Raw genomic sequence first — 71,887 nt, 5'->3', positions numbered from 1 at the left:
GATACCAGAGATCAGGATAGTCAAGGAACAAGCCGAGGTCAATAACAAGAACAAGCAGGAAATAACACGTACTGGGAAGGCACTACCGAGATAGGCACGACCATCAGAAGGCAAAGTCTCAGAGTTCTGAAGCCTCTTAAATAGGCAGAGGAAGTAGGCACTAATGGAGATTTCCCGCCAAATATTCAAGGTGCCGTTACGTCACTTCCTGCGCGGCCATCTTGTGGTTGGCGATTCCTTAATCTTCCCATATAGGTTGGGGTAGTACCTGCCGGCGCCACTAGGTGGCGCGCAGAAGAACGAGTCCGGACTCCAGAGGAGGACCCGTCTCCCGGTTGCAGCTGCTGTGAAGACCTCGTGCAGGTAGGCGGTCTCCCTCTTCCTCGCGGCGGCTGCGGCTGCTGTGTAGAAGCAGGGGGTCTCCCCCTTCTTCGCGTGGGCTGCGTCTGCTGAGTAGACGAGGGAGGTCTTCCCCTTCTGCGCGGTGGCTGTGGCTGGAGCTGCCGTGCGGAGGCAGGGGGTCTCCCCCTTCCTCGCGGCAGTTGCGGCTGGAGCTGCCGTGCAGAGGCGGGGGGTCTCCCCCTTCTTCGCGGCGGCTGCTGCTGCTGGTCCGAAGCGGGGGGTCTCCCCCTTCTTCGCGGCAGCTGCGGCTGCCGGACCGAAGCGGGGGGTCTCCCCCTACCTCGCGGCTGCTGCGGTTGCTGACCGGAAGGTCTACCCGCTGGGGCCGTAACACCCCAAGGATATTTTAGTCCTTTTAACCATCACATAACTGAGCAACATGATCCTCAAACTTGTTCTTCTTGTTAGTTTCAAAAATCACTATTTTACAGTAATTAAAACTGATATAAACTGCCATAAACAGTGAACACAGTGGACAAAGCAGAAATCCCATCATATATTGTAAAAAAAAAAAAATCTAAATCAACTCTTCTGTTTGTACTTGTCATCCTGGATTGAAACACTGCAGTGTGTTGGCATTGCCTAGAAAAGCCTTCTTATTAGATAAATATTATATGACTTCTAGATCGCTTTGGGATCGCTATGTTAATTGGAAGACTAAACCATGACTATGCTTCAAATGTATATTCATACAGATATATATATGTATTTATGGAAAATAGCTACTATCATGCAATTTGTGGTTAAAAGTAAACATTTAAAAGAATATTCAATCTTCCAATTTTTAGGACTAAGCTATCATTTTCCTATTATTTTCAAAACTCTGGGAACTTGGTTTGCTGATCTTTAAAGCAATGCAGTAATATGTATTTGCATTGCTTAAATAAGACAAAGATTTTCCTAGAAAGTGCTTAAGAATTTATTTAAAAAGAAGTGGAGATTGTAGTCTTTTCTAAGATAGGATAGACACTAAGTTATTTTTTCACTTCACACATCAAAGCAAAACAGAATACTTATGTTATGGTAAAAAAAAACCTCTTGGGCAGAAATTATAATTATAACTTTTTAATCATAAATGAAAGATGAGGATTGTTGCTAAGAGAGAGAATGTTTCAAATGGATAGCTTGAAATCCTGCAAATGGAAATTTAAATAGAAATTGAACTTAAAGTACCGTATTTGCTCGATTATAAAACGAGGTTTTTTCCAGAGCAAATGCTCTGAAAAATACCCCTCATCTTATAATCGGGGCCGTTTTATAATCAGATTAATCAGATAATCAGACCTTGCTGCAGGGGACCTGGATCCTCCTGTGTTATGCCCCCCCCCAATTTACCGGTGCTTCTGAGTCCCCGGTGCTTAGTCCGGGCAGCGTGTAGAGCTCTACTCGATTCGCGTAGAGCTCTACACGCTGCCCGGACTAAGCACCGGGGACTCAGATGCAGGGGACCTGGATCATCCTTTGTTATGCCCCCCCCAACTTACCGGTGCTTCTGAGTCCCCGGTGCTTAGTCCTGGCAGCGTGTAGAGCTCTACGCAATTTGCGTACAGTGGAAGTTGTCTACGCGAATCGCGTAGAGATCTACACGCTGCCCGGACTAAGCACCGGGGGACTCAGAAGCTCCGGTAAGTTTGGAGGAGGGAGTGGGGGGCATAAGGCATTTCTGGAGGCTCTGTGAAATGCCATTTAACCCCCATTAATGCCACTCTGCCGCCAGAAATGCCTTTTAACCCTATATATGCCACTCTGCCTCCTGAAATGCCCTATACTTCCCTATATGCCACTCTACCCCATAATATGCCTTTTAACCCCCTAAATGCCAGAGTGGCATATAGGGGTATAAGGCATTTCTGGAGGCAGAGTGGCACATAGGGGGTCAAAAGGCATATCTTGGGGCACAGTGGCATATATGGGGTATAAGGCATTTCTGGGGCAGAGTGGCAAGCCTGGGGGCAGATGTGCGTAACTGGGGGGGCAGGTTGAAAAAAAAGGAAATAAAACCAAAATATTTTTCTCAATCGTAGCTTTTATTAACAAACAATTGTTCACATAGTTTACATAAATTAACATTTACTGGTATAACTTTTCCTATAGGGTCGCCTTACATTCAGGCTTTTTCTTTTTTTTCATAAATTAATATTCAGATTTTGGGGGTCGTCTTATAATCGAGTAAATACGGTATTTTGACTACCAGGGGTCACTCTACATGGGAATTGTCTGGTCTGACTTCCACCTGGACTTACCTGATTACCAGGCCTTTATCTGGACACTCCCCTGTTTGTTAAAGGCCTTTACTTTAAGATTGTGATGACTTTACAGTCCTGCTGTGTAATCTGGCTTCTGATTTCCTGCGATTAAACCTGTACTTACCTGACTAAACAACCTGGTTCCTGCAGAATACATGTGAAGCTGTTTCCTTCAGGATTGGACCATTAAGATTACCAGACTTAAGTTTCTCAACTACAGAAGCATGTTTATGTTTGTAAGAAATCTCCAAATCTGCTTCATCAATTCTGCTCATCATCGTTACAGCTGCTACTGATTCCAATACTCCTTATAGCTCCAATATCTCACTTGGACTTCAGCTACTAACTTTGGGGTAAGAGAATTGTACTCACCGCTGTAAATCTGCCCACCTGCTTTCATAAGATGTGGATTCGAAAACCACTCCAATTGGATTATCTCCTAAACTTCATACTATTAACTTTTGTGTTAACTGTCTTATTCATTGTTTTATGAATTGTCTGTAGCAAGATATATGACTTACCTGCTTTGGAGTAACTCATCTGTTTCTGGATTATTGTTTAATGAACCTTGTTCACTGCATTCCCCTGCTAATTATTGCTGTATTCAACTATACTTCGATTTATAAGAAAAACCACTCTTCATGGACTGATTGCCTAAGTTGTTCTCTACCTAATATAATAAACCAAGATTGTGCCTTATTTTCTTTTGTATTCAGTTATCATTATGAATAAAGACCTTCATTCTGAGTTAACGTTAACCCTGAGCTGAGACTCCATCAGACTGGGACCATTTAAATGGAGTCCAGGATACATGGGAATATTTAAAAGTTGAATTATTGAAGTTAAAAGAAGAAAATTGTATTAGGCTGGTCAGTAACTGCAAATTAAACCACTGTGGTACGCAGAAGTGGCCAGAATAGTAAGCAACAAAAAGTCAGCATTTAGTAAATACAAAAAACCCAAAGTGAAAACATAGAAAGATCTATAATATTGGACAGAAAGAGGCAAAGCAAGTTATAAGATCTGCCAAAGCCAGGGCCGGCCCAAGGCAAAATGCCGCCTGGGGCGAATTTTAAAATGCCGCCCTCCCCCCCTTGTACTTACCTTTCAGCAGTCCTGCGGCGAGGGGGCCGTTTTTGCTGTTGCTGGTCTATCTGGGCTTGCTGGTCTGCAGAGGGGCAGGCGATCCCGCGCTTTTTCCCGTCACAGTGCGCCTTCCTGCACCGCTTTCCTCGTGCACCTGGTGAATTTCTGTTTTGCAGGTAAATTCTTGGTGAGTATTCTATAGTGCTATTGTGCTCCTCTGGTCTCTTATCCGCGTGACTCCTCTCCCGCGCTCTGCATCACACACCATTTATTATCTACCTCCGATTTTTTTATTTTTATTTTTTTTTTTGTTTTTTTTTTATACCTACCGAGCTTATGCATACTTATGCATATAAGTGTATTCATGAAATAGTTCTCACCAAGAAACGGGATGCTAATCTATTCAGCCCTTGCTTTTCCTTTCAAACTTCAATTTTGTATGTAGGCATGCTTTATAATAGTTTTGGGAAATATTTATATGTATCCCAGTTTTAGTAGTTGTACTTGGTTGAGATAAATTGTAAGTGCGTATGCTGACCGCCCCCCCCAGGTGCGTATGCTGATCGTTTGGCGGGAATTCAGGGCGTTCTAGCTCAGGCCTCCTTTATTAACACCTCAATTTAACATTTGCAGAAGCATATTGTGAGCACAAAATTTTGGCTCCGGGAAAATTTTTGCACAAGAGAAATTTTGTGCGCGCACCACCTAAGAAAAATTAGAGGGAACATAGGTCACGTTCTACCCAGGCTGTGGAGCTGCATATCTCCATCTTGCTTCAGTTTCTCTGTTTTGCTTCAATCCATTCCTGGATTTCCTTATGCTCTATTCTGATCTTCCATTCCTTGTTTCTAGTCCTGGTCTTTGCTTCAGCTCTGTTTCCTTCATAGGTGTGCCCCACCCGTTATGTTTGTCTCAGTCTGCAGTCTAAAGGTAGGTCTCATTGCTATGTGTTTGGATTTCATGTTTGGGTTGTTTCGTACCTCCGTAAGCAGGCTTTAGCGTTAGGACCCACCGTCACTGGAGTACTATGGCATAGTGGTGGGCTAGGCATACTATGGCCATAAGATGTGATGGAATCTCCAATAGTTATCATATAGTCCTAGGCTAGTTCCTGTATTTATGTGTGTCATTCTGTGATGTAACCTGTGGGATGTCCTGATCTGTCCTGTCTCCCCGGTAGAGGGGTATCCTGTCCTGTCTTGTATCCCCGGTAGAGGGGTGTCCTGCCTTGTATCCCTGGTAGAGGGTTGTCCTGTCCTGTTCATGTCTGATCTTGAGTATTCCTTGTCTTGTTCCATATAGTGCCCTGTATCATGTATTTCTTGTCTGTTATGTTTCTTGCCTGGTCTCCCTATCCCTTGCTCGCTCTGTTTCAGCTATTACTCTGCTTAGCTTCCACACTCCCAGCCTGCAGCATCCCGCATATGAGTCTAGTGCTATGTCTCATGCCTGTTCCAGGGTGCCTGCAGGATTTAACTTTGCTTTGTTCTGGACAACATCCATTGCTATATCAGGGCACTGGTATGTGGCTGCACAACACTAGATGCTCACCACGCGGGTGAGTGCAGTCGCCCTGCACTAGGCCCTTTCCTGTGACTCCGCTACTGCATACTGAACTCCTGAACTCAATCTTTGGGTGCCCTGGGTCATTACAGTTGTCTGTATGGACCCAATTCCTGACAATTAAATGTTTTTGTTGTATCTCATTAGACCCATTAGTCTTTCCTGATAATTTTTTGCAAACCCCTTGCCATTTTTGTAGCCCTCTTCCTAAAACCGTCCAATGTATCAATATCCTTCTGGAGATGGGGTCTCCAGAACTGTCAAGTGGCAGAACCACCTAGCACTTCTTGCTACTAATCCATTTCTCTCAGTGGCTTACCTAAGGGGCGGTTTGCCCTGGGTGCCACTCATCAGGGGATGCCACCAGGCTGGCCCTAGGTATGTGCCCCCTGCTGGAGGAGCAGGACCAGATGAGGATATCATGGATCTCCCTTTAACCAGACCAAAATCAAGGGAAAAGGAGGTCTGTTAATTCCACCATCAATGTCTGGTTAGTATAAAGTAGACGCAAATATAGCTTTGATGAAGCCGTTCATCAATTTTCAGCAATGTAGCAAGCACAGGATGCAAATCCCATTTCACTTTAACCCCTTAAGGACAATGGGTGGTCCCAAAACCCATTGAAAACAATGCATTTTCAGCCCGTACATGTACAGGCTTTGTCATTAAGGGTTTAAAGACTAGAGCGGTCACTTTATACCTGTGGGGTTTTTTTGAGGGGGGGGTGTTATAATAGAAAGCAGTATTACCTGCTCAGTAAAATGAAATTTATTTTAACTTAATATATTAAATACATTATTAATTTTAATGTATCCCAATATCTGGGATACACCAGGGGTGCCAAATACTCCAGCTACGACCTTGCCAATGCTATATTCTGCCTTGTGATTTTTACATCCCAAGTGCATTATTTTATGTTTATCAACCTTAAACCGCAGCTCACATACTCGTGATCATTCTTCTAATGTACTATTTTGAATATAAACCATTAACTGCAACATTCTGCCTCCTGTCACTCAACCATTGCCTTATCTATTCAACTATTTTGTGGCTGGATATATTCAGCCAGTGGGCCACACACAATAGCATTTGGTCTGCTGCCCTAGCATGTGAGTGTTTAACATTTGCCTGGTGGGCTAGATTGTCAGTCCTGGCCTGATAGCACCAATCAACACACGAGACCGTTACATAAACAATAAATATTTATGTGTAAGATTTGCCCTATTTTGTCCAGTTTTTCCATGTCATTAAACATGCAGGAATACTAAACTTTCCCTAATGGCTTTATTGCCTGAGGTTATGCACTGTATTGCTGAAGACAAAAAAAATAAAATTTTGTAAATATGGCAAAATATGCATCAGCTCTTTCTGATTACAATAATTTTCATTTGTGGCTGTCTTTTTCTTCTTCCTACTGCTCTTAATTAAATATTGTTTTATTGGCATAATTTGTATGGTCAGTCACACGCAAGCATGGGCACTACTGAAGTGTTTGTAAGTGTCTGGATTTGCAATATTTAGCGGACCATATCACTGGGGATACTAATCAAACTAATAAGCAGGAATTTTACAAAGAAAAACATAATGTTACCATGTTTTATTACTCGGCTTACAAGTTTCCCACATGTATGAAGGTAGTGGGGACCGTGCTAACCCCAGAAACAAACCATTACCCCCTTTTGAGGAAGATAGACAGATCTATAAAATTAGGCAGAAAGAGGCAAAGAAAGTTATAAGATCTGCGAAATCAAATGCAGAAGAGCGAATTGCCCTCTCAGTAAAAAATTGAGATAAAACATTTTTAGATATATAAATGAGAAAAGGAAAGTTAAACAAGGATTAGTTAGACTAAAAACAAAAGGAATATATGTAGAAGAGGATAAAGGTTTAGCTGACTGCCTCAATGAGTATTTCTGTTCAGTTTTTACAAATGAAAATGAGGGAATGGGACCTCAGTTGGGAAAAAAGACTGAATCATTTGAAATATGTGAGTTTATCGAGGCGGAGGTTCTACTTCAGTTGTCTAAGGTAAAGACAAATAAGTCGATGGGGCCTGATGGGATACACCCCAAGTTATTAAAAGAGCTTCGGGGTGTACTAACAAAACCGTTAAATATATCAGTTAACGAATCATTGGTAACGGGAGTTGTCCCTGGTGATTGGAAAGTAGCGAATGTTGTGCCTATTCACAAAAAAGGCAGTAGGGAGGAGTCGGGCAACTACAGGCCAGTTAGTCTTACATCTGTAGTAGGGAAATTAATGGAAACAATGTTAAAGGAAATGATTATTGAACATCTGAAGTCACATGGGTTTCAAGATCAAAAACAACATGGGTTTTCCTCAGGAAGATCTTGCCAAACAAATCTTATTGATTTCTTTGATTGGGGGACTAAAGTAATTGATCAAGGTGGTGCAGTAGACATTGCGTATCTGGATTTCAGTAAGGCCTTGGACACTGTCCCACATAGAAGACTTATAAATAAACTGCAATCTCTGGGTTTAGATCCCAATGTTGTTGAATGGATTAAGGAGTGGCTGAGTGACAGACAACAGAGGGTTGTAGTCAATGGCGTATATTCAGAACAAGGTCTTGTTACCAGTGGGATACCTCAGGGATCTGTACTTGGACCCATTCTCTTTTAATATTTTAATTAGTGATATTGCAGATGGTCCTGATGGAAAGGTATGTTTATTTGCTGACGATACAAAAATTTGCAACAGGGTTGATGTTCCTGGAGGAAGTTTGCCATTTGGCTTCTATCTAGGTAAACTGGAAAAATGGTCAGAGCTGTCGCAATTGGCATTTAATGTAGATAAATGCAAAGTAATGCACCTGGGGCATAAAAACCCAAGGGCAGAGTATAGAATATTTGATAGTGTCCTAACCTCAACGTGTGAGGAAAAGGATTTAGGGGTAATTATTTCTCAGGATTTAAAGGTAGGCAGACAATGCAGAAGAGCAGCAGGTAATGCTAGCAGAATGCTTGGTTGTATAGCAAGAGGTATTAGCAGTAGAAAGAGGGAAGTGCTCATGCCGTTGTACAGATCACTGGTAAGACCTCACTTGGAGTATTGTGTACAGTACTGGAGAGGGGGATATGATAGAAACATTTAAATACTTAAAGGGAATCAATAAGGTAAAGGAAGATAGTTTATTTAAAAGGAGAAATACTACCACAACAAGAGGACACAACCATAAACTACAGGGGCAAAGGTTTAATGGTAACATCAGAAAATATTACTTTACGGAAAGGGTAGTGGACGCATGGAATAGCCTTCCAGCAGAAGTGGTAGATGTTAATACAGTAAAGTCATTTAAGCAAGCATGGGATAGGCATAAGGCCAAGCTAGATATAGGATAAGGGCAAGCACTAAAGGAAAGTACTCAGAGGTTGGGCAGACTGGATGGGCCTACTGGTTCTTATCTGCCGTCACTTTCTATGTTTTCCCTGAAACCACAAAATAAAGGACACGCCACAACATTATGGATTAAATAGGCCACAGCTTTTAGTACATAACAAATATAAAGAAATATACATCCAATATAGACAAACCACATCCCAAATAATACAAAACTCTCCTAACACAGTACAAAATTAGCATTGTCCTCGCCCGCTCCCTCTAACATCGGTTACAACCACACAATAAGATGGAACTCACCTCCCTCCTCATCCAACAATACTGACAGCTCGCTCCGCTGCCCACAATCATGCTAACCACCAGCCGACCTTAAGCTTGGTGGGCATGTCCAAGGTCATTGACCATACCAGAGGTCAGGGGAGGATTGAGCCCAACTTCCCTTCCTTCATCAGCGTAATAACCGTAACTTACAACCACTCTTTTACCAGCAAGGACACAACTGCTTTGACAAGGAAAGAAGAATAAAGAATAATCATTAAAGATCGAAAAACAAACAATAAATAAAAGAGGGGAGGGTGGGCAATAGTAAGTGATTGCTAGCGGTCTCAAAAAGTGGCAATGACCAGGGTCACAGAAGGGTCACCTTTTATCCCCTCAGGGACCCCTAAATTTACATACACCAATCACATAGCACTCACCCACACTCATACATGCTCCCTGTCCATTCAGCCCCACCAATTCCCAGGGGCCTTTTCCATCATACAAACGGCATATATACATTATGAGTTATGAACTGTTTTTTTTTCACATTGATAAAATATGCAACATTACTTAAGCAAGCACTGATTTTCTTCCTGAATCCACTTGATTCACTGGCACTTTATCTATTATAATAAATTATATTATATATGACTAACCTTGGAGTGTGGGACTTTGTTTGAAGCGATTTTCAGATGCTTAGAGGCGCCGTGGGTCCTGGTCACCAGTCCCTGGAGCAGTCTTGCTGGTGGATTCATGTAATGAAGGGTTGGCATGCAGCCCATGAGATACTTTTGCTATCCTATATGTTTCAGAAAAAAATTAGCTGCTTCATAGACCTAGGAGTGGAGAATGGAGATTATGTGTTCACCAGTGATACCCTTCTAAAAAATTAATCCATATGGCATCCTAGTATGAATGAGTACAGTGAGGTATCAATTACGATAAAAGCCTAGATCTGTTAAGACTTGAAACACTTCTTTGTAACTTAGTATGCTCATTTTTACCAGGTTGTTTCACTACTACTATTACTACTATTTTTCTTCGCATTTACCAACGCCGGTCCCCTATTTTTCATACCGCCTGTACTACTAGGCTAGGTTGTTATTGGTTCTTTTGAAAGATAGGTCCAGGCAATCATTCTTGCGGATTAATATGTTGGAAGGGATAGTTTAGTGTTTCCTGGTGCACAACTTTAGTGAAAATCATACTGTGGTCTTGGGAACATAGACAGTTACAGTCCATTTAGTTCTTAAAGGAAATGAATAATTCAATATCTTAAAAACATTTCAGGCACATGTATAGGTTTCGGCATGTATCAAACCTTAAATTTAAGTTCTGGCAACATTTAAAGAAACAGAGCAACAACTTTAATCCCTCAATACTCAAGAGTAGTTTTAATTCAACCATTTTGGTCTAAGGTTGCCATACCATTCTGGAGAGGGAGATAAAGTAGGTCCATGGGTGGGATTTATATGCCCCTCATTAGAACTTTTGTCTTCCAATAGTTTTGTGTTAGTATTCCTTTATAAGTATTATTATTATGTATTTTATATAGCGCCATCATATTCTGTAGCATTGTACAATGGGAGCACAGTCAATCACAAGTATTATATAACATAATAATCTGACTTACAGAAACAACAGGTGAGGTGGGCCCTACTGAAACAAGCTTTCAATCTAGAGGAAATTGATATTGTTCTAAGGTAGATAATGCATTTTCTTTAGCAGTCATCAAAATGTCTTATGAATAAATCTGCATTCTAAATATGTAATTTAATTCATCCCTCACATTCAGTCCCTCGCCAGATCCTGCCGCTTGCACCTAAAAAACATCTCTCGTATCCGCCCATTCCTCACCCAAGAATCCATAAAAACTCTGGTTCATTCACTTATCATTTCCCGTCTTGACTACTGCAACACTCTTCTGGTTGGCACTCCACTGTCTCGACTCTCTCCTCTACAGTCTATCCTAAATGCCGCTGCTAGGCTCATCTTCCTTGCACGTCGCTCCTCTTCTGCTTCCCCCTCTGTGAAACCCTCCACTGGCTCCCAATTACCTTTAGAATTAAATTTAAGATCCTGGTACTGACCTATAAGGCAATCCATAATACTGCTCCTCCGTACATTTCTGACCTCATTAGCAAATACTCTCCTACTCGATCCCTACGTTCCTCCCATGGGCTAAGGCTCTCCTCCTCACTCATTACCTCTTCCTTTTCCCGTCTACAAGATTTCATTCTCTGGAATCTACTCCCAAGGAACCTTCAGCATTCACCCTCCCTCCCGACATTCAAGAAACATATAAAAACCCACTTCTTTAGAGAAGCATACCATCTTAGCTGCTAGAACTTCCCTGTCATCGATACAACCACCACACTACCTCTCACCCTTTCTCTATGCCTTATGTTTGTCACCCCATTTCCCTCTAGATTGTAAGCTTGCAAGCAGGGCTCTCTCCACCAAATTTATCGGTTTGTCTTAGTCTGTCAATTCTTGTCTTGTCATATCCCTTGAATTTATGTATTGTATTAAGCGCTGCGTAAACTGTTGGCGCTATATAAATAAAGGATAATAATAATAATTGTGTACACATTACTAATGTTCATGTTACAGGAACATTACTATTTTAGGATATGTAATACTACAGCTATTTATACATGATAGCTATTAAGCTGTCACATATGCTCTCTAGGTGAGTTTAATTAACATTCTACCTTGGTCTTTTTGAGCCTAAAGGAAATCGTATTTTTCCACTAAGATGAACATTGAGTTTTATATCTTAGTATGGTATCAAGGCCAAAAAGAATCCGATACATTGCCAGAAAGCATAAGCTACGGCAAAGTCCCTTTTAGCTCTACTGTTTGCATCTTTCCTTCTACAGCCATTTTCTTATCTCCTCTAATTTCTTGGCAGATGCAGAGAGCATGCTGGAAGCGGGGAGGTATGTCAGACAGTGTCCTGCTGCATTGGAAAAAAAAAACACAAGAGAAAGGGGGGCACACACACAGCCTGCATTAGAAGCTGGTTTAAATTGTAATATTACAGGGGTGTCCAAGTTTTTTCTGCAGTGGGCCGCTTCATCAGAATTGTATACGTGCGAGGGCCGCACTCATTTTTCACTGAGAGAAAATATGGCCTTTAATAAAATATGCAGATTAAAATAAAGTAAATTACGCAAAACCTTTACTTTTCCTCTCACTGATTTCTGGGATTTCTGGGCCTACAAATTCAGGATTCTGGATAAGTAAAAATAAAATGGTTCTATTTATTTTAGCGATGCACTAAAATGAAAATTCTGGACCAAAACCGAAAATTGCTAACAGCAAACACACTCTTTTTATACCCAGGCAACCAGTGAATGCTGGAACCTAGGCATGATGGGACTGTGATTGCTGTTAGCAATCACACTCCTATCATCCAAAGTCAGCCAATACGTGCTGGTACAGGGTGGCTGTAAGTGCAGACCCCATACTGCTGGCAGCATCGATACACAAAGGGGGCAGCTAGCTAGGTTTCAGCATGTACTGGCTGACTTGGCATGATAGGAGTGTGATTGCTAACATTCCCATTATGCCTAGGTTCCAGCACTTACACATCCATACTATCACACACACACAAATTCATTCATTCACAGATTAATTCCCTCAATCTGACATACTCATTCACACAACCTCCCCCACCCCCTTACCTGCTCTCGATACCGATCAGACTTCAGCAGGGGGCGTGGCCTCCCTCGTTCTCCCCACAGAGGAAGCAGGACTGGAGCAGAGAATAGACCCTCCCACAAGTAAGCAGCAGGGCTCTTGTGATCCTGGCAGCCAATCTCATGCGGGCCGCACCTTGAGGTTCCGCGGGCCGCATTTGGCCCACGGGCCGCATGTTGGACGCCCCTGTAATATTATCTTTGCTTGTCCATAGAGTTAAATTAATATATTAATGTAAGTTGTTTTTTGTTTTTTTGGAGATTTTTTAAAATATTAATAAAGGTTTAATTTTAGAGTGATCTGAGATTTTTATTATAGAAATCTCTGGCATTGCAATGGTGAACTATAGCCTTTTTTCTTTTGTTTTCTTTTGCGCCCTGTCTTTGATAGTTTCCTGATGAGTTTTCATTTGCTAATACATGATTAGCCCCATCTGAGTTATTGGGCTCTAAATGTTTAACACATGTACCCACTTTGAACCTTAACTGCATTTTTGGGGAATGCTGCCAAAATTTTTATCATAGCTTGTATGACCCAAGATAAAGCAACATCTTGTAATTACTGGCAATTAAAGGGATGCCCAGGAGTACCTGCTGGTACTACAACGATCATATGGAGAAGTGGAAGTTTCTGAAGATCTTCTTAATCAGTTCTATACCACCTGTCAAAAAAAACATGAGAGGTTATCCAAATATGTAACCAGACTACAGGTGTTTTTGGCATAGTGTCCCTCACCCAAGCCCAAGTGCAGTTGACAAGAGTAAATTACCATTTCAACTTGAAATACAAACCGGGCCCCTAAAAATGTTAGTGATGATCCCCCTCACCCAGGGCCAGACTGGGAATGAAAAGCAGCCCTGGAAATATTTGGACACCAGCCCCATGTATTGTATCACGTGGTCAAGCTCTTGTGTCCACACGCCACACCCCTTACACACGCCTATCTGAGCCACACTATTTACCATCCAAATAGCTATAAATCATTCTTTTTAAAACTATATTAAATACCACATTAAATTCCCAGGAACCAAAAGTGTTAAAAGGCCCAAATAAGTACCTGGGAATGGACAAAATCTTACTCCCCATCATCCATATGTTCTGGATAAAGATGACTTCAGAGCTCGGCAGATGTATGAAATATGTTATGTGATGGGACTGGGAGTACATCACTAAAAATCACTAATCCTTTTTAATAAAATATGCAGATTGAAAGAGAGTAAATAACACGATACTTTTCCTCTCACTGATTTCTGGGTCTGGAAAGTTTTGTCCTCTGAAGTGACTACATATTCAGGAGGGCGTTTTATCTCTGGATTAGTAAAAATTACATGACACAGATGACCAAAAACACACCAGGACAGGCTCTGCCACACCGACACCCAACACACACATACACCAGGACAAGCTCTGCTGCACTGAAGCATACATTTTTTTCTGCACTACTTTGTCTTTAACTGCCTCTTCCCCCCCCCCTTGTGTATTGATGCCTCAACCAGGCCCCGTTTAGTATTGATTAATGTGTCCCGCCACAACCTGTGTGCCCCCTTTTGTGAATTTATGCCCCCACACTCTTGTATATTGATTTATGTGATGCCCCAGCCAACACTCTCCCTTGTGTATTGATGCCCCCACCATTTTTGTATGGGTTAATGTAATGCCCAACCACCCTCTTCTCTATTGATGCCCCCACTGCCATGTGTATTACTCCAGCCACACCCCCCGTTTATATTAATTTTGTAATTTTGTGGGTCTGCTTTTCTATAACCCCTAACTATCTTATTGGTAATACTTACATTTTTGTGTTTCTTTTTTTCCTACTTTCCGGCCCTGCCCTTACAATGAAGAAGAGGAATGAGAAGAGGTCTCTGGACCTTGGATGAGGGCTCTGTGCGATATGGCATAGAGAAGACAGAAGATGTTACCAAGCTCAGAGGATTAGACTCTATTAGCTGTTCTCCTAGAGCTTTACCAGTGGAGTTCAGTGATCTTATTATCTTACAACAATGGTTAGCTATCACGGAATTGGATAGGTGAAGAGCTCAGTCTCAAGATTGGTATATTGGGAAAGTCCTCAAGGCCATAAAGGCAAATAATTCTAATCCCCCCCTATCATTCTACCCTCATGTCATAAGGAGAACTTCCAGACAGAATGAAACAAATTACATCTGGATGAAGGGTTGCTGTATAGGATTATTGAATAACACAACCCTTCTTCAGGATTCAGTGGAATGTTCTGAGAGCGCTACCTGACCAGTATTGATATCTTGGGGTAGACAAGACTTATGGTCTAGTGCAAGACTTGCAAAGGATACGTTCAGATACGTTAAAAGTACTGTTTCAATGGACCCTGTCTGCAAGGATTTTTTGTGTATTGAAAACTCTGCTAGTATTGGGAATGCCCTGGTGTCACTGTTCACTTCCCCCCTGCTACGCACAAGCATTTCCCACTAAACGGCGGTGACACATCAGATACACTCTGATCAGGCTAGGGATTTTGAGAGCCGGGTCATCATTCTTGAGCATACTAAAAGGAAATAATTCAAAGACTACTCTCCAGGAGGTGACGTTTAGCCTGAGAGATTCAACAGGACCCTTCTGAAAATGCTGATTATAGAGAAAAGGGTTTGGAGCCGACATGTAAATGGTCTAGTGCTTGCCTACAACTGCACCAGGCATGAATCTACAGGGCTTTAACTGTATGTCTTAATGTTTGGTAGGGAAGCACACTTACCCATAGACCTAAGACTGGGAGTTTCCTCAGAGAGCCTATGAAATGGCTATCCAGGCTGCTGCTAAACTGAATGAACAAAACAGGAGGCAACATGACACCAGAGATACAGGCCGAGGACAAAAGCAAAAGCTTCCAGATAGATGGAAAGGACTTCTGTTTGATGTGGTCTCCAAGTTACCAGGGCTTCCTGTCTACAGGATCAAAGGGCCAGAGGGTCACATCAAGGCCTGACAAAGGAATCACCTGTTACAAAGATGGAGAGTGAACAATGAAGAGAGTGAGGAAAGACGGTACAGTTCAGTGATTAGGAAAAAATTGAACGAAAGATCCTAGAATCAACACATCCCAGTAATGCGTGGTTGATTGCTCAAGAAAGTCCCTCTCATATCTCTCCTCCTTTAGTCTTCTCTAAATTGGATCTCAACAGACCCGGCTTTGTGCCTGGGACCCCCAAAAAAACAGTTGTATCATGGGAAAGCCAGGGCCTCAAGTTTCTGGTAGCCTCCTCACCCAAGTAGGAGCTGAAGAATCCTAGACACAGGGTGCACGCATGTGCAGTTTGCCGTTTGTTCCTCCCATCAGCCATCTTTGGTGTGGCACCCACATGCGCGGTGGTTGGCAGAAAATGCCGTTTGGCCATCTTGGGGATGGCCCGGCAAGAAGCGGATCCTCTCCTTCGACGGCGGTGGTGAGTAGGAGAAACTGCTACGTCTGTAGCAGTTGCAGTTAAGTTGGTTACAACGAGTATCACTGTTTTTGTATTCTCCCCTGTTTGTCATCTGCATCATTACTGGCTGTCCTGCTTAATTAATTAATTAGGTATTCCACTTTTTGCATTACCCTTGTTTATAATCTGAATTGTTGCTGGCTGTCCTGCTGTATGAATTAATTATTTAGGGATTCCACGTTTTGCGTCAGTATCATTAATTTGTATGTTGTATGATTCGTCTATATTTATTATTAGTACCCTGTTAGCTATCTTCCCCTCTCTCTCATGTGTCTAATTTTATTATTGAGTAAGTAATCAATTGGTAAATACCTAACAAGCCATCCCTTTATATCTGAACTGACTTTGACCTTCTCTCATTCTCTCTCTTCTTCTATTTTTAGCAGCAGGGGATATCTCCTCAAACCCCTGTCCTCTGCCACTGAAGGTTCCAGAAACCTCATCGATATACCCTGGCACTCACCTTGCCCTCCTTTTACTTTTGTTCTCTGGAATGCATGTGTTGTGTATAACAAACTAACAGCCATACATGGTCACTTCATTGCTTGTTCCTTGTATCTTTTCTTTTCGGAAACCTTGCTAACCCGCTGCTCTTTCATATGGTGACCTTCACCTCTCACTCCCAGACTTGATGACAGGAAGACAACGTGCACTTTTTAACCTGTCCCCTGTGCTCCATCACTCCTATCCAGCTATTTAATCGACCATCTTGTCACATATTGCTGTTCTATATACACCCCTTCTCGTGCTAATATCTTTCTTGATCACTTCTCTCCATTGCTTCTAGACATTCTCTCCTCTGATGTTCATTCTGTGTCGGGACTCGGGTGATCAGGTCAGGTAGGAGCCCATGCGCACAGGATACTTGGGGTTCAGTATGTAACCCACGGTGCATGATTATGCAAACAAAGACACCACAAACAGAAATCCAGGTAACGCAGTGTATTTCATGTATATAACAGGACCAGCAAATAAGGGTAATATAGTCTAAGCAAGTAACCGAACGTGAGCCCGCTTGGAAGGGCACGAAAGGCACACAGCCCGCTTGGAAGGGTACGAAAGGCACACAGCCCGCTTGGAAGGGTACGAAAGGCACACAGCCCGCTTGGAAGGGTACGAAAGGCACACAGCGCGCTTGGAAGGGTACGAAAGGCACACAGCCCGCTTGGAAGGGTACGAAAGGCACACAGCCCGCTTGGAAGGGTACGAAAGGCACACAGCCCGCTTGGAAGGGTACGAAAGGCACACAGCCCGCTTGGAAGGGTACGAAAGGCACACAGCCCGCTTGGAAGGGTACAAAAGGCACACAGCCCGCTTGGAAGGGTACAAAAGGCACACAGCCCGCTTGGAAGGACACAAAGCAGGGAGTCCACTTGGAAGGACACAAAGCAGGGAATCCACTTGATCAGGACACAAAGCAGGGAATCCACTTGATCAGGACACAAAGCAGGGAACCAGGAACAGTACAGGTGAAGAGCCACAGCAGGAAGGTCCATAGACTTCAATACAAAGGCCCTCACTGAAGGGCAGGGCAGGTTCATAAAGGCAGGGCAATCCAGGTAACAAGGCCCAGCTGGATGTAGACTAGGGCTCAACCCAGGTAACAAGGCACACCTGAGTTCTGAGTGCTCCAGAGGGTGGAGAGTGGCCACTAGTGGTTGCAGATGTAAACACCACAGGTATAAAAAACCCATGGTTCAGGCAGCGAAAAATTGGTTCCTGACAGTACCCCCTCCCCAAGGAGCAGCCTCCGGGTGCTCCTGGGACTGTAGAGAGGCAGTATCAAAACCTGTGGTAAGAATTCTTAGCCCTAGCACGTAGAGCTTTTTCAAATACGTGCAGGTCCTCCTTTCGTACTACAGTTCCGTTAGAGGAAATGACGCAGTCTGAGGAAAGGTCATCTGCAGTGCAGTTGTAAGACATAGTGGTATTGGATGCATAGACATGATGGCACTGTTCCATACTCTCTCTTTCTTGGCTGTCCATGCACCAGGGGTCACGAAGCTGCCCTGTACCCAGGGCACCTCTGGGGGCAGGGGGGTAGTACCCGAACTGCACTGGTTCAAGGCTGGAGTGGCAGGCTTAACAGACTTCTGTTCACGCAGCTGTTGCTCGTAATGGTTAAGTTCTTTACTATGCACAATCGTCCCGTCAGATGCTAGGATGTAACCAGGAGCCCCTAAAGAGTGTTTTGCTGTTTGGGGTCTATGATTCTTATTCCTGGGAGTAATGGGAGTGGTGGTCCCAACTGCACAAACAGCCGTGGGGTTATCAATTGCAGGTGTGTCTGTTGTATCAGCAACAGAAGCATCTGAAGACACGCTGTCCAAATCAGACCAGTCTGTTTCATCAGAGATGGTCTGGAGGTCATCCGACATGGCTACAGATGACGCAGAAGTGCCAGGTACTGTGGATTGGTTAACCCAAGGATCACCAGGTTGGGGAAGAGATAGGGTGTGCTCCAGCTTTGATGCGTTGCTGTTGTCACATGCAGGTTCCTGGGGTTTGTTGGTGTGGGTTGCAGTGGGTTTAGCTGGTTTCAGAGGACATTGGGTGATCCAGTGTCCCTTTTTGCCACAGTAAAAGCAAGATTCCTCATCACGCCTTTGTTGTAATTCGGTTGTGGTAAGGGGTTCACGTTTCCTAGATTTCCTAGGAGATTCCTTTTTAATACTGGTAACAGGCTTGTTGGATTTCTCAGGTGATGTAGCAGGTGTAGGTGAATGGTCTTCATGAGAGTGATTGGAGTTGGAGTCCCAGATTTGCATTAATGATTTGCACAGTTCAAGCAAGCATTCTCCTATGACTTTGAAGACTGAAAGTAACCCCGCAGACTCCTTGTAATGGCCTTTGTATTCTGTCAGGACTCGGGTGATCAGGTCAGGTAGGAGCTCATGCGCACAGGATACTTGGGGTTCAGTATGTAACCCACGGTGCATGATTATGCAAACAAAGACACCACAAACAGAAATCCAGGTAATGCAGTGTATTTCAAGAGACCCCTGGAGACGTATAGGCAGAAGGGGTTACATGACCCAGCCATGCACTCAGGAAGGAACTGGGGAAGGATTTGGGGTCAAACATCGGTCAGCGACTCAGTATCACCTGGGTGGGATTTATTTTGGAGGGAAAATATACTGTATAAATTTATGTGAAAATAACCATATTTATTATTTCAAACTGATATACAGAGGAGAGAAGATTCCCGCCCTCCCTCCCCGAGTCTAGGAGTTCAGCGGAGGACGGCTGCATTGGATTGCGTTGGGATCTGGCGGAGTGATCCAGAGGTTTTTAGACCTTGATCTAGTTTGTGGTATGGGCATACATTCATGTTGTGTTAGATGTTAGATGTCAGAGTGATGCCCATACAGGTTTTCTACATTCAAGGTGTTTATTGCCCCGACCCATCGTGTCCTGAGTTTTACAACGACCGGTGGTATCTGGCGGGGCTGGTGTCGTCAATAGGACCATTAAGTTATGGTCGGTTCAGTTTTAAATTCAGAATTTTAGGACGTGTACATTTCTTTAATACTGTTAAATTTGGAGTAATAAACAATGTCGCGGCATTTAGTAAATAAATGCCGTGGCCAATTCTAAATCCAATGTGCCTCCGTGTCATTTATTTGGTGTTCGAACAGTTTATACACAGTGCCGTAATGATAATGTGTAGTGCATGGGTCATGTATATAACAGGACCAGCAAATAAGGGTAATATAGTCTAAGCAAGTAACCGGACGTATGGCAAAATAAAATACAGGTAATAAGTCTTTTGGCAGGGAGCCCGCTTGGAAGGGCGCGACAGACAGAGAGCCCGCTAGGAAGGGCACGACAGACAGAGAGCCCGCTTGGAAGGGCACGAAAGGCACACAGCCCGCTTGGAAGGGCACGAAAGGCACACAGCCCGCTTGGAAGGGCACGAAAGGCACACAGCCCGCTTGGAAGGGTACGAAAGGCACACAGCCCGCTTGGAAGGGTACAAAAGGCACACAGCCCGCTTGGAAGGACACAAAGCAGGGAGTCCACTTGGAAGGACACAAAGCAGGGAATCCACTTGATCAGGACACAAAGCAGGGAACCAGGAACAGTACAGGTGCAGAGCCACAGCAGGAAGGTCCATAGACTTCAATACAAAGGCCCTCACTGAAGGGCAGGGCAGGTTCATAAAGGCAGGGCAATCCAGGTAACAAGGCCCAGCTGGATGTAGACTAGGGCTCAACCCAGGTAACAAGGCACACCTGAGTTCTGAGTGCTCCAGAGGATGGAGAGTGGCCACTAGTGGTTGCAGATGTAAACACCACAGGTATAAAAAACCCATGGTTCAGGCAGCAAAAAATTGGTTCCTGACATTCTGTCATACCAGTAAGCACCCATTTGGGTCCCGTTGCTTCGAAATTTCTTTCCATTACCTCCTCCTTTGATCTCACACAGCATATTTACTCCCTTACCCACGCAGTGCTCTCTCACTAATTCTCAGTAACTTCTCTTCCTTCTCTCTAACCACTATACTTCCTATCTTGGTCTCTCGCTTTGCCTCCTCCTACTACTACTACTTTTTTCCAGTGACCTTGCCGATTCCTAAAACTCAGTCTATCCAAAACCGTACTTCTCATTTTCCCCTCCTTCAATACTAACATTCCCTCAAGTTTTTCTCAATGCCAATGGTGCAATCATCTCCTTTCCCCTCACGCTCTCTGCCTTGATATCACCCTTAACTCAGATATGACATCATGTCCGGTGTGGTGGTGACTGGCAGAAGTACAGTTGGAGAATGTCTGAGACAAAGCTGCAGAGGAGGTAAAAAATGCACAAATAAGCTGTGTGAGGGCTCAGACAAGGTCTTTGTGGGCAAAGGTGGCACTCACAACTGTTTGGGGCAAAGGTGGAACTGTGGTAAATGTTTTCTATGAAGTTGGGGGGGATTTTCATAATGGGTTCCTTTGGTTTCTAGTCACGCCATTGTGTTAAATTGAATGAATTAATGAACAGTATTGTTAAATATTGTATGAATATGAAGAGGGTATGCTTAGGGAAGGGTATTTAGATGATGGGGAAATAAAGAATAGGTATAGAGATGATGAGAATTTATGCTAGGGAACATGAAGATAGAGGTGGATGATTGTTGTGCAATATGGGTTGATAATGGTAGGGGATAGAAATGATGGTGGGGAGGAATATGATGATGGGGGTATGAATATGGTGGTTGGGGGATAATGATTGTGGTTGAGTATTGGAATGAATTAGTATGTTGGGGGTATGATGATGGTCAGCCAGTGGATGGATGACATCACACACAGGTTGTTTATTAATTCTTGCCTCCTTAGGGTTATCTAAATAAGGCAAGAAGTCAAATTTATAGCTATAGCAGAAAAGAACAAAAATATGGCTCTTCTGCCTAAAAATCACTTTTTATTTATTCGTTCTTTAGGAGAGCTTCTAGTACAGGCCTGGCTTTCCTGAATTCCCTTCCTGCTTTTGCTCGCTCTGCTGCCACTGGATCAAATCATAATTTACAAGATAATTATTACTATTTTTATGTTCTTTCGTAGACAGATTTAAAAAGCTTGGCAATTTTTTCCCCTTCACTTATATTAAAGATGGAGACGAAACTTATTACAATGACATAGATAGGGGGAAGTCAACTCACTCTTTTTCTTCCAATCCTCGACTATTTGCCACTGAAATTGCGCATGGGTTTGGCTCTTTGTTGTGTATTTTTCCCAGTACATTAATTGCGTTGCTTTTTTTTTTTGGCGTTTTTGTACAAAACTAAACAATTAAGTTGGAGATGCTGGGGATTGAACCCAGGGCCTCATACATGCAAAGCATGCGCTCTACCACTGAGCTACATCCCCTACCGTAGGCTTTTAAAGAGGGTCGGAAACCACTCTATGTATTTTTCCTCTCCAAGCAGCAGACACATGGCTCACTATTTGCACTCAGCCTCACACATGCGAAGCGTGCGCTCTACCACTGAGCTACATCCCAACGACAGGACAGCTAGTGGACTGATAACATCACACACAGGTTGTTTATTCATTCTTGCCTCATTTCGGTTAGCTAAATAAGGCAAGAAGTCAAAATGTATAGCTATAGCAGGAAAGAACTTTTTATTTTATCATCCAACTACGGTATCAAACGAAAGCTCTATCTCTCCTTGAAAAAACAATATATAGATTATATGGGTACACGATTCACAGGAAAAGAGAATCATCGCTAAACCGACATACCCCAAAAATGGCAAAATTGCTCTGGGCTTTGAGGTACCAAAAACCCCTGGGATTGAAGGGGTTAATTGCGTTTTGTTTTTGGTTTTTTTTGCATTTTTGTACAAAACAAACCAATTAAGTTGGAGATTCCGGGGATTAAACCTGGGGCCTCATACATGCAAAGCATACGCTCTACCTTTGAGTTACATCTCCTACCGTTGGTTTTTGTAGAGGGTCGGAAACCACTCTATGTATTTTTCCTCTCCAAGCAGCAGACACATGGCTCAGTATTTGCACTCAGCCCACCTCAGCGCAGCAGGGGGTCGCTATTGTAGTCTGTGGGGAGGATGGGAAACACGGCGGTTCCCTGACTTCTGGCTGAAACCTGCTGGAGATCAGATCCAGGTACACATACTGGCCATAGAGGTCTCTGTCCTGTAAGTCCTGACTCGACGGAGAGTAAAACACCCATAAACCCCCTTCCAAAATGCAGAAACACCAAATCTGTGCAAACTCCACAGTCTTTAGAGTCTCTTTTACTTGGGGAAATATGGCACTCTGTACAAAGGACCATAGTCTGTAGTAAGGAGGCTGGCACTCAATTCTAACTCCCGGAGGCCGTGGCACCAAAGCTTCAGTGACACTAGGCTTTTTTCTGCATTAAATATGTAATTCTTATTTTTTTTGTACATCATTTTATGACTAAAACTATGCTGGAGATACCGGGGATTGAACCTGGGGCCTCACACATGCGAAGCATGCGCTCTACCACTGAGCTACATCCCCACAATAGGGGGGCTGGTGGACTGACGACATCACACACAGGTTGTTTATTCATTCTTGCCTCATTTCGGTTATCTAAATAAGGAAAGAAGTCGAAATGTATAGCTATAGCAGAAAAGAACAAAAATATGGCTCTTCTGCCTAAAAATCACTTTTTATTGAACCCGGGGCCTTATACATGCAAAGCATGCGCTCTACCACTGAGCTACATCCCCTACCGTTGGCTTTTAAAGAGGGTCGGAAACCACTCTATGTATTTTTCCTCTCCAAGCAGCAGACACATGGCTCACTATTTGCACTCAGCCTCACACATGCGAAGCGTGCGCTCTACCACTGAGCTACATCCCAACGACAGGGCAGCTAGTGGACTGATAACATCACACACAGGTTGTTTATTCATTCTTGCCCCATTTCGGTTAGCTAAATAAGGCAAGAAGTCAAAATGTATAGCTATAGCGGGAAATAACTTTTTATTTTATCATCCAACTATGGTATCAAACGAAAGCTCTATCTCTCCTTGAAAAAACAATATATAGTTTATATGGGTACACTATTCACAGGAAAAGAGAATCATCGCTAAACCGACATACCCCAAAAATGGCAAAATTGCTCTGGGCTTTGAGGTACCAAAAACCCCTGGGATTGAAGGGGTTAATTGCGTTTTTTTTTTTGTTTTTTTTTCCATTTTTGTACAAACCAAGCCGATTAAGTTGGAGATGCTGGGGATTAAACCTGGGGCCTCATACATGCAAAGCATACGCTCTACCTTTGAGTTACATCTCCTACCGTTGGTTTTTGTAGAGGGTCGGAAACTCCACAGTCTTTAGAGTCTCTTTTACTTGGGGAAATATGGCACTCTGTACAAAGGACCATAGTCTGTAGTAAGGAGGCTGGCACTCAAACACGGCGGTTCCCTGACTTCTGGCTGAAACCTGCTGCAGATCAGATCCAGGTACACATACTGGCCATAGAGGTCTCTGTCCTGTAAGTCCTGACCCGACGGAGACTAAAACACCCATAAACCCCCTTCCAAAATGCAGAAACACCAAATCTGTGCAAACTCCACAGTCTTTAGAGTCTCTTTTACTTGGGGAAATATGGCACTCTGTACAAAGGACCATAGTCTGTAGTAAGGAGGCTGGCACTCAATTCTCACTCCCGGAGGCTGGCACTCAATTCTCTTATATGGGTACACTATTCACAGGAGAAGAGAATCATCGCTAAACCGACATACCCCAAAAATGGCAAAATTGCTCTGGGCTTTGAGGTACCAAAAACCCCTGGGATTGAAGGGGTTAATTGCGTTTTGTTTTTGTTTTTTTTTGCATTTTTGTACAAAACAAACCAATTAAGTTGGAGATTCCGGGGATTAAACCTGGGGCCTCATACATGCAAAGCACACGCTCGACCTTTGAGTTACATCTCCTACCGTTGGTTTTTGTAGAGGGTCGGAAACCACTCTATGTATTTTTCCTCTCCAAGCAGCAGACACATGGCTCAGTATTTGCACTCAGCCCACCTCAGCGCAGCAGGGGGTTGCTATTGAAGTCTGTGGGGATGATGGGAAACACGGCGGTTCCCTGACTTCTGGCTGAAACCTGCTGGAGATCAGATCCAGGTACACATACTGGCCATAGAGGTCTCTGTCCTGTAAGTCCTGACCCGACGGAGAGTAAAACACCCATAAACCCCCTTCCAAAATGCAGAAACACCAAATCTGTGCAAACTCCACAGTCTTTAGAGTCTCTTTTACTTGGGGAAATATGGCACTCTGTACAAAGGACCATAGTCTGTAGTAAGGAGGCTGGCACTCAATTCTCACTCCCGGAGGCCGTGGCACCAAAGCTTCAGTGACACTAGGCTTTTTTCTGCATTAAAAATGTAATTCTTATTTTTTTTGTACATCATTTTATGACTAAAACGATGCTGGAGATACCGGGGATTGAACCCGGGGCCTCAAACATGCGAAGCGTGCGCTCTATCACTGAGCTACATCCCCACAATACGGTGGCTGGTGGACTGATGACATCACACACAGGTTGTTTATTCATTCTTGCCTCATTTCGGTTATCTAAATAAGGAAAGAAGTCGAAATGTATAGCTATAGCAGAAAAGAACAAAAATATGGCTCTTCTGCCTAAAAATCACTTTTTATTTATTCGTTCTTTAGGAGAGCTTCCAGTGCAGGCCTGGCTTTCCTGAATTCCCTTCCTGGTTTTGCTCGCTCTGCTGCCACTGGATCAAATCATAATTCACAAGATTATTATTACTATTTTTTGTTCTTTCGTAGACAGATTTAAGAAGCTTGGCAATTTTTTCGCCTTCACTTACATTAAAGATGGAGACGAAACTTATTACAATGACATAGATAGGGGGAAGTCAGCTCACTCTTTTTCTTCCAATCTTTGACAATTTGCCACTGAAATTGCGCATGGGTTTGGCTCTTTGTTGTGTATTTTTCCCAGTACATTAATTGCGTTGTTTTTTTTTTTTACGTTTTTGTACAAAACTAAGCAATTAAGTTTGAGATGCCGGGGATTGAACCCGGGGCCTCATACATGCAAAGCATGCGCTCTACCACTGAGCTACATCCCCTACCGAGGGATTTTAAAGAGGGTCGGAAAACCACTCTATGTATTTTTCCTCTCCAAGCAGCAGACACATGGCTCACTATTTGCACTCAGCCTCACACATGCGAAGCGTGCGCTCTACCACTGAGCTACATCCCAACGACAGGACAGCTAGTGGACTGATAACATCACACACAGGTTGTTTATTCATTCTTGCCTCATTTCGGTTAGCTAAATAAGGCAAGAAGTCAAAATGTATAGCTATAGCAGGAAAGAACTTTTTATTTTATCATCCAACTATGGTATCAAACGAAAGCTCTATCTCTCCTTGAAAAAACAATATATAGATTATATGGGTACACTATTCACAGGAAAAGAGAATCATCGCTAAACCGACATACCCCAAAAATGGCAAAATTGCTCTGGGCTTTGAGGTACCAAAAACCCCTGGGATTGAAGGGGTTAATTGCGTTTTGTTTTTGGTTTTTTTTGCACAAAACAAACCAATTAAGTTGGAGATGCCGGGGATTAAACCTGGGGCCTCATACATGCAAAGCATACGCTCTACCTTTGAGTTACATCTCCTACCGTTGGTTTTTGTAGGGGGTCGGAAACCACTCTATGTATTTTTCCTCTCCAAGCAGCAGACACATGGCTCAGTATTTGCACTCAGCCCACCTCAGCGCAGCAGGGGGTCGCTATTGTAGTCTGTGGGGAGGATGGGAAACACGGCGGTTCCCTGACTTCTGGCTGAAACCTGCTGGAGATCAGATCCAGGTACACATACTGGCCATAGAGGTCTCTGTCCTGTAAGTCCTGACCCGACGGAGAGTAAAACACCCATAAACACCCTTCCAAAATGCAGAAACACCAAATCTGTGCAAACTCCACAGTCTTTAGAGTCTCTTTTACTTGGGGAAATATGGCACTCTGTACAAAGGACCATAGTCTGTAGTAAGGAGGCTGGCACTCAAACACGGCGGTTCCCTGACTTCTGGCTGAAACCTGCTGGAGATCAGATCCAGGTACACATACTGACCATAGAGGTCTCTGTCCTGTAAGTCCTGACCCGACGGAGAGTAAAACACCCATAAACCCCCTTCCAAAATGCAGAAACACCAAATCTGTGCAAACTCCACAGTCTTTAGAGTCTCTTTTACTTGGGGAAATATGGCACTCTGTACAAAGGACCATAGTCTGTAGTAAGGAGGCTGGCACTCAATTCTCACTCCCGGAGGCCGTGGCACCAAAGCTTCAGTGACACTAGGCTTTTTTCTGCATTAAAAATGTAATTCTTATTTTTTTTGTACATCATTTTATGACTAAAAGGATGCTGGAGATACCGGGGATTGAACCCGGGGCCTCACACATGCGAAGCGTGCGCTCTACCACTGAGCTACATCCCCACAATACGGTGGCTGGTGGACTGATGACATCACACACAGGTTGTTTATTCATTCTTGCCTCATTTCGGTTATCTAAATAAGGAAAGAAGTCGAAATGTATAGCTATAGCAGAAAAGAACAAAAATATGGCTCTTCTGCCTAAAAATCACTTTTTATTTATTCGTTCTTTAGGAGAGCTTCCAGTGCAGGCCTGGCTTTCCTGAATTCCCTTCCTGGTTTTGCTCGCTCTGCTGCCACTGGATCAAATCATAATTCACAAGATTATTATTACTATTTTTTGTTCTTTCGTAGACAGATTTAAGAAGCTTGGCAATTTTTTCGCCTTCACTTATATTAAAGATGGAGACGAAACTTATTACAATGACATAGATAGGGGGAAGTCAGCTCACTCTTTTTCTTCCAATCTTCGACAATTTGCCACTGAAATTGCGCATGGGTTTGGCTCTTTGTTGTGTATTTTTCCCAGTACATTAATTGCGTTGTTTTTTTTTTTTACGTTTTTGTACAAAACTAAGCAATTAAGTTTGAGATGCCGGGGATTAAACCCGGGGCCTCATACATGCAAAGCATGCGCTCTACCACTGAGCTACATCCCCTACCGTGGGCTTTTAAAGAGGGTCGGAAACCACTCTATGTATTTTTCCTCTCCAAGCAGCAGACACATGGCTCACTATTTGCACTCAGCCTCACACATGCGAAGCGTGCGCTCTACCACTGAGCTACATCCCAACGACAGGGCAGCTAGTGGACTGATAACATCACACACAGGTTGTTTATTCATTCTTGCCTCATTTCGGTTAGCTAAATAAGGCAAGAAGTCAAAATGTATAGCTATAGCAGGAAAGAACTTTTTATTTTATCATCCAACTATGGTATCAAACGAAAGCTCTATCTCTCCTTGAAAAAACAATATATAGTTTATATGGGTACACTATTCACAGGAGAAGAGAATCATCGCTAAACCGACATACCCCAAAAATGGCAAAATTGCTCTGGGCTTTGAGGTACCAAAAACCCCTGGGATTGAAGGGGTTAATTGCGGTTTTTTTTTGTTTTTTTTTGCATTTTTGTACAAAACAAACCAATTAAGTTGGAGATTCCGGGGATTAAACCTGGGGCCTCATACATGCAAAGCATACACTCTACCTTTGAGTTACATCTCCTACCGTTGGTTTTTGTAGAGGGTCGGAAACCACTCTATGTATTTTTCCTCTCCAAGCAGCAGACACATGGCTCAGTATTTGCACTCAGCCCACCTCAGCGCAGCAGGGGGTCGCTATTGTAGTCTGTGGGGAGGATGGGAAACACGGCGGTTCCCTGACTTCTGGCTGAAACCTGCTGGAGATCAGATCCAGGTACACATACTGGCCATAGAGGTGTCTGTCCTGTAAGTCCTGACCCGACGGAGAGTAAAACACCCATAAACCCCCTTCCAAAATGCAGAAACACCAAATCTGTGCAAACTCCACAGTCTTTAGAGTCTCTTTTACTTGGGGAAATATGGCACTCTGTACAAAGGACCATAGTCTGTAGTAAGGAGGCTGGCACTCAAACACGGCGGTTCTCTGACTTCTGGCTGAAACCTGCTGGAGATCAGATCCAGGTACACATACTGGCCATAGAGGTCTCTGTCCTGTAAGTCCTGACCCGACGGAGAGTAAAACACCCATAAACCCCCTTCCAAAATGCAGAAACACCAAATCTGTGCAAACTCCACAGTCTTTAGAGTCTCATTTACTTGGGGAAATATGGCACTCTGTACAAAGGACCATAGTCTGTAGTAAGGAGGCTGGCACTCAATTCTCACTCCCGGAGGCCGTGGCACCAAAGCTTCTGTGACACTAGGCTTTTTTCTGCATTAAAAATGTAATTCTTATTTTTTTTGTACATCATTTTATGACTAAAACTACGCTGGGGATTGAACCCGGGGCCTCACACATGCGAAGCGTGCGCTCTACCACTGAGCTACATCCCCACAATAGGGTAGCTTGTGGACTGATGACATCACACACAGGTTGTTTATTCATTCTTGCCTCATTTCGGTTAGCTAAATAAGGCAAGAAGTCAAAATGTATAGCTATAGCAGGAAATAACTTTTTATTTTATCATCCAACTATGGTATCAAACGAAAGCTCTATCTCTCCTTGAAAAAACAATATATAGTTTATATGGGTACACTATTCACAGGAATAAGGCAAGAAGTCGAAATGTATAGCTATAGCAGAAAAGAACAAAAATATGGCTCTTCTACCACTGAGCTACATCCCCTACCGTGGGCTTTTAAAGAGGGTCGGAAACCACTCTATGTATTTTTCCTCTCCAAGCAGCAGACACATGGCTCACTATTTGCACTCAGCCTCACACATGCGAAGCGTGCGCTCTACCACTGAGCTACATCCCAACGACAGGGCAGCTAGTGGACTGATAACATCACACACAGGTTGTTTATTCATTCTTGCCTCATTTCTGTTAGCTAAATAAGGCAAGAAGTCAAAATGTATAGCTATAGCAGGAAAGAACTTTTTATTTTATCATCCAACTATGGTATCAAACGAAAGCTCTATCTCTCCTTGAAAAAACAATATATAGTTTATATGGGTACACTATTCACAGGAAAAGAGAATCATCGCTAAACCGACATACCCTAAAAATGGCAAAATTGCTCTGGGCTTTGAGGTACCAAAAACCCCTGGGATTGAAGGGGTTAATTGCGTTTTGTTTTTGGGTTTTTTTGCATTTTTGTACAAAACAAGCCAATTAAGTTGGAGATGCATGGCACTCTGTACAAAGGACCATAGTCTGTAGTAAGGAGGCTGGCACTCAAACACGGCGGTTCCCTGACTTCTGGCTGAAACCTGCTGGAGATCAGATCCAGGTACACATACTGGCCATAGAGGTCTCTGTCCTGTAAGTTCTGACCCGACGGAGAGTAAAACACCCATAAACCCCCTTCCAAAATGCAGAAACACCAAATCTGTGCAAACTCCACAGTCTTTAGAGTTTCTTTTACTTGGGGAAATATGGCACTCTGTACAAAGGACCATAGTCTGTAGTAAAGCGGCTGGCACTCAATTCTCACTCCCGGAGGCCGTGGCACCAAAGCTTCAGTGACACTAGGCTTTTTTCTGCATTAAAAATGAGAATCATCGCTAAACCGACATACCCCAAAAATGGCAAAATTGCTCTGGGCTTTGAGGTACCAAAAACCCCTGGGATTGAAGGGGTTAATTGCGTTTTGTTTTTGGGTTTTTTTGCATTTTTATACAAAACAAGCCAATTAAGTTGGAGATGCCGGGGATTAAACCTGGGGCCTCATACATGCAAAGCATACGCTCTACCTTTGAGTTACATCTCCTACCGTTGGTTTTTGTAGGGGGTCGGAAACCACCCTATGTTTTTTTCCTCTCCAAGCAGCAGACACATGGCTCAGTATTTGCACTCAGCCCACCTCAGCGCAGCAGGGGGTCGCTATTGTAGTCTGTGGGGAGGATGGGAAACACGGCGGTTCCCTGACTTCTGGCTGAAACCTGCTGGAGATCAGATCCAGGTACACATACTGGCCATAGAGGTCTCTGTCCTGTAAGTCCTGACCCGACGGAGAGTAAAACACCCATAAACCCCCTTCCAAAATGCAGAAACACCAAATCTGTGCAAACTCCACAGTCTTTAGAGTCTCTTTTACTTGGGGAAATATGGCACTCTGTACAAAGGACCATAGTCTGTAGTAAGGAGGCTGGCACTCAATTCTCACTCCCGGAGGCCGTGGCACCAAAGCTTCAGTGACACTAGGCTTTTTTCTGCATTAAAAATGTAATTCTTATTTTTTTTCAGTACATTAATTGCGTTGTTTTTTTTTTTGGCGTTTTTGTACAAAACTAAGCAATTAAGTTGGAGATGCCGGGGATTAAACCTGGGGCCTCATACATGCAAAGCATACGCTCTACCTTTGAGTTACATCTCCTACCGTTGGTTTTTATAGGGGGTCGGAAACCACTCTATGTATTTTTCCTCTCCAAGCAGCAGACACATGGCTCAGTATTTGCACTCAGCCCACCTCAGCGCAGCAGGGGGTCGCTATTGTAGTCTGTGGGGGGGATGGGAAACACGGCGGTTCCCTGACTTCTGGCTGAAACCTGCTGGAGATCAGATCCAGGTACACATACTGACCATAGAGGTCTCTGTCCTGTAAGTCCTGACCCGACGGAGAGTAAAACACCCATAAACCCCCTTCCAAAATGCAGAAACACCAAATCTGTGCAAACTCCACAGTCTTTAGAGTCTCTTTTACTTGGGGAAATATGGCACTCTGTACAAAGGACCATAGTCTGTAGTAAGGAGGCTGGCACTCAATTCTCACTCCCGGAGGCCGTGGCACCAAAGCTTCAGTGACACTAGGCTTTTTTCTGCATTAAAAATGTAATTCTTATTTTTTTTGTACATCATTTTATGACTAAAACGATGCTGGAGATACCGGGGATTGAACCCGGGGCCTCACACATGCGAAGCGTGCGCTCTACCACTGAGCTACATCCCCACAATACGGTGGCTGGTGGACTGATGACATCACACACAGGTTGTTTATTCATTCTTGCCTCATTTCGGTTATCTAAATAAGGAAAGAAGTCGAAATGTATAGCTATAGCAGAAAAGAACAAAAATATGGCTCTTCTGCCTAAAAATCACTTTTTATTTATTCGTTCTTTAGGAGAGCTTCCAGTGCAGGCCTGGCTTTCCTGAATTCCCTTCCTGGTTTTGCTCGCTCTGCTGCCACTGGATCAAATCATAATTCACAAGATTATTATTACTATTTTTTGTTCTTTCGTAGACAGATTTAAGAAGCTTGGCAATTTTTTCGCCTTCACTTATATTAAAGATGGAGACGAAACTTATTACAATGACATAGATAGGGGGAAGTCAGCTCACTCTTTTTCTTCCAATCTTCGACAATTTGCCACTGAAATTGCGCAATTAAGTTGGAGATGCCGGGGATTAAACCTGGGGCCTCATACATGCAAAGCATACGCTCTACCTTTGAGTTACATCTCCTACCGTTGGTTTTTGTAGGGGGTCGGAAACCACTCTATGTATTTTTCCTCTCCAAGCAGCAGACACATGGCTCAGTATTTGCACTCAGCCCACCTCAGCGCAGCAGGGGGTCGCTATTGTAGTCTGTGGGGAGGATGGGAAACACGGCGGTTCCCTGACTTCTGGCTGAAACCTGCTGGAGATCAGATCCAGGTACACATACTGGCCATAGAGGTCTCTGTCCTGTAAGTCCTGACCCGACGGAGAGTAAAACACCCATAAACCCCCTTCCAAAATGCAGAAACACCAAATCTGTGCAAACTCCACAGTCTTTAGAGTCTCTTTTACTTGGGGAAATATGGCACTCTGTACAAAGGACCATAGTCTGTAGTAAGGAGGCTGGCACTCAAACACGGCGGTTCCCTGACTTCTGGCTGAAACCTGCTGGAGATCAGATCCAGGTACACATACTGACCATAGAGGTCTCTGTCCTGTAAGTCCTGACCCGACGGAGAGTAAAACACCCATAAACCCCCTTCCAAAATGCAGAAACACCAAATCTGTGCAAACTCCACAGTCTTTAGAGTCTCTTTTACTTGGGGAAATATGGCACTCTGTACAAAGGACCATAGTCTGTAGTAAGGAGGCTGGCACTCAATTCTCACTCCCGGAGGCCGTGGCACCAAAGCTTCAGTGACACTAGGCTTTTTTCTGCATTAAAAATGTAATTCTTATTTTTTTTGTACATCATTTTATGACTAAAACGATGCTGGAGATACCGGGGATTGAACCCGGGGCCTCACACATGCGAAGCGTGCGCTCTACCACTGAGCTACATCCCCACAATACGGTGGCTGGTGGACTGATGACATCACACACAGGTTGTTTATTCATTCTTGCCTCATTTCGGTTATCTAAATAAGGAAAGAAGTCGAAATGTATAGCTATAGCAGAAAAGAACAAAAATATGGCTCTTCTGCCTAAAAATCACTTTTTATTTATTCGTTCTTTAGGAGAGCTTCCAGTGCAGGCCTGGCTTTCCTGAATTCCCTTCCTGGTTTTGCTCGCTCTGCTGCCACTGGATCAAATCATAATTCACAAGATTATTATTACTATTTTTTGTTCTTTCGTAGACAGATTTAAGAAGCTTGGCAATTTTTTCGCCTTCACTTATATTAAAGATGGAGACGAAACTTATTACAATGACATAGATAGGGGGAAGTCAGCTCACTCTTTTTCTTCCAATCTTCGACAATTTGCCACTGAAATTGCGCATGGGTTTGGCTCTTTGTTGTGTATTTTTCCCAGTACATTAATTGCGTTTTTTTTTTTTTTTACGTTTTTGTACAAAACTAAGCAATTAAGTTTGAGATGCCGGGGATTGAACCCGGGGCCTCATACATGCAAAGCATGCGCTCTACCACTGAGCTACATCCCCTACTGTGGGCTTTTAAAGAGGGTCGGAAACCACTCTATGTATTTTTCCTCTCCAAGCAGCAGACACATGGCTCACTATTTGCACTCAGCCTCACACATGCGAAGCGTGCGCTCTACCACTGAGCTACATCCCAACGACAGGGCAGCTAGTGGACTGATAACATCACACACAGGTTGTTTATTCATTCTTGCCTCATTTCGGTTAGCTAAATAAGGCAAGAAGTCAAAATGTATAGCTATAGCAGGAAAGAACTTTTTATTTTATCATCCAACTATGGTATCAAACGAAAGCTCTATCTCTCCTTGAAAAAACAATATATAGTTTATATGGGTACACTATTCACAGGAGAAGAGAATCATCGCTAAACCGACATACCCCAAAAATGGCAAAATTGCTCTGGGCTTTGAGGTACCAAAAACCCCTGGGATTGAAGGGGTTAATTGCGTTTTGTTTTTGGTTTTTTTTGCATTTTTGTACAAAACAAACCAATTAAGTTGGAGATTCCGGGGATTAAACCTGGGGCCTCATACATGCAAAGCATACACTCTACCTTTGAGTTACATCTCCTACCGTTGGTTTTTGTAGAGGGTCGGAAACCACTCTATGTATTTTTCCTCTCCAAGCAGCAGACACATGGCTCAGTATTTGCACTCAGCCCACCTCAGCGCAGCAGGGGGTCGCTATTGTAGTCTGTGGGGAGGATGGGAAACACGGCGGTTCCCTGACTTCTGGCTGAAACCTGCTGGAGATCAGATCCAGGTACACATACTGGCCATAGAGGTCTCTGTCCTGTAAGTCCTGACCCGACGGAGAGTAAAACACCCATAAACCCCCTTCCAAAATGCAGAAACACCAAATCTGTGCAAACTCCACAGTCTTTAGAGTCTCTTTTACTTGGGGAAATATGGCACTCTGTACAAAGGACCATAGTCTGTAGTAAGGAGGCTGGCACTCAAACACGGCGGTTCCCTGACTTCTGGCTGAAACCTGCTGGAGATCAGATCCAGGTACACATACTGACCATAGAGGTCTCTGTCCTGTAAGTCCTGACCCGACGGAGAGTAAAACACCCATAAACCCCCTTCCAAAATGCAGAAACACCAAATCTGTGCAAACTCCACAGTCTTTAGAGTCTCTTTTACTTGGGGAAATATGGCACTCTGTACAAAGGACCATAGTCTGTAGTAAGGAGGCTGGCACTCAATTCTCACTCCCGGAGGCCGTGGCACCAAAGCTTCAGTGACACTAGGCTTTTTTCTGCATTAAAAATGTAATTCTTATTTTTTTTGTACATCATTTTATGACTAAAACGATGCTGGAGATACCGGGGATTGAACCCGGGGCCTCACACATGCGAAGCGTGCGCTCTACCACTGAGCTACATCCCCACAATACGGTGGCTGGTGGACTGATGACATCACACACAGGTTGTTTATTCATTCTTGCCTCATTTCGGTTATCTAAATAAGGAAAGAAGTCGAAATGTATAGCTATAGCAGAAAAGAACAAAAATATGGCTCTTCTGCCTAAAAATCACTTTTTATTTATTCGTTCTTTAGGAGAGCTTCCAGTGCAGGCCTGGCTTTCCTGAATTCCCTTCCTGGTTTTGCTCGCTCTGCTGCCACTGGATCAAATCATAATTCACAAGATTATTATTACTATTTTTTGTTCTTTCGTAGACAGATTTAAGAAGCTTGGCAATTTTTTCGCCTTCACTTATATTAAAGATGGAGACGAAACTTATTACAATGACATAGATAGGGGGAAGTCAGCTCACTCTTTTTCTTCCAATCTTCGACAATTTGCCACTGAAATTGCGCAATTAAGTTGGAGATGCCGGGGATTAAACCTGGGGCCTCATACATGCAAAGCATACGCTCTACCTTTGAGTTACATCTCCTACCGTTGGTTTTTGTAGGGGGTCGGAAACCACTCTATGTATTTTTCCTCTCCAAGCAGCAGACACATGGCTCAGTATTTGCACTCAGCCCACCTCAGCGCAGCAGGGGGTCGCTATTGTAGTCTGTGGGGAGGATGGGAAACACGGCGGTTCCCTGACTTCTGGCTGAAACCTGCTGGAGATCAGATCCAGGTACACATACTGGCCATAGAGGTCTCTGTCCTGTAAGTCCTGACCCGACGGAGAGTAAAACACCCATAAACCCCCTTCCAAAATGCAGCAACACCAAATCTGTGCAAACTCCACAGTCTTTAGAGTCTCTTTTACTTGGGGAAATATGGCACTCTGTACAAAGGACCATAGTCTGTAGTAAGGAGGCTGGCACTCAAACACGGCGGTTCCCTGACTTCTGGCTGAAACCTGCTGGAGATCAGATCCAGGTACACATACTGACCATAGAGGTCTCTGTCCTGTAAGTCCTGACCCGACGGAGAGTAAAACACCCATAAACCCCCTTCCAAAATGCAGAAACACCAAATCTGTGCAAACTCCACAGTCTTTAGAGTCTCTTTTACTTGGGGAAATATGGCACTCTGTACAAAGGACCATAGTCTGTAGTAAGGAGGCTGGCACTCAATTCTCACTCCCGGAGGCCGTGGCACCAAAGCTTCAGTGACACTAGGCTTTTTTCTGCATTAAAAATGTAATTCTTATTTTTTTTGTACATCATTTTATGACTAAAACGATGCTGGAGATACCGGGGATTGAACCCGGGGCCTCACACATGCGAAGCGTGCGCTCTACCACTGAGCTACATCCCCACAATACGGTGGCTGGTGGACTGATGACATCACACACAGGTTGTTTATTCATTCTTGCCTCATTTCGGTTATCTAAATAAGGAAAGAAGTCGAAATGTATAGCTATAGCAGAAAAGAACAAAAATATGGCTCTTCTGCCTAAAAATCACTTTTTATTTATTCGTTCTTTAGGAGAGCTTCCAGTGCAGGCCTGGCTTTCCTGAATTCCCTTCCTGGTTTTGCTCGCTCTGCTGCCACTGGATCAAATCATAATTCACAAGATTATTATTACTATTTTTTGTTCTTTCGTAGACAGATTTAAGAAGCTTGGCAATTTTTTCGCCTTCACTTATATTAAAGATGGAGACGAAACTTATTACAATGACATAGATAGGGGGAAGTCAGCTCACTCTTTTTCTTCCAATCTTCGACAATTTGCCACTGAAATTGCGCATGGGTTTGGCTCTTTGTTGTGTATTTTTCCCAGTACATTAATTGCGTTGGTTTTTTTTTTTACGTTTTTGTACAAAACTAAGCAATTAAGTTTGAGATGCCGGGGATTGAACCCGGGGCCTCATACATGCAAAGCATGCGCTCTACCACTGAGCTACATCCCCTACTGTGGGCTTTTAAAGAGGGTCGGAAACCACTCTATGTATTTTTCCTCTCCAAGCAGCAGACACATGGCTCACTATTTGCACTCAGCCTCACACATGCGAAGCGTGCGCTCTACCACTGAGCTACATCCCAACGACAGGACAGCTAGTGGACTGATGACATCACACACAGGTTGTTTATTCATTCTTGCCTCATTTCGGTTAGCTAAATAAGGCAAGAAGTCAAAATGTATAGCTATAGCAGGAAAGAACTTTTTATTTTATCATCCAACTATGGTATCAAACGAAAGCTCTATCTCTCCTTGAAAAAACAATATATAGTTTATATGGGTACACTATTCACAGGAGAAGAGAATCATCGCTAAACCGACATACCCCAAAAATGGCAAAATTGCTCTGGGCTTTGAGGTACCAAAAACCCCTGGGATTGAAGGGGTTAATTGCGTTTTGTTTTTGGTTTTTTTTGCATTTTTGTACAAAACAAACCAATTAAGTTGGAGATTCCGGGGATTAAACCTGGGGCCTCATACATGCAAAGCATACGCTCTACCTTTGAGTTACATCTCCTACCGTTGGTTTTTGTAGAGGGTCGGAAACCACTCTATGTATTTTTCCTCTCCAAGCAGCAGACACATGGCTCAGTATTTGCACTCAGCCCACCTCAGCGCAGCAGGGGGTCGCTATTGTAGTCTGTGGGGAGGATGGGAAACACGGCGGTTCCCTGACTTCTGGCTGAAACCTGCTGGAGATCAGATCCAGGTACACATACTGGCCATAGAGGTGTCTGTCCTGTAAGTCCTGACCCGACGGAGAGTAAAACACCCATAAACCCCCTTCCAAAATGCAGAAACACCAAATCTGTGCAAACTCCACAGTCTTTAGAGTCTCTTTTACTTGGGGAAATATGGCACTCTGTACAAAGGACCATAGTCTGTAGTAAGGAGGCTGGCACTCAAACACGGCTGTTCTCTGACTTCTGGCTGAAACCTGCTGGAGATCAGATCCAGGTACACATACTGGCCATAGAGGTCTCTGTCCTGTAAGTCCTGACCCGACGGAGAGTAAAACACCCATAAACCCCCTTCCAAAATGCAGAAACACCAAATCTGTGCAAACTCCACAGTCTTTAGAGTCTCATTTACTTGGGGAAATATGGCACTCTGTACAAAGGACCATAGTCTGTAGTAAGGAGGCTGGCACTCAATTCTCACTCCCGGAGGCCGTGGCACCAAAGCTTCTGTGACACTAGGCTTTTTTCTGCATTAAAAATGTAATTCTTATTTTTTTTGTACATCATTTTATGACTAAAACTACGCTGGGGATTGAACCCGGGGCCTCACACATGCGAAGCGTGCGCTCTACCACTGAGCTACATCCCCACAATAGGGTAGCTTGTGGACTGATGACATCACACACAGGTTGTTTATTCATTCTTGCCTCATTTCGGTTAGCTAAATAAGGCAAGAAGTCAAAATGTATAGCTATAGCAGGAAATAACTTTTTATTTTATCATCCAACTATGGTATCAAACGAAAGCTCTATCTCTCCTTGAAAAAACAATATATAGTTTATATGGGTACACTATTCACAGGAATAAGGCAAGAAGTCGAAATGTATAGCTATAGCAGAAAAGAACAAAAATATGGATCTTCTACCACTGAGCTACATCCCCTACCGTGGGCTTTTAAAGAGGGTCGGAAACCACTCTATGTATTTTTCCTCTCCAAGCAGCAGACACATGGCTCACTATTTGCACTCAGCCTCACACATGCGAAGCGTGCGCTCTACCACTGAGCTACATCCCAACGACAGGGCAGCTAGTGGACTGATAACATCACACACAGGTTGTTTATTCATTCTTGCCTCATTTCTGTTAGCTAAATAAGGCAAGAAGTCAAAATGTATAGCTATAGCAGGAAAGAACTTTTTATTTTATCATCCAACTATGGTATCAAACGAAAGCTCTATCTCTCCTTGAAAAAACAATATATAGTTTATATGGGTACACTATTCACAGGAAAAGAGAATCATCGCTAAACCGACATACCCTAAAAATGGCAAAATTGCTCTGGGCTTTGAGGTACCAAAAACCCCTGGGATTGAAGGGGTTAATTGCGTTTTGTTTTTGGGTTTTTTTGCATTTTTGTACAAAACAAGCCAATTAAGTTGGAGATGCATGGCACTCTGTACAAAGGACCATAGTCTGTAGTAAGGAGGCTGGCACTCAAACACGGCGGTTCCCTGACTTCTGGCTGAAACCTGCTGGAGATCAGATCCAGGTACACATACTGGCCATAGAGGTCTCTGTCCTGTAAGTTCTGACCCGACGGAGAGTAAAACACCCATAAACCCCCTTCCAAAATGCAGAAACACCAAATCTGTGCAAACTCCACAGTCTTTAGAGTTTCTTTTACTTGGGGAAATATGGCACTCTGTACAAAGGACCATAGTCTGTAGTAAAGCGGCTGGCACTCAATTCTCACTCCCGGAGGCCGTGGCACCAAAGCTTCAGTGACACTAGGCTTTTTTCTGCATTAAAAATGAGAATCATCGCTAAACCGACATACCCCAAAAATGGCAAAATTGCTCTGGGCTTTGAGGTACCAAAAACCCCTGGGATTGAAGGGGTTAATTGCGTTTTGTTTTTGGGTTTTTTTGCATTTTTATACAAAACAAGCCAATTAAGTTGGAGATGCCGGGGATTAAACCTGGGGCCTCATACATGCAAAGCATACGCTCTACCTTTGCGTTACATCTCCTACCGTTGGTTTTTGTAGAGGGTCGGAAACCACCCTATGTTTTTTTCCTCTCCAAGCAGCAGACACATGGCTCAGTATTTGCACTCAGCCCACCTCAGCGCAGCAGGGGGTCGCTATTGTAGTCTGTGGGGAGGATGGGAAACACGGCGGTTCCCTGACTTCTGGCTGAAACCTGCTGGAGATCAGATCCAGGTACACATACTGGCCATAGAGGTCTCTGTCCTGTAAGTCCTGACCCGACGGAGAGTAAAACACCCATAAACCCCCTTCCAAAATGCAGAAACACCAAATCTGTGCAAACTCCACAGTCTTTAGAGTCTCTTTTACTTGGGGAAATATGGCACTCTGTACAAAGGACCATAGTCTGTAGTAAGGAGGCTGGCACTCAATTCTCACTCCCGGAGGCCGTGGCACCAAAGCTTCTGTGACACTAGGCTTTTTTCTGCATTAAAAATTTAATTCTTATTTTTTTTGTACATCATTTTATGACTAAAACTACGCTGGAGATAACGGGGATTGAACCCGGGGCCTCACACATGCGAAGCATGCGCTCTACCACTGAGCTACATCCCCACAATAGAGTAGGTGGTGGACTGATGACATCACACACAGGTTGTTTATTCATTCTTGCCTCATTTTGGTTATCTAAATAAGGCAAGAAGTCGAAATGTATAGCTATAGCAGAAAAGAACAAAAATATGGCTCTTCTGCCTAAAAATCACTTTTTATTTATTCGTTCTTTAGGAGAGCTTCAAGTGCAGGCCTGGCTTTCCTGAATTCCGTTCCTGGTTTTGCTCACTCTGCTGCCACTGGATCAAATCATAATTCACAAGATTATTATTACTATTTTTTGTTTTTTCGTAGACAGATTTAAGAAGCTTGGCAATTTTTTCGCCTTCACTTATATTAAAGATGGAGACGAAACTTATTACAATGACATAGATAGGGGGAAGTCAGCTCACTCTTTTCCTTCCAATCTTTGACAATTTGCCCCTGAAATTGCGCATGGGTTTGGCTCTTTGTTGTGTATTTTTCCCAGTACATTAATTGCGTTGTTTTTTTTTTTTTTGCGTTTTTGTACGAAACTAAGCAATTAAGTTGGAGATGCCGGGGATTGAACCCGGGGCCTCATACATGCAAAGCATCCGCTCTACCACTGAGCTACATCCCCTACCGTGGGCTTTTAAAGAGGGTTGGAAACCACTCTATGTATTTTTCCTCTCCAAGCAGCAGACACATGGCTCAGTATTTGCACTCAGCCCACCTCAGCGCAGCAGGGGGTCGCTATTGTAGTCTGTGGGGAGGATGGGAAACACGGCGGTTCCCTGACTTCTGGCTGAAACCTGCTGGAGATCAGATCCAGGTACACATACTGGCCATAGAGGTCTCTGTCCTGTAAGTCCTGACCCGACGGAGAGTAAAACACCCATAAACCCCCTTCCAAAATGCAGCAACACCAAATCTGTGCAAACTCCACAGTCTTTAGAGTCTCTTTTACTTGGGGAAATATGGCACTCTGTACAAAGGACCATAGTCTGTAGTAAGGAGGCTGGCACTCAAACACGGCGGTTCCCTGACTTCTGGCTGAAACCTGCTGGAGATCAGATCCAGGTACACATACTGACCATAGAGGTCTCTGTCCTGTAAGTCCTGACCCGACGGAGAGTAAAACACCCATAAACCCCCTTCCAAAATGCAGAAACACCAAATCTGTGCAAACTCCACAGTCTTTAGAGTCTCTTTTACTTGGGGAAATATGGCACTCTGTACAAAGGACCATAGTCTGTAGTAAGGAGGCTGGCACTCAATTCTCACTCCCGGAGGCCGTGGCACCAAAGCTTCAGTGACACTAGGCTTTTTTCTGCATTAAAAATGTAATTCTTATTTTTTTTGTACATCATTTTATGACTAAAACGATGCTGGAGATACCGGGGATTGAACCCGGGGCCTCACACATGCGAAGCGTGCGCTCTACCACTGAGCTACATCCCCACAATACGGTGGCTGGTGGACTGATGACATCACACACAGGTTGTTTATTCATTCTTGCCTCATTTCGGTTATCTAAATAAGGAAAGAAGTCGAAATGTATAGCTATAGCAGAAAAGAACAAAAATATGGCTCTTCTGCCTAAAAATCACTTTTTATTTATTCGTTCTTTAGGAGAGCTTCCAGTGCAGGCCTGGCTTTCCTGAATTCCCTTCCTGGTTTTGCTCGCTCTGCTGCCACTGGATCAAATCATAATTCACAAGATTATTATTACTATTTTTTGTTCTTTCGTAGACAGATTTAAGAAGCTTGGCAATTTTTTCGCCTTCACTTATATTAAAGATGGAGACGAAACTTATTACAATGACATAGATAGGGGGAAGTCAGCTCACTCTTTTTCTTCCAATCTTCGACAATTTGCCACTGAAATTGCGCATGGGTTTGGCTCTTTGTTGTGTATTTTTCCCAGTACATTAATTGCGTTGGTTTTTTTTTTTACGTTTTTGTACAAAACTAAGCAATTAAGTTTGAGATGCCGGGGATTGAACCCGGGGCCTCATACATGCAAAGCATGCGCTCTACCACTGAGCTACATCCCCTACTGTGGGCTTTTAAAGAGGGTCGGAAACCACTCTATGTATTTTTCCTCTCCAAGCAGCAGACACATGGCTCACTATTTGCACTCAGCCTCACACATGCGAAGCGTGCGCTCTACCACTGAGCTACATCCCAACGACAGGACAGCTAGTGGACTGATGACATCACACACAGGTTGTTTATTCATTCTTGCCTCATTTCGGTTAGCTAAATAAGGCAAGAAGTCAAAATGTATAGCTATAGCAGGAAAGAACTTTTTATTTTATCATCCAACTATGGTATCAAACGAAAGCTCTATCTCTCCTTGAAAAAACAATATATAGTTTATATGGGTACACTATTCACAGGAGAAGAGAATCATCGCTAAACCGACATACCCCAAAAATGGCAAAATTGCTCTGGGCTTTGAGGTACCAAAAACCCCTGAGATTGAAGGGGTTAATTGCGTTTTGTTTTTGGTTTTTTTTGCATTTTTGTACAAAACAAACCAATTAAGTTGGAGATTCCGGGGATTAAACCTGGGGCCTCATACATGCAAAGCATACGCTCTACCTTTGAGTTACATCTCCTACCGTTGGTTTTTGTAGAGGGTCGGAAACCACTCTATGTATTTTTCCTCTCCAAGCAGCAGACACATGGCTCAGTATTTGCACTCAGCCCACCTCAGCGCAGCAGGGGGTCGCTATTGTAGTCTGTGGGGAGGATGGGAAACACGGCGGTTCCCTGACTTCTGGCTGAAACCTGCTGGAGATCAGATCCAGGTACACATACTGGCCATAGAGGTGTCTGTCCTGTAAGTCCTGACCCGACGGAGAGTAAAACACCCATAAACCCCCTTCCAAAATGCAGAAACACCAAATCTGTGCAAACTCCACAGTCTTTAGAGTCTCTTTTACTTGGGGAAATATGGCACTCTGTACAAAGGACCATAGTCTGTAGTAAGGAGGCTGGCACTCAAACACGGCTGTTCTCTGACTTCTGGCTGAAACCTGCTGGAGATCAGATCCAGGTACACATACTGGCCATAGAGGTCTCTGTCCTGTAAGTCCTGACCCGACGGAGAGTAAAACACCCATAAACCCCCTTCCAAAATGCAGAAACACCAAATCTGTGCAAACTCCACAGTCTTTAGAGTCTCATTTACTTGGGGAAATATGGCACTCTGTACAAAGGACCATAGTCTGTAGTAAGGAGGCTGGCACTCAATTCTCACTCCCGGAGGCCGTGGCACCAAAGCTTCTGTGACACTAGGCTTTTTTCTGCATTAAAAATGTAATTCTTATTTTTTTTGTACATCATTTTATGACTAAAACTACGCTGGGGATTGAACCCGGGGCCTCACACATGCGAAGCGTGCGCTCTACCACTGAGCTACATCCCCACAATAGGGTAGCTTGTGGACTGATGACATCACACACAGGTTGTTTATTCATTCTTGCCTCATTTCGGTTAGCTAAATAAGGCAAGAAGTCAAAATGTATAGCTATAGCAGGAAATAACTTTTTATTTTATCATCCAACTATGGTATCAAACGAAAGCTCTATCTCTCCTTGAAAAAACAATATATAGTTTATATGGGTACACTATTCACAGGAATAAGGCAAGAAGTCGAAATGTATAGCTATAGCAGAAAAGAACAAAAATATGGATCTTCTACCACTGAGCTACATCCCCTACCGTGGGCTTTTAAAGAGGGTCGGAAACCACTCTATGTATTTTTCCTCTCCAAGCAGCAGACACATGGCTCACTATTTGCACTCAGCCTCACACATGCGAAGCGTGCGCTCTACCACTGAGCTACATCCCAACGACAGGGCAGCTAGTGGACTGATAACATCACACACAGGTTGTTTATTCATTCTTGCCTCATTTCTGTTAGCTAAATAAGGCAAGAAGTCAAAATGTATAGCTATAGCAGGAAAGAACTTTTTATTTTATCATCCAACTATGGTATCAAACGAAAGCTCTATCTCTCCTTGAAAAAACAATATATAGTTTATATGGGTACACTATTCACAGGAAAAGAGAATCATCGCTAAACCGACATACCCTAAAAATGGCAAAATTGCTCTGGGCTTTGAGGTACCAAAAACCCCTGGGATTGAAGGGGTTAATTGCGTTTTGTTTTTGGGTTTTTTTGCATTTTTGTACAAAACAAGCCAATTAAGTTGGAGATGCATGGCACTCTGTACAAAGGACCATAGTCTGTAGTAAGGAGGCTGGCACTCAAACACGGCGGTTCCCTGACTTCTGGCTGAAACCTGCTGGAGATCAGATCCAGGTACACATACTGGCCATAGAGGTCTCTGTCCTGTAAGTTCTGACCCGACGGAGAGTAAAACACCCATAAACCCCCTTCCAAAATGCAGAAACACCAAATCTGTGCAAACTCCACAGTCTTTAGAGTTTCTTTTACTTGGGGAAATATGGCACTCTGTACAAAGGACCATAGTCTGTAGTAAAGCGGCTGGCACTCAATTCTCACTCCCGGAGGCCGTGGCACCAAAGCTTCAGTGACACTAGGCTTTTTTCTGCATTAAAAATGAGAATCATCGCTAAACCGACATACCCCAAAAATGGCAAAATTGCTCTGGGCTTTGAGGTACCAAAAACCCCTGGGATTGAAGGGGTTAATTGCGTTTTGTTTTTGGGTTTTTTTGCATTTTTATACAAAACAAGCCAATTAAGTTGGAGATGCCGGGGATTAAACCTGGGGCCTCATACATGCAAAGCATACGCTCTACCTTTGCGTTACATCTCCTACCGTTGGTTTTTGTAGAGGGTCGGAAACCACCCTATGTTTTTTTCCTCTCCAAGCAGCAGACACATGGCTCAGTATTTGCACTCAGCCCACCTCAGCGCAGCAGGGGGTCGCTATTGTAGTCTGTGGGGAGGATGGGAAACACGGCGGTTCCCTGACTTCTGGCTGAAACCTGCTGGAGATCAGATCCAGGTACACATACTGGCCATAGAGGTCTCTGTCCTGTAAGTCCTGACCCGACGGAGAGTAAAACACCCATAAACCCCCTTCCAAAATGCAGAAACACCAAATCTGTGCAAACTCCACAGTCTTTAGAGTCTCTTTTACTTGGGGAAATATGGCACTCTGTACAAAGGACCATAGTCTGTAGTAAGGAGGCTGGCACTCAATTCTCACTCCCGGAGGCCGTGGCACCAAAGCTTCTGTGACACTAGGCTTTTTTCTGCATTAAAAATTTAATTCTTATTTTTTTTGTACATCATTTTATGACTAAAACTACGCTGGAGATAACGGGGATTGAACCCGGGGCCTCACACATGCGAAGCATGCGCTCTACCACTGAGCTACATCCCCACAATAGAGTAGGTGGTGGACTGATGACATCACACACAGGTTGTTTATTCATTCTTGCCTCATTTTGGTTATCTAAATAAGGCAAGAAGTCGAAATGTATAGCTATAGCAGAAAAGAACAAAAATATGGCTCTTCTGCCTAAAAATCACTTTTTATTTATTCGTTCTTTAGGAGAGCTTCAAGTGCAGGCCTGGCTTTCCTGAATTCCGTTCCTGGTTTTGCTCACTCTGCTGCCACTGGATCAAATCATAATTCACAAGATTATTATTACTATTTTTTGTTTTTTCGTAGACAGATTTAAGAAGCTTGGCAATTTTTTCGCCTTCACTTATATTAAAGATGGAGACGAAACTTATTACAATGACATAGATAGGGGGAAGTCAGCTCACTCTTTTCCTTCCAATCTTTGACAATTTGCCCCTGAAATTGCGCATGGGTTTGGCTCTTTGTTGTGTATTTTTCCCAGTACATTAATTGCGTTGTTTTTTTTTTTTTTGCGTTTTTGTACGAAACTAAGCAATTAAGTTGGAGATGCCGGGGATTGAACCCGGGGCCTCATACATGCAAAGCATCCGCTCTACCACTGAGCTACATCCCCTACCGTGGGCTTTTAAAGAGGGTTGGAAACCACTCTATGTATTTTTCCTCTCCAAGCAGCAGACACATGGCTCACTATTTGCACTCAGCCTCACACATGCGAAGCGTGCGCTCTACCACTGAGCTACATCCCAACGACAGGGCAGCTAGTGGACTGATAACATCACACACAGGTTGTTTATTCATTCTTGCCTCATTTCTGTTAGCTAAATAAGGCAAGAAGTCAAAATGTATAGCTATAGCAGGAAAGAACTTTTTATTTTATCATCCAACTATGGTATCAAACGAAAGCTCTATCTCTCCTTGAAAAAACAATATATAGTTTATATGGGTACACTATTCACAGGAGAAGAGAATCATCGCTAAACCGACATACCCCAAAAATGGCAAAATTGCTCTGGGCTTTGAGGTACCAAAAACCCCTGGGATTGAAGGGGTTAATTGCGTTTTTTTTTTGTTTTTTTTTCCATTTTTGTACAAAACAAGCCAATTAAGTTGGAGATGCCGGGGATTAAACCTGAGGCCTCATACATGCAAAGCATACGCTCTACCTTTGAGTTACATCTCCTACCGTTGGTTTTTGTAGAGGGTCGGAAACCACTCTATGTATTTTTCCTCTCCAAGCAGCAGACACATGGCTCAGTATTTGCACTCAGCCCACCACAGCGCAGCGCAGCAGGGGGTCGCTATTGTAGTCTGTGGGGAGGATGGGAAACACGGCAGTTCCCTGACTTCATTCAGTGTTGTGCCACTGAAATTGCGCATGAGTTTGGCTCTTTGTTTTGTATTTTTCCCAGTACATTAGTTGCGTTGTGTTTTGTTTTTTTGCATTTTCGTACAAAACAAACAAATTAAGTTGGAGATGCCAGGGATTGAACCCGGGGCCTCAGACATGCAAAGCATGTGCTCTACCACTGAGCTACATCCCCTACTCTATGTATTTTTCCTCTGCAAGCAGCAGACACATGGCTCAGTATTTGCACTTCTGGCTGAAACCTGCTGGAGATCAGATCCACGTACACATACTGGCCATAGAGGTCTCTGTCCTGTAAGTCCTGACCTGACAGAGAGTAAAACACCCATAAACCCCCTTCCAAAATGCAGAAACACCAAATCTGTCCAAACTCCACAGTCTGGCTCAGTATTTGCACTCAGCCCACCTCAGCGCAGCAGGGGGTCGCTATTGTAGTCTGTGGGGAGGATGGGAAACACGGCAGTTCCCTGACTTCTGGCTGAAACCTGCTGGAGATCAGATCCACGTACACATACTGGCCATAGAGGTCTCTGTCCTGTAAGTCCTGACCTGACGGAGAGTAAAACACCCATAAACCCCCTTCCAAAATGCAGAAACACCAAGTCTGTCCAAACTCAACAGTCTTTACAGTCTCTTGTACTTGTGTCCAGTCAACACTGACAGATACATATATACAGCCAATCTAACACAATACACTTACCTATCAACACACATACTCACGAACTGTAATTATAGCATAATGAAGCACTGCTTTTAAACAAGGCTTTACACATATATGCATACACATATGCAATTACGGATACATACAGTATACATTAATAGTGAACTTACACTTATATATATACAAATAGCCACTGTAACACAATGCACTTATAAACATACATGCATACACATACAGTACGCATGCACACTCTAACACCACACACTTAAGCATTCATGCACACACAATGTAAATCATACACTTACATGCACACACAGCCACTCTCTGATCCATGCACCACACATGTCCACCTTTTTTTAGCAGTGCTAAAATATTATGTGCAATGTTTATTGCCTTGTGTGAAAATAATGTCTTTTTTTTAAATAACTTTGTTTTCAGTCATTTATTTAAAAAGATTTGAAAACCGTTGTCATATTAAGGTTTTTTTTTTGCTTAATACAAACTATACCAGTGCTCTTTCAGTTGATCCCAACTCATTACATAAAGTAGAGAGAGAAAGGTTGGCTTTGCTGTTGCTGTACAAAGGTTGACTATTCCACATCTAATTCAAACTGGAATATTCACTGGAACTTCAGCAATTCCTGGCAGGGTGCACTGTTGCCAAGGCTGTTGTCTACCATTATTCCTAAGTCTTTCTAATTGGTAGTTTTCCCCAGGAATAATCCATTCATAGTATAGGTTGCATTGTTGTTATTCTTACCATAATGCAGAACTTTGCATTTATCCATGTTGAACCTCATCTGCCACTTGCCCACCCAGTCCCCAAACCCTAGCCAAAATGATACTACAGTGCAACGCTTATAGAACCGTGTGCTATTGTACGCACTGAAGATCTTTCTCGATTTTCTAACACCTTGATCACCTGGTTTTTAGGGTTTCCCCCTTTTACAAAGCTGTTTATTAGACACTCTTGGAAAGGTTGCATCTGGGGATGTGGAGGGAGCATGGGCAGGGTTGAGAGAAGAGACAAAAAATAGAACTGAGATAAACTACGATAAACAAAGGAGAATAAAAGGGGAGTGATAAAAGATGAAGTATATAAAATAAGATAGATAAAAAGAGACAAGAAAAAAGAAAGAACAGTAGAGAAAGAGAGATAAGAAAAAAAGAGGGGAGAGAATACATAAGAAAAAAACAATTGAGAAGATGGAAATAAAACGAGAAAAGGAGAGGAGAAAAAAAGAGAGAGATGAGAGAAAACACAGAAGTAAAATGAAGGAAGACCTAAGAGAAAGATAAAAAATATAGAAGTGAGTGAAAGTGAAAGAAAAAAAAGAATGGAGAAATAAAATGAGAAGATAAAGAGGAGGAGAGTGATCGGAGATAAGAGAAAAATGAGAGAGAAAAGAAAAGGGAAAGAAGATGAGACAAGAAAAAAAGAAGAAAGAGGTGCAAAGTGAGATAAAAGGAGATTTAAAGGAAAATGTTTACATTGGCTGTGGGTGATAACATTTGGACTCACAACAGGTGCATCAGAAACATAAATAATATACCAATTACATCTTCAAAAAACAAGCATGGCCACAGTTTTAGCTCTCCAGACAGTGTCAGTCTCCTCTGCTTTTCACAGAATCTGCACTGACAGGCATGTGGTCATCTCTTCAGACTACAAATTTCCAGCACATGTGCATCTTGTGAATTATCGCAGGTATTCACAGCACACCAACTCTCTCGCTTGCCTGTGCTAAACGTCATCCCTTTTCCACCTGTGTTCCACGTGCGATCAACCCCAAAGGCTGCCCAGCACCATTGATGTTGAATCCAGATTTACATGTCCCTTGGCCCAGAACATAAAAAGAACTTAAATCTTTATTCCAGTACTGTCCAAGTTTTTCTGGACAAGTGGCAACTTTGCCTTGCTTGGTACTTTCCTGTATACGCATTATACCAGTTGTTTGTGATAGTAAATTACTTTTAAGAAATATTGAAGTGAATATCGATATTGACATGCCTGAATGTTTTAAGGCATTGCAATACACACGGGGAAAAGACATACCCAAAGCATTTCTGATGTTTGCAAATGCTTGCCTGGAAAGCACTAAGGTACATGTCTAGCTCTGGGCAATCTCTCATTTCATAGTCCAATGAAATTAGACAAAATGACAGAGATCAAGACCAACATCAGATTAAATTATGATTTACAGAATTTTGGATAATGTCACTAAAATAAATCATTTTAAAAAGGTTGTAGGTGAGTCTATGAAAATTAATAGCCTGAATTAATGTCATCAGTTAATTCTAATCCCAATTAAGAGGATCTGAATGTGTTTGTGTTTTATGATGACATGCTGAGCTTCACGTAACCTTAATCGAGCAGTAGCCCCACACATGTTCTTGACACAAAGGCAGGTAAAATGATGATAAATCATCATGAAGGCTTCAATTAACATAATCTTTCTAAATGTCAGTGTGTTTTTGTACAGTATATCCCAAAGACGTTTTTCTGGCCACATTTCATCTACAAGCTCCCTGATTTAAGAGCAGGGTTATGTGAGGTATTCAAGGAAATATAAACTTAAATTAACACATCTGTTAAATCTGGTTTCTGCATCATTATCTACACATATAATGGACTCATACTCAATATAAAAATGTACATTATGTAAGAAAAACCTAACATGTATTAGGATAAAATGTAAAGATCAGTAAAGTTAGTGTGAGCTATTTTTTGAAGGGTTCCAAAAATATAGTATTATTGGACACATCTGGGTATCTTTTCTATTCTCAGGTATATCATAGCTACATGGTTTGAAATAAAAAAAATATTTATGCATAATAGCCTGGTAATAATTTTACCATCCTGCTAGGTTTAAGGTTATAATGTTATTTCTCTAGTCAACACAGGACTATTTGTTTAATTATTTGCTAATTATTAGACATATGCAAAAGGGGCAAAAAAGATTTGGAAGACTTTTTTGGCTAATTTTTGACCCATTTATTTTCAGGCAACGAATTACGTTTACTGACAGTTTTTTTCGGACAAAAATCAGTCTCATTTTAATGGTGGGAACAAAATGTGTTATCTGACGCAAATATTTACTCTCACTCACTCTCTTATTGTCATTTTGTTCGCTCTCCCGTGCTCTTATAGTATCCCTACCACTTCCCTGTTTTGGAGCTCTACTTCAGTGTCTCACATTTGTCTTCCACCCCCAACAGGCTAGGAGGTCCATTGGGGCAGCACTTTTCCCACCGCAAAACTGGAGGGGGCAGTTCGCCCTCCTGGTCAATCAGGCTCCCTGGTGTGTCGCTGTTTGATGGACTGGTAACAAGGACAATCTCTGATCTCTGAAACCTGTCTATTTACATGGAGTACCAGGATATTAAATTATATTTTGTTGTTCTGCAGTCAGGACGGCAGCCATGGAGGGGTGGCTGAGGGTGCTGCCCTGGGTTAGACCAAAGGCAGTGCCCAAGATAAATATGCCTCTACCTTGATCAATGAGCTTCCATTGGGCATAAACCATGGCTAATCATCAGGCTGAAATAGTCAACAACTGCGGTATTGCTTAATCAGTTATAGCAGTACTTTTCTTGTAGGGTAAGAGCTGTACTTCCACAATATCCACACTAACAGCTGCCTACTGTTGTTATGGGTGAGAACTTAAGAGTGATATCAAAATAGAAACATACATGTCAGAAGAAAGAGCTGAAAGAGAGAACTAGGTAGGTAGAACAAAGCTTATAAACAGAAGAGAATAAAAACCACTCAGGCTCACCACAGGATGATAGCTGACCTTAGGGGGAAAAACTTAACTAAAAAGTGTGAAAAACAATATTTTATTTATTATTTTACATTTATCAAAACATCAAATGTCAATAAATGAAGCAAATTCCAAATTTTTACCCGTGCTCGTCATTAGATCTTTTCTCAAGCAAGATTGCCTGTTTAGCAAATGAAGTATAAAACTTTCTGGCAGTAAGCGGCCAATTGAAGTGAACTAAAAAGAAGACAATGTTTTCCTCTCAGTGTGCAATTAGGTCACTATTTCTGGATAAACAGGGCTGTTTTTCCCAATGTTCACAGAAACCATACCATGCAGCTATTTAACTTTCTGTCACAAAGCGTACACAGCTATGTTCATAGCACTGTAAGCTTTTTGGTTCCGATTTTTCATTCTGATAAGATAAATCAAAACAAGGACATTGCAAGCGATTTATTAACATGATTTACTTAACATTCAAGGTAAAACATTTTAGTGTAAGTGCAATGTGTTTTAAAAAAGGGGCTCAGTAAATTGAATGTTCAAATCCAGATCCTTGTGAGTACTCAAAGCAGCTCAACATGTACTTCACTATGTGCTGACTTGATTTTGTAGATTAGGCTTTTAGACTAGGATTATATGGACATCCTTTACAACAGTTTATTATTGTCTGGAACTAGCGTTGGCCCCTACACCACATATTCTAGAATACATATTTAAAATACTTTGTGAGAGCAATCAGTGGTATGAAAACAATCCCATTGAAATCACTTATTGCATATAGAGAATTCTGCAGAATATCATTTGCAAGGCCAACACCTTGTAAACCAAGACCTCTCAGTTAGCATATGCATGAAGCAGAGGCTTTTCATGAAAAATGCAGCCAGACAGGGCTGTTCGTGCAGCCAGGCAGGGCTGTTTGTGCAGCCAGGCAGTGGTCATTGACATGCAGTGGAACATTCAACAGAAAAACAATCCACTCAGACTTCCTGGTGGCAATGCCTTTTCGACACCCAATCTGCTGCTATAGAGTATGGGGCACTGTAGGCTAAGCACATTTGCCTGGTGTGCTAGAGGGCTAAGCAGCCCTGGTGCTGTAAACCAATGTCCACTAAATGATGATCATTTTGACACACGCTTTGTTTTTACACTTTTACACTGCAAGGCCCAATCTGTGGATGGAGCGGCATAAGTATGTGGTGCTATCGCCCACTGACCATGGGCCACTCAGTTTAAATGCCATTTCAAGAAATGCAGAATGAAGAGTTGGCAGCAACTTCTTGTTTCCGTCTATTTTTGCAGTCATCATTGCTTGAGATGGAGTTTCCATGAAATCAAGTAAAAGAAAAAAAAATTCTCTTTAAATAGCTCCTGTTAATAAATTGTTCTCATATTTCTCTCAGTTCTACTGAGGTTTCCAAAAATGTTTTAATTGATCTCTAACATGTCTCACTGATGGCATGGTATGGGTATGGAGTAAGGTGTACCTTCAATAAATAAGCTATTTGTTTGAATCTGCTTATTTTTTTTTGGTATTTTTAACTATAGTTTATTAACCAATTTACTTTAACATAATTTAAACATACAAAAAATGGCATATATTAAAAAATGCCTTAGTCGTCTGAAGTATTTTAGACATTTAAAAGGAATCTTAATTATGTTGGCTTATTTCCAAATAAATAATCTGAGAACAACTGGTAGATGTGTTAAATGCATGTCAACACCATAATATATTTGCTGGAAGTATTTTCTTTTGGCAACATAGCTATATTTATTTAATTAATTTTACAAGGATAAAAAAATATTACTTTGTTGGTATGCATGAAAGGGTTCTAAAGGACAAGTGGCAGAAAAGTGTCATTTGGATTTAATACATAACAGCATGGAGCTAAATACACAGGAATGAGACAGATTGATTAGCTAAGAGTTTAAATTCAAGTGCCCTATAGAGGAATACAATCCTTTGGAGCCATCATCTCCAAGAGAGCTCTCTACACTGCAGTTATATGGGTGGGATTTATCAAAGTGTTGAGCATGAGATAATTTTGTTGTTATAACTTATCTTTTATAATATCTATGTTTCAATTCCAGAGAAATTCTCCAAGCTTATAAAAGAAAATAAAAACATATAAAATACAAATGTGTAACTCTATATGATGTCTATAAATGCATATCCTCTATATTCTCATTAGACATGCACTAGAGGAAGCCCTCTATTGGCAAACTGGGTTGTATGCATCACTTAGTTTGAGTGGCTTTGTGACGTCAGATACGAGGAAGCCGTTTGGCGCATCCGTTGTGTTTTGTGCCTGTAAGAGGGGATTTCCAAAGGAACTGGAAATTTCTCTTTCTCGTGGTGAAGCCAATGACTAGCATGTTTTATTTTATGAGAAGCGCATTATTATGTTTTTAAAATAAATGGAAAACATGGGGGCCAAATATAGTGTACTTTTGCTATGTTATACTATATCCAGCCTTTTCTCTATGCTTTCTTTATATTAGTGTCCCTGCATAACAAGTTTGGGATTCACAATCCATATGTTGCATAAACCAGCTCCCGAAATGTCTCTGGAATTGTAACACAGAAAAATAAGTTAGCTATAACAACAAATTCTCTTATGTGACTTTTTTTCACTGACTTTTTTGTTTGCTTGTGTTTTTGTCAGCAACAAGTAGTGTATCCACCACAAATAGATGTATGGCTAGCAAATGTAATGCATAACTTTATTCAAACATATTGTATAGGATTTCTTTAAAACACACTTGAATAAACCACTGTATAAAATTCTACCCAATACATTGAGCTTCCGCTTAACCTTACTCAGGGAGGGCATTAACTCTAACCATCAAACCATTCAACTTGCCACTTCCATTAGATGTCAAACTTCTCCAGGGAACTCCCTGCAAAGAAAATGGAAAGAGAGGGAAAGAGGAGCCCAGGCCAACATGGAAACACAAAACTGAAAAGGGGGGGATGGTCAGGAAACTGCTCCAGTGGTGTTGAATTAACTGCCCCATGCACGCATGCATGGGGGCTTTATAACACAGCTCCCTTCCCCTCACGTACAGGTGCAGGCTGGGCTGAGGGGCAATTGCCCCCCAGGCCACCCAGAATCTAAGTTAAACGGCCACCTGACCACCCAGTGAAGTGGCTGATTCGGCCGTGTCAGGGCCGTCTGTAATGGGGGGCATCTGTGGGCCTGGCACACCGAGATGCCATTGGAGCTGATGCGGGTGCAAGTTTTAAAGCGGCCGGCGTGCCTGCACCATGCCGCTCAGTGCCTCAATGAGGCTCTTCGTCCCGCCCCTTTGAAGACATGACGTGCCGCTCAAAGGGGCGGGCTCACACGGAACTGCTCCTCGTGACAGGGAGAAGAAGAACACATCAGAGGAGAGCAGTCTGCAGGGAAGGAAACCAGCAAAAAAAGTAAGTATTAAAAAAAATTGTTGGGGTGATAGGTGGAAGGGGACCCATATTCAAAACAACAATTAAATAAAAGAAGGGGGTAGCTGGGCAATAAGTACATAACAGGGTGATTGGTGTATCACATAAATCAATACACAAAAGGGGTGGGTTAGTGGCACTAAATTGTGGCTTCAGGAAAAGATGGGCATGGATGGTGGGCTGATTCGGTGGTGCAACGGGACACTTGACTAGACTTGCACCCCAGGCCTTAGGCTGCCAGCCTTCCCCTGGTCACGTACCCTTGTGCTTCCTTCTTAAGCTGGCTTTCCTGTATTAACCCTTTCCTACACCTTAAGGATAAACTAAACCATCCTGTAGTGCAGGCAGGGTCATGTTCCCCTTTCAGAAAAGACTTCAGGGTTTTCTTTCAGACGGTCATGTTGATTGCACGGACAGGATAAGCAAAGAAAAGTGCGTGCTGTCAAATGCACTAAATGGCTTATGCTTTAAAGCATTGAAACTTCAGCATTAGGAGGCCGTAGCAAAGGAAGATAGGTATCCATGTTTTTATGAAGAAACCTGAAACCCTATGTAATTTGGAATTATTAATAATTCTAAACAATGGGAAGAGTATCCAATGAGTATCCAAGCAGTGATCTGTGAAGAAACTTGTCTCAGTGGCCTTAAAACCGCCAAGCTTAATTTTCCTTAGAAAATGTTTGATTATGCCTACATACATTGTAAGATAACTTAATTTTCTGATTAAAGTGGAGTAAGAAGAATGTCCACACTGTTCAGGTTGTAGCTGACAGTTTGCAACAAAATCCACCAAGCCCTGAATCTTGATAGGGACAGTTTGCATTGATTTTTAGATGTAGTCTAGATAGCTTTGATACACAATGTTTATCAGTCACTTAGAAATAAAGTGAATGGGTTTCTGCTGAAGTATGTACAGTAGTAAATTATGCTAAGTTTTATTTCGTGTTGAATCCTTAGAGGAAGAAAATGCTGCTATAATTAGCAGGGAGAAACAGAAGAGCTGATTATCACTGTGATTGCAGCAAGTAATTATGCGTATTACCAGCTACATATTAAGAAAAAACTGTACTTTGACTTCCTTAGAAATTGCATTGGGAAAACAAGAAAGCATATTAAAAACATCTGTACAGCACTTAATGCATTCTAATTCAATGTTTCTCAATTAGAAACTTTATTTTACATGCAGGATAGATATATCAACTCATGCAGGCACATTCAATGAGGATGCTAGGACTTAAAGGCGAGAACTGGATATGAAAATGAAATAGATGAAAATATGTGTGGCGTTATATAGAGACATCTATGTTCCCTGACACATTTAGACTTCAACTGACAGATTCTGTTAAATCAAAGCAACAGCTGTTTATTAAGATGGACACTAGAGCTTCATAAAAACTCCTGAGGGCTGCTAGTTGGACATTCTAATGTATAGAATAGTTTTCCAAAGTCATAATTTTGTTTTGTAATTGATTTTATGGCATGTGTAAACCATTGGCTTACGCTAGCCTCCCTCTAGCCTCCATAGAGATACTTTTAGAAACCCTGAAGCCCACAGGAGGGGGGCAGAATGGGCTTTTTGGTGGGAACTGGGGTGGGGTAGGTAGGTTATTTACAGTGATGGTTTCCCTTGCGTGGGAGCCATTTCTTCAGCTAGTATACCAGGGTTGCGTGTCCCTCCCTCTCTTTAAATGGTCAATTTGAGAGAAAACGTTTGTTGAGTTTGTCACAGTCTTGGGAGCATCAGCTTGCCAGGTATCCAGGTGTGTTAATGCGGTGGTAAGATAAGCGTTGGTAACAACCAGTGGGAGGTTCCTTGCTGATTGGTGCCCTCAGGCCCGGGTGTGGGGGGTACATTTTGGTATGTCCCTTCCCTAATTGATGTTTGTATATATTTACATTTTTACATGTTTGTGTTTTGGAGTCATTGTCTTCACTAAAGTACCTTTGTTAATTTTTTCAAGTTTTGGCATGACAATAACTTTAACAAATTTTAACAAATTGGCTGTGTGCAGTTAATCAATAGTAACCAAGGTAGCAATTCTGAGATATAAACTGTTTTAGGCATTTCCTCACTGATGATGTGAAGATTGGATGTCAGAATTTGCTAGGATCACAACCAGGCTCTCAGATTATTCAAGCCATTGGCAAAAGCTGTGAGGCATATTAGCTTCAGGAATCATATATTCAGCTCCAGAAAAAGTACATGATGCTCAAACTTCAATGTCTGAAGAAGTCATTGCTTCTGTCGTAAAATTTGTTGTAGAAAGTTGTACTACAAGAAACATGTTCTTGGTTGCCTCATATTCTTCACGTTTAATGAGTATAATGACACTTGTTGGACTTAATAACCTCTTCAAAAATTGACCTGTGTGCATTCTAAATGCTTTTATCCAGTAGTTGAATGTCCCTAACAATGTTAATTGAGACCACCCCATAAGCATGTTGCAAATGAGTACAGAATATTAATATGTATATTGTGCATGTATACATTCAAAAATTTGTTTGCAGATGTAACCAGACACAATTAAGTTATTCTCTGGAATCTAGAGTTGTTTTAACCAAATATTTATTTACATAAGGCAAGTGTTTACAGAGTTAATCCTTGTGAGTTTGTGTGTTCAATAACTATGCAGATGTAAAAACATACTGTACCCATCTGTAAAAAGGAAGGCATGATTGACAACCAACTGTATGCCAATGAAGTGAAATTATGTTCTGAAGCAGAGATCCAATGGGCAAAGCCTCTCTATACAAGACCTTCAAATGGTCCCAAACATTAATGGAGATTCTTCTCTGCAGAGCACATGGCAAATCAGTTAAGGCATTTGGTCACCTTCCACTCCCTCCCCCAGTGCAATGTCCTTTCCCTTTTCTATCACCTTGGTCTCTAAGGGTCACTGGAGAAGATAGGTTACCGGAGGCGTATCCTGCATATCTCTCTCTCTCTCCGTGGAGATGATGACAAGGGAGTGGTAATTGTATCACGTGTTTACAGGCTTATCCTGCTGTTTCTTTGTTATTTCCATTCCATCAATGAATAGATGGTTTGGTAACAGCATATACTAACTTATAGCAATTTGTATATGTATTGTTAGTTTGTTTAGCCTCTCTTAATAAATATTGTTAATTGCAGAAAACAAGGAGTATGGACTCTGACTTTACACTCAATAGTAAGTGGTTATTGATAGCATAACAGTGTATATATATATTATATATATATATATATATATATATATATATATACACATACAGTAAATGTTATTCAATAATTACAGTAAGATTCATAAATACAGACATGTTTTTTATAACATCATCTACATCTTAACAAGAACATAAAAAATAAAGCTATCGTGCTAACACGTACATATGCAAAGCTTGTGTGAGGCGTGCTTAGAACCTATGCTCAGACTACATCAATTGCTAGTTGAGTGGGTTCCAACATTTTCACGGACGACCTCTCTTTCTCCTTCAGATGGATTTCACTTGCTGGTGGCTCTAAGAGACTACATGATTCATGATTTCTTTAGAGATATATACTCTATCCTTCCCACTGGCTGATAGTTAAAGCAGTTGAAAACTTCTAAACTACATACTTTTTCTAAGTAATGAAGTGAAGAAATAAAAATAGTCAATAATTGAACACAGGCCAATAATTAATACCCAACCTGTTTTAACCTTAATCAACATAGTTTTTTTTCTTTGCAATTTGTATTATTCCCCATCTCTCTTCCATTTCCATTTTCCATTTTATTGAGTCATATATGTATATATAGGACAATAAAAGTTTCTGTGTATATTCCTACAGAGTCCTACAGAGCCCTTAACAACACGGTATCCCATAGAGCATATTGTCATCCTTTCATCTATTTTCAGCTTTTAATGATTTGCATGTCTCTTTAACAATTGTAAGTTCTCCCGAGTCGCTAATCCAGTACCTGTTCTGTACCTATTCTCTGTAATTCCCTACTCCATTCTGTTAGACTCTCCCCTACCTATCCTAATATTAAATACTCATTAAAACCCCACATATTCAGAGAAACATCCAATCTATTCCACATCCAGCATCCTTCTTTATACAATTCCATTCCACACACCAATGACCTCTCCACATCATTCTTACAGGGGCCTCCTCTTCTTCTGTGTTAGTATGTTTTAAGGTGAGCTAATGTTAATGCCAATTTTTTTAAATTGTTAATTTTATTATTAAAATTAAATTGTTAGATTGCAATATTCCTATTATAACAGTGGTACATATTTTGCTGGCACTCTATAAATAAAATGTAATATAATCACAGTGTCATTGTCTTTAATATAACACAGAAAGCATCACCTGTAAATTAGACATAGAAAACGCCTACCATTATACATTTTATATTGGTAATGAAAATAAAATAATTAATCAAAAGATTTATTATAACCAAAACTTTTGAAAGCACAACATTGCACAAAAGAAACTATATTTGCTGCCTTATTTCCATTTCAAAAGAGCTACCCGGCAATCTGCAGAACATTCAGTTGTATTGTGTAAAACTAATAACCTTTGGTGGCGATTCATATGTTACTGTAATTGCATCCATCTTTACTTTCTGTTGTCACTCCTCTATTTAACCCCTTAATGACAAAGCCCGTACATGTACGGGATCAAAATGCATTGTTTTCAATGGGTTTAGGGACCGCCCATTGTCCTTAAGGGGTTAATATGGAGGGTTACTGATAAGGCTTTATCTAAAAATCGTAAGGCATATGATGAATATGTTTAGAAATTAAAGGCCACCAAAGCTATATTTTAGACAAGGCTTTACATACTAAAGCCACTGTTCTGAGAGCCGGTGTGTTCATATAATGAGATAGGGCTGATTTTCACACTGGAGACATGGGGTTAATAGCACAGTTCCTCTTAGGGATGACATGTCAAGGTCTGCATTTTAATTGAACGGCTTTCCGTTCTATATGGATCACACTTGTTTATACATGCTACTATACGATATACGATACATACTTTCATATCATCTTATACTGCTGGAAAATGTTGGCAAAAGCCTTTACAAATATTTGATATGGAACCAGTCTGCAGAAATTGGTTTAGATGTTATTCCATTAATGATGCCTAATTACTGTTGTCCTATTAGGCTTAATTTGAAATAGTTGTTAAGCATGTTTTAAAACAAATCTGGTTTAACCAAAAAATCTGATACAAATTCTGTTTTTAAATGTATTTATTTTTGACAATATAAGGTTATATATACCTTAAATGTAACTTGTGATGCTTAACATTAATAAACATGTAAATAGCATTACTAATTAATGAATATGCTTTCAGCTTTTTAATACATTGAAAATGCCTCACCGTTTCTATTAATACTATTTAAATTACATATTTTTGTTACATTTTAATACAGAAATATGAACATTATCATTGACAATGCTCATTAGAGAAGTGCTAACTATGTTAAAATACAATACAATACAATGATCTTGAAAGTGTCTTTGAACTAATAAAGTAACATAACAAGCCTTTTTTTCAAATCTTACGCTTAAGGCTTTCTGCTTTTCAGGCCGGATAATATTATTGTTTTTTGGACATGTATGAAAAATGACTTCTGTGCCTCAAAAGTTGGTCTAAAAGAAGCATATCTTTTTATAACACTAACAGTTGTAGACAGGAGCACATATGGCTGCACACAGAGTATGCAGAAGCTCTAGCAGGAATAGCATGTCTGTGGATACATGGACCATTAAGTACCATATCACAAAAATGAATGCTAAAAACTTTTTTCTAGATTTATTTGCAGCACAAAATAATAAAGACAATTTTTTCTCTCACCAAATGTTTAGTTAGATTTATTAGATCTGTAAAATGAAAAGGTCTAAAAGTCAGAAAATTAGGATTGTCTTACATATGTTTCTAGCTGCTTCACTTAACTATCTCACTTGGTGCTATATGTCAGTCTTCACTTTCTGTACATGCTTGGCATTTGTCTACCCCCCCCCCCCATTCCTGTCATGCACTAGAACTCATGAATAAGAAAAAAAATGCAAATAATAGCAGAGTTGACTGATGTTAATTCTATGGCAATATGTTGAACATACCCTTGTGCATTTCTCATTATGTTACTAGGATGGTTCTCATTATATTTTCTAGCAGTGCACTGAGAATGCGGAGAACTTAGTGGGTGGAAGCAACGAACAGGTGGGCAACAAAGCAGAACTTTATCATTAGTGCATAACAAGAGCAAAAGGATTTCTTGCCTGAAATGCTTTATATTCAGATATGATCAAAAAAGGCAGTGACATTTTAGGTGCATAGATACCCAGTGACTAGAGGCAATGATACAAGACTTGCTAGAATTTAGATATTTTCGATATCTGAACTCCAATTGATTAAAACCATGCTAACTTATCATTTCAGAGTACAGGGTCTTTATTCCTCTGAAGACTGTTTTTTATTACTGTGTATATCAATATCAATCACAGCTCAAATGTACCTTGTAAAGCAACAAAAATAAATGAGAGCCCTCTATATGATTCATTTGAAACAATGTATGGTAGTTTCTGTATGGGACTGAAGTAGTAGCAGCCATATTTCCAACAAGCAGTCCCTACAATTGACAGCAAGAAATCAAAGTAAATTTTGTATGAACATAATTGGCATTAAAGCTGACATCAATCTAGAAAACACTGAAGACACATTGATTGTATTCAAAACAAAGCAAGAATCCAGGACACATCTAGCTAATATTATTTAAAAACACATATCAAAGGCATAAATGTTGGGGACTCCATCACACTATATGGCCATATATTGCTAAGCCCTTCACGCTGCATCAACCAGAGGAAGCCCCTGCAGGCGACCAATAGAGTCGCTTGCGTGGCCCTTTAACTTCTGATGCGGAACTGGGCCTGGGGAGACCATTGTTTATACAGAGGAAAAAGCAATGACGGAGCCCCTGCTGGCTATTTTTAAGGAACCATTACAGCAATCATGAGATTGGCTGACACAAGAAAAAGAGCTCAATCAATTAAATACAGTTAAGGTAGACAAGGCCCCTGGACCGGATGGTATACACCCAAGGGTACTTAAGGAGCTAACCTTAATTCAGGCCCAACCATTATTACTAATCTTTAGGGATTGTTTCAGCTCGGGCATAGTTCCATTAGATTGGCGCAAGGCAGATGTTGTGCCCATATTTAAAAATTGATCAAACTGGCCAGTAAGCTTAACATCGGTAGTGGGGAAATTATTTGAAGGGTTGCTAAAGGTATATGTTCAAGAACATATCTTGACCCATAATCCAATTAGTAGAAGTCAACATGGATTTGTGAAAGACCGGTCTTGTCAAACCAACCTATTAGCATTCTATGAAGAAGTTAGTAAAAATATAGACCTGGGGGTGGCTGTAGATGTGATTTATCTGGACTTTGCTAAGGCATTTGATACGGTTCTGCATAAAAGGCTACTCTATAAATTAACAGAAAGGTTTAGGGGCAAATGTCTATTTGGATTGGAAATTGGCTAAAAGATAGAATGCAGAATTGGTGTGAATGGATGTTTATCAGACTGTACGCAGGTATTAAGTGGAGTGCCTCAGGGGTCGTTCCTGGGTTCTCTTCTTTTTAATTTATTTATAAATGATCTCCCAAGCTGCATTGAGAGCCATGTCATAGTTTTTTCTGATGACACAAAATTAAGCAGGGTAATTCAGACTAATCTGGATGTTTCTTCTTTGGAGGAGGATTTAGACAGAGTTGGGGACTGAGCGTGCAAGTGGCAGATGAGGTTCAATATAGAGAAATGCAAAGTTATGCATTATGGCAAAAATAATAAAAATGCGACCTATTCTATAAATGGAATATCCTTGGGGAAAACTACCAATGAGAAGGATTTAGGAATAATGGAAGACAATAGACTTGACGACAGTGCGCAATGCCAAAAAGGTTTTGGCATGCATAAAAAAAGGTATTGATTCACGGGAGGATGATATCATCTTGACTCTTTACAGGTCATTGGTAAGACCTCACCTTGAATATGCAGTACAATTCTGGGCACCGGTCCTTAAAAATGACATTATGGGACTAGAAAAAGCGCAAAGGAGCGGTACAAAATTAATAAGGGGATTGAGAGATACTAGTTATGAAGAGAGACTAAAAAAGTTAAAATTATATACACTGGAAAAAACGCGTCTTAGAGGGAATATGATAACATCATATAAATATATGCAGGGCCAATATAAAGAGCTCTTCAGTGACCTGTTCATTAACAGAAATATACAAAGAACAGGAGGTCACCCTCTGAGACTGGAAGAGCGCAGGTTTTATAGACGACAAAGGAAGGGATTCTTTACAGTAAGGGCAACAAAGGTATGGAATTCACTGCCTAGGGAGGTGGTGTTATCAAATACGTTAGATGCCTTTAAAAGGGGTCTGGATATTTTCTTAGAATACATGACATACATGCTATAAATAGAATTAATATGTTAGAGCTTCTTGAGCCAAGGAGAAATCTGATTGCCTTTTGCAGTCAAGAAGGATTTTTTTTCCCTGATGGCAGAATGGTAGCTTAATTAAGGGTTTATTTTGCCTTCTTTTGGATCAAGAGTAGGAAGGTTAGGTAGAAGGGTTGAACTTGATGGACTTAGGTCAACCTTATGTACTATGTAACTATATGCACAGTATAAAGGTTTCAGACTTTGTCCATGGTGTGATACTGGCTTCTAAAGTAGTCCAGCTAATGCCACTAATGTTCAGATAATGTCAGTTATCAGGGCATTATTACAACCAAAACATCAGTCGACAATCATAATCAAGTAATTGCCGTGCCTAAGCTGTGCAAGCATGAATATTGACCATAATATGGAAAGCTCTTTGACTAGAGATGTATAAGCCATATGCATGGATCAAATATGCAAAGGCCCATAAAACTGTAGGGTATTCTATACTGCTGCATTGTTTTAAGTAAGTCTCAATTCAAGCAAAAACGACACTGTTGTATGCTATGCAGCTCCTGGGAGTTATAGCCAGCACATTTATACACAAAATCAAAGCTATTTTAACATAGAATTACTAAAACACTTATTCTGTATTTCCCATCCATTAAAATAAGTTTTTCCATTGTTTTCTCTAGTAACATGTCCTCGTTAGGTTGGATATCTGCTGTATGACTCCTGCCAAATTCGTCTGAGCTCATTACAAAGTATTTTTTTACCACACTTATCGGCAAGGAAAAATATCCAGAACTGAATAAGTACAATGCCTCATTTAATGATTAATGCCTTCTCAAATCATTATTAAAAATTCACACAGCTTGTGCTATAAAGAAATGCCAAATGTTTTATTCTTCACAATCGATTTGTAATATGGGGAAGCTGCTGATCTGTTGACAGTCATAAAACATGATGGTTATTTATTTATCAGGCCATAGCCCTCTTTCGTATGACAGCCTTCTATGGCTTTTATCTGTCTTGGCAAATGATTGATTGCAAGGCTATAGCTAACACTCCTTATCACAGTCAACAAACCTGTACAGCCCTGATAGCAGGGCAGTAATTTAAAGAACACAATCTACTTCTGACATCTAACTAAATAGATGTAGTACAAATAATAGTTTGCCTTATTGGACTTGGAATACAAAATAATGAATGTACTTTGTATTGTGATGTTTTAGTTACCTAATATTTTGGTTATTTGCAGACAATGTTTAGCAAAATAAATAAAAAAAAATAAAAATAAATGGAGGTAAATCAATCGCCAGCTTATTAATTAATACTCTTATACCTGCCACACGGATGTACAAACAAATTATATTGGATAAAAGTTATAACCCATTCAGAGAAGTACAACTAATGATGCTAAAACTCATATAGTGCATGTCGGTGGATTTAGAGTGGTTGAAAAATCCAAGATTTGGGGGAAGTGGTTCTGCTAAAGTGCCAGCACTAAATTCAGTACCATGGACAGAGTTTCTGATTTTGCTCTTTTTTTTTTCAAATAGAGTTATTTTCTATGGCTATAAGCGGCATGCCATTTGCTTTTATTCACTAAACTGTGAGTGCTTGCGAGGTGATTGAAAAAAATCAAGCAACTCGCCAATTTATCAACCTGCAAGTTGCAAATGCAAAATGGAACTAAGTTCCAACTTACAAGATTTGCCTTGCAACTCCTGGGGGTGACTTACAAGCCCCCCTTCTTGTGCTGAAACTTTAAGATCATTAATAAAAAAATAAATGGGAAACATAGGACCCCCTATCAACCAATTTGTGAGTGATTAAATAAACCTTAGGAAGGGAATATTGCCACATTTATCCGCTTCATGCTGTATTCCCAGGGTCATTGATTCCATAGAGTATTTTGTATTATTATGAGGAAGGGTATATATGACAATATTAAATTCTCCTTTGCCTCATGGTGCAGGGGATGGGTGTAAGGGGACAACTGTTGCCTCTCTCCGTGGTTAATAGGGGTCCTGGGTACCCTCATTTATTTTCCTTTTGTCTGTCTTTTAAGGATTGCAGAGGGAGAGGATTTTTGCGAATGACAGATGAGGACATGCAAACGCTACTTGATCTTGTAGCATGCCCTCACAAACAAAATGCATTTTAGTGAATCTCTGCAACCTCACTCAAGTCTGGTCAGTCAACTCTTATAGTCTTTTTTGTCTTTTTCTGTCTTCCCTGCACCATTACTTATCTGCTACATCTACCCCACTTCTGCTTTGCCTAGCCCACTCTGGGGTCGTCACCTCTATGTCACTGTCTTTATGTAAACATATAAGTCAGGAGCAATGCATTTCTCACATGATATCCCACCAATTAAAAAGTGCTACTTTTCATATTGTTTTGGAAGTGGACATTTATTTTTGTCCAGTCTTTCGTTAAGCTGTTGAAAGAAGCCTCTGAAAGGTGAGGAAGACAATGCCAGAATAAATAATAATGGCCTAGCCATTGGCTGCCACTTATCTCAGCTTCAATCAATCTTTCATTCAACTAAATATCTACAGCCGCTAATCACGCTGGAGTGCTAGGATATAACTCCACATCCCTGAGTTGTGTCTCTTAAAGTCGTCCTTAAATGCATCATATGGAGGTGTGAAACTGGCCCATTGAGCAATGGCACACAAGAAGGCCAAATCATCCAAAGGAGCAATTTGCCATAGTTTTGCAGCAGGGGGCTACCTTCCTGAGACTGTCATCTCAGGCCTAGGCCAATACGTCACTGTCCACGGGTAGTTTTAAGTAGCACATATTCTGCTGATGGTTTGAAATATTGCCATTGTCTAAATGAACTTTCAAAATACTTAAATATAGATATATATTCCGTAGCCATCAATTGAAAAGTTTTGAATTTGCTGTTTATAGGTCTTGCCGTTTATAGCACAATACATTTTCCCCCACTGAAAGTAACAGTCACGGGTGACTCACTTCACTATGTAGACTAATTGACCAATTCATGGTTTCTCAGACCTATTCAACAAAGTGATCTGGGAGTGAGCGGCACACTTAAAACACAGTGAGTCAGTTGTTGATTCATATTTTTTATATTTACTGAAAATGGTCATAATAATCTATAGGTCATTTTTTCTGTCTTGAAATACATTAAACCTTTTATTTTCTGTGAAATTAACTCTGCAGGCAGTTAGTGAAAGAAAAAGTATTGGGTGCAAACTGTCACATTCAAGAGCATTCGCTACACATTTAGTACAGAGTTAAACTGCCACATCAATGAGTCTTTCTGTATAACTTTCAGTTCTTTCCATCACATCATAGGTACAGCTTCAACCCATTTGTATCTATTCTCCTCCAGTTTTAATGAGGCATCCAACTAGTGTTCCGATTTTATGCTATTATTCAAATAATACTCTGTTAAACTAAATTGCACATTAGTAAAATGAAGATAGGAATCAATCCTGATGTTTGTCTTTTTTGTCATCATCTTAAATCATACGAGCACGTACTGAAATCAGTACATGAAGGGTTTCTCCTCTAACCAGCTGAGGCATACTCAGGGCCATACACATATGCTCTATATAGGATGTATAAAAATAAATAAATAGTCTGCAACAATTGTAGAATGTATGTAGAAGAGCTAATAAACATCCAAATACACTTGAGTCTGCCTAGAAAATACATACACAAGTGACTCAGAGGCCATATGCAAAAACCATCCTTCCAAAGGCTCTCATACATTATTATACCATTGCAATTTTCAGGCAATATCATTTAGCTGGGACTGCCTCCCCCCATATTTCTGCCAATTGATGCAGATAATTGCATTTACTCAAAGCTCAGTAGAATCTCCAATTGTACTTAGAAAAGGGAAATGAAATAAAAAAAGAACTTTCTTGAATTAATTCACAAGCCGATCTGACTTGATATGTGTATATACTGGTAGTTTTGCCAGTTACTTTGAATGCATGAAAAAATACCAGACAAACTTAATTATACACAAAAACCTTTATAAAAGAGAAAATTAAGTAACCATGATATTTATATTTTTTTTCCCTGCTTAAGTGCCTATGCCTGTTTAAAATTTTAGAATACGTAACTGTTTTGCAGATTACTATACTTCTTTACCATGACATATCCAATTATACACAAAAATCTTTATAAAAGAGAAGATTAAGTAACCATGAAATGCATATTTTTTCCCCAGCCTATGCTGGTTTTAAATGGTAATACTTAACTATTTTGCAGATTCCTATACTTGTTCTGCTACAACATATTAAAACAAGTCACCTCACTCAATTCATCTATAGGCTTTTCTGGAAGAATATGTATTTATTGTCTCTGGGGTTCCAAAATTCTCCAAGGGCTATTCAGACACAAAGTGTTCCACGTAACTTGTGTAGGAGGCTGAAGAGGGCATCTTGAAGTATGAGCGAGAATAAAAGACCACCTGCAATTCAAGCTTAGCTAGATTTATTAAGCATTTTTTTTAAAACCTCATCTTATAGTTGACCAAATGGATCAAGTGTATCCATACCTTGTGACCAAATGGAATAATACAGGTTAATAAGTCATTGTGATTATTATTATTGTGCACACGGTGAACAGTGTCATAGGACAGTAAGTAACACCAGCAACAGGTTTGTTTAAAAAAAATTATGAAAGATGCTATATATATTTTAACAGGAAATTACCAGAGACAAGTGCAAGAGAGTTATTATTGTTCCTCTGGTCAGTAGGAACGTGACCAGAGTATTAACTAAAATTATATTTTTGTTATTTAGTGCTGTTTCTGAAGTGTTAATTTTACAAAATCTACAAATATGTATTTATGCTAAAAACTAGGAAGAATAAATAAAAAAATCCGTCCTAAACATCTGATAGTTTTACAATAAGCGCATTCAGCAGCCTTGCCTTGCACATTTAGTTGGTATTATTATTTCAATTTCTAGGCATTTAATCAGAAACCAAACGTCGGGAGACAGTAACTACTAACATCACCATGACAACCTCAGATTCAAACATTCGGCTGAGAGGCTACAAATCTTTATAGAATGGCTTTTTGGGAAGTGGTAAACAATTTGAAAAAATATATTTTATTTACTACTTTTTCATGAAATAATACAACTAAAGAATTATGTATTTATTTCCCATTTTAATAAAAATATTTTAAGCCATTATGAAATTCAAAAATATATATCGATACTAAAACTGCTTTTGAAAATAGTCACCTTTAAGAGAAATTTGGATTTTTGGCAGCAGTTTATGTCAAACATCAGTTCTTTTCAATTGGTGTCCAAGAGTTAAGACAAGAAGGCTCTTGTTTTCTGAGTAATTTACATGTATAAGAAGAAAAACACAAGATGAACCTGATCTGAACTCTTCCGTTGTCCTTGTTCTCATGAAATGTGCAAACCCTTTGACAAAGAACGTGACAACCATTTTAAAACTGAAATGAGCAACAGAACAGGCTGCTAAATCCCAGTTTATTTTTACCAACAGGACCCAAATCAGATTATGTAAAATCCACAAACATTAAATGCAGCAAAGACCTAGACTGATTTCACTGCTAAAGGGGGACAGTCAGGGAAGATCAATGATAATGGGGCAGCTCAACAGGACAGTGTCTGAAAATGGGGGTACTAGACATCACTCAACTTCTAATTACGTTAAAAATAACATCATCCAAAGATTGATCAACACCATTATTTGTATTTAGAACTAAATAATTTGTCCAGTAAACCAATTTTCTCCACTTTAACTCATTTTACTTAACTTCAACCTTGACCCACTATCTAGCATGAACTATAGTTTACCTGCCGAATCATCCATGGCAGAGGCATCCCCTTACATTGCATGTACCTCTTTGTGTGCGACTGCTTCCCATAGTAGGCCAGCCAGACTTGTTTAAAGAATTTGGACAAGCCTCAAAGATACTAGCATCCCTGCCACCTGGGCCAGCCTGCCCCTGTACATAATCCTTGCTGCTGTACAACCAAGACCGAGTTACTTAATCGTGCATCTTCCTATACATCCTGTCATTGTAGTTCAGACATCTGCATTTTAACCTATTGAAGTTGTTAATATTTTCCAAAATGTAGTGTAAAATATAGTTAAATATGTAAGTGAAAAATAGGAGCATTCCCAATATCTCCTTGCTTTAAGAACTGATTCAACAGAAAAACAGAATTGATACACATTTCTCTGATTGCAAAAAGTAGTTTGCTATACTCCCTGGTTCTCTTTAAAATGAAGTGTTTCCAAGTCGCAGTGTGTTTCTGAATTATCTGGTCAAATCCTTTTACTTAAAATTAGTAACCGCTGTCATTATGGTGCATAGTGAGGCATTAATTAAAGAGAAAGACAACATACTGTCTGTATTGGCAGAAAGAAATTATAACAAAAGTTCAACTAGTCATCAGCAATTAACGTCTTACCACAGATGGCCTGGCTAGAAAGCAACATTAGCATTTTCTATTAATACTTCAACAGAGACACCTAAGATTGAGGTTTGAACTTGCATCATCCTGCATCATTTCATAAAACAAAGATGTTCAGAAAGAATTACAATTCTGACCATATTTTAGAAAAAGCAAAGTCAATGATTTTGAGAGATTAATCTAAACTGACTGAACAAGCCCATTTAAGCCCAGTGCTTAAGCCTTTGGTATTTATGGTATTTGGTATTTTTGGAGTTCTTTATTTTTTTTTTCAACCTGTGTCATTGCCATTAAGGCATTTCCCTTACGTTAATGAACATTATATGACATATAGTAAGAAGGGCTGTCTATAAGTGTTATGTTTGGCATTATATGGTCAAGTTAGATACACAGGGTACAGAAAGGCAGAACAGATAGAATATGAAAATGTATTTATATGATCAATAATAACAAGTATATTTATTATGTTTAAATATTTTCCTGTACTTGGTATGTACTCTCATCGTGTTACCATATAGAACCACCCATATTCCACCCTACTCAGCCTGGAGTATTCAAAACTTTGTGATGCTCATGTTGTTCTACAACCACTAGTGGCTGCCCTTCTCACTCTGGAGCACCCATACATCAAGATTGCAAGCAGCTGTGCCTTGTTATCTGGATTGAGCCTGCCTATATAAACCTGCCCAGCCCTTCAGTCAGGGCCTTTGCATTAATGTGTTTGGACCTCTTTACTCCGGCTCCCGCTCCGGCCCTGACCCTGACCCTGACCCTGTATTGTTCATGCTGTGTGCCCCTCCAGTGGGCTTCCTGCCGTGTGCCCCTCCAGTGGGCTTCCTGCCGTGCGCCCCTCCAGTGGGCTTCCTGCCGTGCGCCCTGCCAGTGGGCTTCCTGCCAAGAGTATTATCTATACTTCTTTGTCCTGCCATCTTCCTCAATACAGACTGTATCATAATATTCTACCTGTGGTGTCTTTCTTTTCACCTGTGTCATCCCTCAGCTAAAATGCATCACGGGGTACAGACAGAACTCCAAGTATCCCCTGCGACCTGCTTTCCCGGTTCCTGACACAGTTCAACCTACTGATACAGTAAACCATTGGCTGTGTGGTTCTTTTTCCTGTATAGTGGTTCTTGAAGATCGGCTCCTCTTTTGCTTGGTAAATAAGAAGAATCTTGGTTTCATCTTACAAGCAGCTAAACACCAATAGTAACATTGAAGCCACCTATTTGCAAACTGTTACAGTCACCCATCTATTACAAGTACCTTAGTGAGGAGTGTGTGAGCATTATAATGTCACACATAAGTATTTACTCCATGTTCTCTCAGCAAACTATTAAAGAATGTTAGCAATTGTATTATTGTTATACGGTAGTTCTTAATGGAGCAATCTAGCCTCCAGAATTGCATGTTTATTTTTAATGCATATTGGATTCCATTTCACATAGACATAATTGGTTTTTACTGCAGGCAAATGATGCATGCATCGTTTAGTTATTGGAGTTAGAAAATGAGATTCTGCCTAATTTAGGTCCTCCCCAATCCCCCTGCTAAAACCATGAAATGTAAAAAGGAATCATGCTTCTTGCATATCAATAGCACTTCCATTGAAATTAGCGGGAATAGCCGCAGCCAATTGCATTTACGCTAGTTGAACGCTAGAGTACATACGATTGGCTGTTGCTGCACCCATTTCAGTGGGGACACAGCACCCTTGGAGTGCTACAAGGAATGTGCAAGAAGTGTACGTAGGATTCCTTTCAGTAGAGAACGCTGGGGGAGACAGAAGTTCTAATTACAGTAACTAAAGAATGGCCCCACTAAAATGCATGTAACATTAAAAAAGAGCTGAAGAGCTCATACCCCTTGTGGATTATTCTATTGATTAGAAAATGACACTTTAGGAAATATTAAGAAACATGGGGAAAAAATGATATTGCCATCTATGTATTAGGAGCCACATATGAAATATTTTCTATAATGTCATCTTATAGGGATATACATTTCTAACTTAATTCCAAGCAACAACCACTGTGTGGGAAGGATATTGCTATTATTCTTTAAACAACTGTTTGAAACATTAATGGTGTTTTTTTTCTCCACGTCTTTCTTGACATTACAATACATATCTAAATCTTACCTACTCCCCACCCAACTTGGGCTAGTCCCACCCCAAAATATGGATATGCCCCCCCAAGTAAAGCTACACACATAGACAAGGAAGACTCATGGTAGCCAACCCTGGGCAGTTCTAAGGTATTCTGCCATACAATCTTATTCTAT

General features: G+C 41.3%; 19 non-coding genes across 19 annotated transcripts; all 19 read right to left on the bottom strand.

Moving 5' to 3' along the window:
• Window positions 1–21,861: 21,861 nt before the first annotated feature.
• TRNAA-UGC (transfer RNA alanine (anticodon UGC)) lies at window positions 21,862–21,933 on the bottom strand. Its single transcript has one exon. It is a non-coding gene; the product is annotated as a tRNA-Ala (tRNA).
• Window positions 21,934–23,001: 1,068 nt separating this feature from the next.
• On the bottom strand, window positions 23,002–23,073 carry TRNAA-CGC (transfer RNA alanine (anticodon CGC)). Its single transcript has one exon. It is a non-coding gene; the product is annotated as a tRNA-Ala (tRNA).
• Window positions 23,074–24,997: 1,924 nt separating this feature from the next.
• Window positions 24,998–25,069, bottom strand: TRNAA-CGC (transfer RNA alanine (anticodon CGC)). Its single transcript has one exon. It is a non-coding gene; the product is annotated as a tRNA-Ala (tRNA).
• A 524-nt stretch (window positions 25,070–25,593) lies between these two features.
• Window positions 25,594–25,665, bottom strand: TRNAA-UGC (transfer RNA alanine (anticodon UGC)). The gene has a single exon. It is a non-coding gene; the product is annotated as a tRNA-Ala (tRNA).
• A 1,309-nt stretch (window positions 25,666–26,974) lies between these two features.
• Window positions 26,975–27,046, bottom strand: TRNAA-CGC (transfer RNA alanine (anticodon CGC)). Its single transcript has one exon. It is a non-coding gene; the product is annotated as a tRNA-Ala (tRNA).
• A 524-nt stretch (window positions 27,047–27,570) lies between these two features.
• On the bottom strand, window positions 27,571–27,642 carry TRNAA-UGC (transfer RNA alanine (anticodon UGC)). The gene has a single exon. It is a non-coding gene; the product is annotated as a tRNA-Ala (tRNA).
• Window positions 27,643–31,508: 3,866 nt separating this feature from the next.
• On the bottom strand, window positions 31,509–31,580 carry TRNAA-CGC (transfer RNA alanine (anticodon CGC)). Its single transcript has one exon. It is a non-coding gene; the product is annotated as a tRNA-Ala (tRNA).
• Window positions 31,581–32,841: 1,261 nt separating this feature from the next.
• TRNAA-CGC (transfer RNA alanine (anticodon CGC)) lies at window positions 32,842–32,913 on the bottom strand. The gene has a single exon. It is a non-coding gene; the product is annotated as a tRNA-Ala (tRNA).
• A 524-nt stretch (window positions 32,914–33,437) lies between these two features.
• TRNAA-UGC (transfer RNA alanine (anticodon UGC)) lies at window positions 33,438–33,509 on the bottom strand. The gene has a single exon. It is a non-coding gene; the product is annotated as a tRNA-Ala (tRNA).
• Window positions 33,510–34,825: 1,316 nt separating this feature from the next.
• On the bottom strand, window positions 34,826–34,897 carry TRNAA-CGC (transfer RNA alanine (anticodon CGC)). Its single transcript has one exon. It is a non-coding gene; the product is annotated as a tRNA-Ala (tRNA).
• Window positions 34,898–36,158: 1,261 nt separating this feature from the next.
• Window positions 36,159–36,230, bottom strand: TRNAA-CGC (transfer RNA alanine (anticodon CGC)). The gene has a single exon. It is a non-coding gene; the product is annotated as a tRNA-Ala (tRNA).
• Window positions 36,231–36,754: 524 nt separating this feature from the next.
• On the bottom strand, window positions 36,755–36,826 carry TRNAA-UGC (transfer RNA alanine (anticodon UGC)). The gene has a single exon. It is a non-coding gene; the product is annotated as a tRNA-Ala (tRNA).
• Window positions 36,827–40,086: 3,260 nt separating this feature from the next.
• On the bottom strand, window positions 40,087–40,158 carry TRNAA-CGC (transfer RNA alanine (anticodon CGC)). Its single transcript has one exon. It is a non-coding gene; the product is annotated as a tRNA-Ala (tRNA).
• Window positions 40,159–40,684: 526 nt separating this feature from the next.
• Window positions 40,685–40,756, bottom strand: TRNAA-UGC (transfer RNA alanine (anticodon UGC)). The gene has a single exon. It is a non-coding gene; the product is annotated as a tRNA-Ala (tRNA).
• A 749-nt stretch (window positions 40,757–41,505) lies between these two features.
• TRNAA-CGC (transfer RNA alanine (anticodon CGC)) lies at window positions 41,506–41,577 on the bottom strand. Its single transcript has one exon. It is a non-coding gene; the product is annotated as a tRNA-Ala (tRNA).
• A 524-nt stretch (window positions 41,578–42,101) lies between these two features.
• TRNAA-UGC (transfer RNA alanine (anticodon UGC)) lies at window positions 42,102–42,173 on the bottom strand. Its single transcript has one exon. It is a non-coding gene; the product is annotated as a tRNA-Ala (tRNA).
• A 3,260-nt stretch (window positions 42,174–45,433) lies between these two features.
• On the bottom strand, window positions 45,434–45,505 carry TRNAA-CGC (transfer RNA alanine (anticodon CGC)). Its single transcript has one exon. It is a non-coding gene; the product is annotated as a tRNA-Ala (tRNA).
• A 526-nt stretch (window positions 45,506–46,031) lies between these two features.
• Window positions 46,032–46,103, bottom strand: TRNAA-UGC (transfer RNA alanine (anticodon UGC)). The gene has a single exon. It is a non-coding gene; the product is annotated as a tRNA-Ala (tRNA).
• An 856-nt stretch (window positions 46,104–46,959) lies between these two features.
• TRNAA-UGC (transfer RNA alanine (anticodon UGC)) lies at window positions 46,960–47,031 on the bottom strand. The gene has a single exon. It is a non-coding gene; the product is annotated as a tRNA-Ala (tRNA).
• Between the last annotated feature and the right edge of the window lie 24,856 nt (window positions 47,032–71,887).

This window comes from Sceloporus occidentalis, unplaced genomic scaffold (genome assembly GCF_023333645.1).
Source record: "Sceloporus occidentalis isolate IW3139 unplaced genomic scaffold, rSceOcc1.0.p SCAF_25, whole genome shotgun sequence".
Lineage (NCBI taxonomy): Eukaryota > Metazoa > Chordata > Lepidosauria > Squamata > Phrynosomatidae > Sceloporus > Sceloporus occidentalis.
Note: the sequence above shows the minus strand (reverse complement) of the source record. Positions and strands in the feature narration are given on the sequence as shown.